This window comes from Hyposmocoma kahamanoa, unplaced genomic scaffold, assembly GCF_003589595.1.
Source record: "Hyposmocoma kahamanoa isolate Upper Pololo Valley unplaced genomic scaffold, ASM358959v1 277, whole genome shotgun sequence".
Lineage (NCBI taxonomy): Eukaryota > Metazoa > Arthropoda > Insecta > Lepidoptera > Cosmopterigidae > Hyposmocoma > Hyposmocoma kahamanoa.
In genome coordinates this window covers 833,464-896,673 of record NW_020653774.1, presented here as the reverse complement: position 1 = coordinate 896,673, position 63,210 = coordinate 833,464, and the positions used below count along the sequence as shown (strand labels likewise).

General features: G+C 37.4%; 4 protein-coding genes across 4 annotated transcripts; 2 read left to right on the top strand and 2 right to left on the bottom strand.

Annotated features, from left to right (window-relative positions):
* The first annotated feature begins 14,012 nt into the window (after positions 1-14,012).
* LOC113229104 (secretory phospholipase A2 receptor-like) lies at positions 14,013-21,136 on the top strand. Its single transcript, XM_026462597.1, has 6 exons — positions 14,013-14,190; positions 15,988-16,122; positions 16,670-16,810; positions 17,341-17,547; positions 20,208-20,453; positions 20,653-21,136. The coding sequence occupies exons 1-6, from the start codon at positions 14,151-14,153 to the stop codon at positions 20,889-20,891; spliced, it is 1,008 nt and encodes a 335-aa protein (XP_026318382.1). The 5' UTR covers positions 14,013-14,150; the 3' UTR covers positions 20,892-21,136.
* A 5,246-nt stretch (positions 21,137-26,382) lies between these two features.
* Positions 26,383-32,031, top strand: LOC113229096 (probable cyclin-dependent serine/threonine-protein kinase DDB_G0292550). The gene is made up of 5 exons (XM_026462590.1): positions 26,383-26,449; positions 29,666-29,716; positions 29,955-30,188; positions 30,618-31,810; positions 31,984-32,031. Exons 4-5 carry the CDS (start codon positions 30,932-30,934, stop codon positions 32,029-32,031), a joined length of 927 nt encoding a protein of 308 aa, XP_026318375.1. The 5' UTR covers positions 26,383-26,449; positions 29,666-29,716; positions 29,955-30,188; positions 30,618-30,931.
* A 3,914-nt stretch (positions 32,032-35,945) lies between these two features.
* On the bottom strand, positions 35,946-41,189 carry LOC113229100. Its single transcript, XM_026462593.1, has 4 exons — positions 41,128-41,189; positions 40,429-40,546; positions 37,784-37,952; positions 35,946-36,293 (listed from the first exon to the last, which is right to left on the bottom strand). The coding sequence occupies exons 1-4, from the start codon at positions 41,184-41,186 to the stop codon at positions 36,112-36,114; spliced, it is 528 nt and encodes a 175-aa protein (XP_026318378.1). The 5' UTR covers positions 41,187-41,189; the 3' UTR covers positions 35,946-36,111.
* Positions 41,190-56,455: 15,266 nt separating this feature from the next.
* LOC113229095 lies at positions 56,456-57,103 on the bottom strand. The gene is made up of 2 exons (XM_026462589.1): positions 56,808-57,103; positions 56,456-56,735 (listed from the first exon to the last, which is right to left on the bottom strand). The coding sequence occupies exons 1-2, from the start codon at positions 57,101-57,103 to the stop codon at positions 56,456-56,458; spliced, it is 576 nt and encodes a 191-aa protein (XP_026318374.1).
* Between the last annotated feature and the right edge of the window lie 6,107 nt (positions 57,104-63,210).

Here is a 63,210-nt window from a genome sequence, read left to right as displayed (position 1 = left end):
AATTCGTGAGGTCCGTTGGTTCGTTCCGTGGCTTAGTTGGTATAGCGTCTGGCACGGTATGCAAGAAGACGTCGGTTCGAATCCGACCGGATCAAAGGAATTTTTCTGAGTGTTCGATCTTTGTATTAATAATTATAACTAGTGGAGTAATTTCACAAAAAATAATTGAATATCAATTCAATAAAAATTTAATTAATATCTCAATGTTAAACATTTAAAATTTAAACATTATGTACTTATTAATACACTAAGCCTTCGTGCATTGTCAGAGCGCGGGTTGCGTGACGCGAGAGGCGGGGTCCCCCACACCTCACCTCCTAAAATGTAGGTTCGCGTTGAAATAGCTCGCCTTAACTAACACTGTTCGTTTTGAGAGTATCCGAACTGGAAGGGAAAAACATATAATTCCGCAGAAAGTACGTGAAGCACTGATGCACGCATAGTAAAAACTACAAACCCTAGAAACCTGAAAACTTGCGGGTATGTCAGATACTTTTGTTTAGTGCAGGTGTCAAGGCTAAGAGGGTGAAAAAGGGTAAAAATGTTTGTATGAAAAATGGTATTCCTTGAAGTTTGTAAGTACATAGATGAAAATTAGTATAAAATTATTCTATAATGCTAATGGTAAAAGATTGACATGACATGACCCCTAGACAGCAGTGAAATTGGGTACTTTAATTTGTATGGGAACATTTTATTGCGTGATGCAATTTGTTTGAAACTTAGTTTGAATACTTTAAACATAAAATAAATAAACACGTGTCTCAGGGGTGTTCAAAACGTTTTAGCGCGCAGTTTTCATCGTGGCACTGCCGCGGAAGCTCATGATTAAAGGACGACGAATTGGTTCGAAATATATAAAAATGCGACTTAAATACGTGAGGCGAAGGAGGTTTTTCAGGAGTGTAGCCGGTGGAAGACCATAGTCAACCCCAATGGGACATAGGCGTGATGATATGTACGTACGTTTTCCTTTAGTTTAGTTAATATGAATGAATGAATGCATTTTGTTGTTTCTAAACGCTGTGTCTACCTTCAAGCTGGCACCGTGCGCGTGCGTCGACCCAGTTGGTAGGTACGCGGTGTAGCTTCAGCCAGCCATTTATCGTCGCCACGTATGTGTAGTCAGGGCGAAATTTTGGAGGTTTCTGCTCGGTTGGACTTGCATCTGTAATAGTTTGTACATTGTTTAATTAATTTTCAGTACTGTTTTAAGAATATGTACATTACATACTTGTATGTACGGTAAACGTTCTTATTAGGAGTGTTCAAAAATGAAAATAGCTGTGTTGCAAAACAGATTGAAATTCACGACGACAGTTGTCGGAGTTCTCAATTTGTTAAGATAAAATTACAAGTGGCAATTGTGCCTTCAATTAGAATAAGAATAAGATCTTTTCCTTTGGTCTTCTTCTTACCGTGTCGATGGCATATACCAAACGGCATAATGCCCCCTCTACACGATGGACCATCATGATAGCCGTCTCGATTTCACGTAGCGGCCGACATCGTCGTAGCATCATCAACACGATGGCTGTGTTCAGTCGTCGTATTGTCGAGCGAGAAGATGGATGTGGAGTCAATTGTAACCGCGGTAATTTATTTGTTCTATTTAAGTTTGCACCAGAACCAAGTTATTAAAAAAATTGGGTGCAAAAGAAGGTGGTGGATGCTGATGGTCCACAACAACAAGGTTTGTAAGTTGAGTTTGTAAGTCCAGCATACTTGCCGTTCATTGCCCAGGGTGCGCCAGATGTCAGACGCCAGGCGCCAGGCAAGGAATGGTATGTCGTGCGGGGAGACAGGTTCCTATCGTGCGTTACTTTTGTTTTACTGTGGTATATTTTTATGAACAAGAACTAAGTAAATGCGTTAATTTCAGTTTTAGCTTTCACGAAATAAAAATATACCTATAAGCATGTAATTACTTCCGTGGTATATGACTAGTTATTCTTTTTTTATGTAAAGAAGGAAGCAAACGAGCAGACGAGCCACTTGATGGAAGGTGGCCATCGTGGCCCATGGACTTTTATGACTTCATTCGTGATGTCCACTCCGAGTATCCCAATACTCTTAGATATGGTAAGAGCAGTGTTCTGGAACCTGGCGCTATTACAAATGGTGACGCCTGTGTCTTTGCAGGATTAAATTTAACAAGATTCTGTCGGCCCCATTCTGAGACCTGCTCCAAAGAAGTCTCGATTTTGGACACAAGCTGTTGGGGCATATTTGTGCGGCCTGTATAATTATAGGCATCACCGGTGCTATCATTACCATAGTAATGAATGTCACTAGTTCACGTTAATCACGCTAAATTTGGAATCAAAAGCTACAGTAATTTATGAAAATGATCGTGGCTTATGGACTGATACGGATAGGGTACCCACACACCTAAAGAGAAATCGACATATCACACATTCGAACAACATTCATGATAAAAATTTCGCAATGATTTTGAACCTTAACAATAATAAAATGTCCAATTAAATGAACTTACCGGTAATAACCACAAGAAACACTAACAAGAATAATCGCCACATGGTTGAGCAAACTTGACGAAATCAAGTTCTGCGAGTATGTATTTAATACATTCTCATCACCTTATATAGTGGTAGAATGTAGGAGGTACGTAGGTTTGCATTACTTTATTATCAGGTTATTTGTGAGTGTGTGCGTTGAGTGTGTGCGTGTGCGTTATTTCTTTATCTTAATGACATATTTTGCAACAACTACCGCAAGGAGGAAATTGAGCGCTGTATCAACGTGATTCAGCCACAGTTATGCAAAATCGTCATCAAAAATTTCATGAACAGAGTGCGAATGTGCCAGCAAAGCAGTGGAGACCATTTACATGACATGCTTTACCACACGTAACCCTACACCATGTACGTCATGGATCAATAAAAAAATTACAATTTTTTATTATAAAGCTGTGTTTTCTATCAAAATTACCAACTATCGATATGAAGTAAACGGCAATATTGTGGAGTTTTCTTGTGTCCGGCGACTCGTTCCCGAATGTCTCAAATTTTTATTGGTTGTCATACACCAGCCCAATTTATAGGGTGACACAAGTCTGCCCACGTGCAGTCAGCCTATTAAGCAAACAGTATTATGAAAGCACAGATGCATCCAAGACAGTTAACAAACTCGTCTGTGCACACAAGTGTCCGCACGTGTTCTTATTCATTAAACAAATTAATTAGCCAATTAAAATTATTGAAAGTCAGAGATCATCGTAGGCATGAATCGTAGACGCAATGTATGATGAGATTCAGCATAGGTACCCAACGGCGCAACTAGTCATTCTGGGGGACTTTAATGCACACCATCAAGAATGGTTGTTCCCATACCAGATGACCGATCATGCTGGCCTCTCCAGCTTGTCAGTTGTGCTACTAGGATACCAGATGTTGAATCTCATACGGCTAATTACTTGGGCCTTCTGCTGACAACTGATACGGACCGATACTCTGTGGTTGTGGATGCCCCACTGGGTACTTCCAACCATTGTCTGGTGAAAACTGTATCCGTATACTCCCCACCCGATCAGGGCCTTAGTGGTATAAGACAGATGTGGCGATACAGGTTAGCAGATTGGAAGAAATGCGCCATTCCTTTGCGTCATATCCTTAGCAGGTTTGCTTTTCTTCAGGAGACTCGTCGAGCTGTGCTGATGCTATAGTCGAGGTCTTGCGTTTGGGTATGGAGTGTTACATACCGTACTCCGATGTACCCAATGGACCTCAAGCTCGTCCACGGTTTAACGCTCACTGCAGTCGTACTGAAGTACGAAAGCAGTCCGCGTACCAAGCATGGGCAGATGCTTGACTGCGCAAAGCTCCGAGTACTCGGAATCTGAAGAAAGCTTTTAATATAGCCGCCAAGAAATGCAAAAGCGTGTTAGCGTGTGCTAGCGGGCCAGAAGAAATTCCAGTGGTAGTCCTACGTAACTGTGCGCCTGAGTTGTCTCCTGTTATCACAAGCCTGTATCGCCTCTCACTTGAGACTGGTGTAGTTCCCAGGTCGTGGAAGCTTGCAAACGTGCAACCTGTGGCCAAAAAGGGAAGCAGAGCTGACAGTGTCAACTGTAGACCTATCTCAGTCACTTCCATACTCTGCAAGACTCTGGAACGTGTACTCAATAACCGTCTCCTGTCAAACCTTGAAGACAATGACCTCCTCAGAGATCGCCAGTATGGATTCCGACGAGGGCGATCTACCGGGGATCTTCTTGTGTATGCCTGTCACATATGGAGCGAGGCTATAGAAAAGCAAGGCGAAGCACTTGCAGTGTCTTTGGACATTTCTAAAGCCGTTGACAGGGTCTAGCACGCAAGCCTTTTAAGCAAGCTTTCATGTTATAGGCTTCCCACTTACCTTTGCAATTGGATCTCGGATTTCTTGAGTGGACGTTCCATTCGAGTGGTCTTAGAAGGCTACTCTTGCGAACGTATGGCGATAGATTCCTCAGGGTTCCGTACTGTCTGCAACTCTCTTTCTGCTGCAAAACAATAACATGTTAATTCCAGGTACCTTTGCGTATGCTGATGACAGCACAGTAGATAGATACTTGACCAATGCAAAGGTCAGTGGAGAGGAAATCCAGTCTTGTCGAGAGTCCATGGTTAGCCGTTTAGATTTGACGCTCAAGGTAGTCTCCGATTGGGGCGATGCCAATCTTATCAAATTTAACGCTACCAAAACGCAGGCGTGTCTATTCTCCACTAAACGGAGTCCCTTTGAGCTGACTCCGACTTTTCGTGATATATCCATACCGATAGCCGACTGTCTTCAGCTACTTGGAATGGACCTGTGGTCCAATCTGAACTTCGGCAGATACATTGGATCCATGGCCAAAAATGCAGCCGGGAAGCTTGGCATCCTTTCCAGGAGAGGCGTTACTTCACACCGGGACAGTTGCGTCAGCTGTATCAAGCACAAGTCCGGTCGTGTATGGAGTACTGTTGCCACCTTTGGGATGGCTCTGCTACATATCAACTGACCACCTTGGATTCAATTGACATGCGTGCCAAGAGGCTTATAGGTGACTCGGAATTAGTAGAGGCAAAGCTGCAGAGTCGTAAAGTTGCCTGCTTATCGGTATTTCACAGGATATCCGCTCACGCGGTACAGCCGTAGACGCATACCACACCTAGAGGTGCCGGTGATGATTTTATACCGATTTATCGGATATCGAAGTTATAACAGGTAAAAGAACTAATATTAATTGCTATTTTGGTAACTACTTTAGCAAACCATAAAGTTTTTAATGCCTGGGTCTGTCATTTAAAAAAATAAACAATTTCAAAAATACGTCACGACAATCGCGTGTGTTATTGTTTGGGCTGGTGATTTCGGTGTTTATTTATTGAAAACATACCGTGAGTAGCGTTTTTTAAGTTTACCCTGAATATAAATGTTTATAAACTATACTTTAAGGAGTAATTTCATGATAAATGTTAGAACCACTCAAACGGAATATTATCATATTTATCCAAGTACACCAAAATTTTCATTAGTGCTTTTTAAGTGCAGGATTTGAGTGTATTACTGCATTCTATTTCAGATTTTTTGTTGGTAGTACGGAGGGTATTTATTTAGCAATGCAGAATAATAATTTTTATTTAAACTTGTATTTAAACTGAATGCTTTTCTAATTTGCGAAACCAAATAGCCGCCATTTTGCGGTAGGAGGAGTGCATCGCGTGAACGGCTAAATCACGGAGAGTGTGTGGATATTCCAAAGATTCGCAAGAAGCGTTGCGCTTCCACATTTATATGGCGAACGGCTATGGAGTGGAATTTCCTGCCTGCAGACTTGTTCCCTCAACGTTATAACTTAGATCGTTTCAAGGCGAGAGTGAATAGGTATTATTTAGGTATGCATGCTCCATCGTCGACCTCATCGTCACTTTCCATCAGGTGAGATGGAGGTCAAATGCACACTTACATTAGAATAAAAAAAAAGTATATAACATATGTTTTAACAGTAGTAGAGCTTCTTGTGAAAGAATTCGTCCAGGGGAGTACTGCCACATTATACATTTCTGCCGCCAAGCAGTCAAGACTAATGTGTTCCAATTTTGAAGGGTAGCTGTGCTGGTGCAATTACAGGCACATGGGACTTGTCAACTTATATCTCAGAGTGACAGGTTTAATGTCTCAGATTTAAATTTAAAGCTGTGAGTGGCACCACAACTGTTATGGACAGGCGTGTAGCTCCCACCAGGCGTACGACTTGGTCGTCCCGTCACTAACTTAATATTATAAAAAAAAGAAATACATATACGTATATATTTAATAACGCCTACCTGTCATCTACACGAGTTACCAAAGAACAATTATTACCAAATGTAAACTGCTAAATCATAAAAACATAACATTTTCTTTTTGCAAACACAGATAAGAAATACTTGATAAGGTACGCTAGAAGAGGCCGTCGCTAGTCAGCACTGTTTATCACTATGTGAATAAAAAGTTTTATAACGGTATCCGTGTCCATAAGCACTCAAAAATTTGTTATTCCAGTAAAAATTGCAAAAATATATACCACATCCATACCACAAAAACGGTATGGAAAAGTTCAGACGCCTGTGGCGTCCTCTGAATACTTACGGGATACGGGACACGTGAATTTTTTGCAAAGATTGAGAGGTACTTCACTTTTTAAAATAAACTCGCTTTTCTTTTAAACCAGTTGGGAAAATTACTATCTTCCATCTCCTATCTCGATGGCAATATTATGCAATTACGCCCGTTACACTGATTAGTTTCGGTTCATTCTTTACGTTTAATCAAGAAAAAATTAGGGGGATTTTCAGCAACTTTTCTCGTCGCAATTTTCAACCACAATGCATCAAAAAATCAAAACAAAAATGTATATTTCGAAACTTGAAAAAAATTATTTTTAACCGACTTGAACAAAACGATCTCATTCTCAATTCGACTGCGTTTTTTTGTGTGCATCGTAACATACATTGTATTATTATTTGTGAATCGATTTTGATTCTTTTTTTGTCATATAGAGGGTACCTCTGCAATGGTCTCATTTAAATTTGAAGAACATATTCCACCTCTAAGGGTGGCAAATTACGGGATGAATTCGGGTTCCCGTACACACTTTTTCTCCAATTACTTAAAATCTCTAAAACGCCAAGACTGGAGATATAAATTTACCATTTGTTTTTGGTAGAAAAACGCGTTAAAGCCACAAAACTGAAGTGTATTCATTAAAAAAACACACATTTAACGATCAACACAATTGTGACCGCTTATGCTCGGCGAGTTTTGAGAATTGCAGATCAAAATGTTGTAGGAGTGCGTTCGTTTCTCCTATCTGTTAATTCGGGACTCGAACCCGAACTACGTATTCTTGAAACTATGACAAGAAAGCGAAAGGAAGGAATGCTAGGGAACTTTAAAGAAATTAAAAATGACAAGAACAGCGTAAAAATACAAAGCAGTATAATAATTAGAAAGCGCGTCTGTTTCCAAAGCGAGAAGCAAGCAGAGTGCTCGGTGCTCGGCGCGCAGTGCTGGGTTTTGAAGCGATGAGGTGCAAGAGGAGGGGCGCCCGCCCCGCGGGGTCGGCTAGCTTGCGAGGGCGACAAGCGATGTGCAGGCGCGGCGCCGACGTCACTGGTCGTACGACCGGCGTCATTGATCGTATGATGTTGGTGTGGCCTCACTTGTAAAGCGATAGCGTTTCGGATCGCTTTTCCCCCTGAAGCGCGTCTGTGTAAAGGTAAGTTTTTAAAATATTCACAAAAATACGGTAAATATGGTAATTAAGTAGCCAAAAAATATTGTTAACTCAGCCTTCTTAAAATGAAATATTAGTACACTTAAAGCATTCAGTGTCAAGATAAGAATTTCTTCTTTATCAATGTTTGCTTATCTGAACTCGTGTGGATGTTGAAGAAAATTTACAAATTTCATTTTCCTTGTAGATTAACTTTCTCGTGGCGAGTCTGGTGCAAATATAATGCCTTATATCAGATAGGTGATACTTGAGGAGATTTTGTCGTATATAATATCTTGTTTATATTGCTGTCGGCTATTGATTCATGTCACAACAATCTACGTACCCTAATTTATACCCAGTAGTGGATGAAGATTTGGCTGATGATCATTAGAAGGGTTACTTGAGAATAAGATAAGAATTACTCTTAACACTACCTATAGATAATTTCTCAAAGCACTCTTGTGATCTACTAATAAAGTTGTGCCCACTTTCACTTTAAATTGTCTAGGAGTTTGAACTCTTAATATATTCAATCGAATTAAATTCTATTAGATATCTTATAGTATATATTTAGATATAGGTGTGCTGCTTGTGTATATATACTACTACAACAATGTTGTGAGTAAATTAAAAACGAACTAGTTTAAATATCAGAATTATATTACAATAGCTAGTTTATTTGGAATAGTAATGTTTTCTTTGAGCAAATATGCATATTTATTTAATTTTTATAATTATCATAACAAATTCAAGGAGTGTGATACATTTCAAAACAATGTTTGGGGTGCAAAGTAACGGCACATATTTTGCAATAAAACTTAGCGTGCTTGTGGCATTAATCCACATCGAAGTTGTTCTGGTCTGTATTTTATGATGTGCTCTACCTCATCGTATCGCGACATGTCATGCTTAGCTTGAGAAGAGCGGCGTAGCTTACGTTTTTCTGATTTTCCGTAGGTTTCCAATAAGCTGGAATTATCAAGCATGCTTTCAAAGTAGTACAGCGGACTGTTTTGGAAACTCGCACTGGAGTTTGGTTTCCAAGGGAGATGTACGAGTCGAATATCTCTAGACAACCAATTGCAGGTCTTATTTCTTGAAACCATTGTTTTTGAGACTAGCTCTTGAGCACCCGACGACGTAGCTTGTTCCGAAAGAAATTAGCTTGGACTTGGTTCGATTCGTGGATGCTTTGATAATTGTGCATCCTCGCTCTTATCAGTGTTGTGGTCAATTTCTGCTGAGACTCGAAACTGTGAACCTGGTAAGTTATGAAGTAAAACTTCATTTTCATCTCCAAAACCTTCATCAGTTACATCGGTATTGTAGTTTTTCTGATGGAACTATAGTGAAGAAGCCATGAACAGGCTCATCATCATCCTTCTCCAATTCCTCTATAATTTCATGGAGATTCACAACTTTTGAATGTGATCTGAAAGTAAAAAGTGCTTAGGTATATTACATTACGACAATATAGTAATACATTTTACTACAGGCGTTTATAAACAACACCTACTTTATCGGTTAATATTGGTACTCAAAACACGTATTTATTTAAGTATTTTCAAGTTATATTATCAGTTACTGAACAAACTGCAATATCATTGAAAATTTATAAACGCAAAGTACAAATATATTATTATTACTCACCCACGAAAACTCATGTTGTTAAACTTGCACAGAAAACAATTAAATTCACAGAAAATAAAAGTGACACGAAAACGGAGATTTCGCACAGAATGACAAATTATTAAACATTTCATAAACACCCACAGAATGTTTTCAAACTACCCACAAAAAGACCAACATTTTTTTCTAGGACGTTGTTTTAAACCGACAGTGGTAATAACTGGGTTGGACAGTTTTTTGTACCTTCTATGGTTTCAAATTTCGCCTTACTGACCCATTTAAAAAAAGGAAAATATTTAAGTGCATATCAGAAAATTCAATACATATAAAATTATGTTCATTATTCAAGTAAGTTTCTGATTTGTATGATGGCTATTGGCGTGGGACCGATGCGTCATCAGTAATAAATCGTTCGTCACTCGAACCGGTTTTTACTTAGCTCCGATACCACTGATCCGATATCCGATGTGATGCCAGTGATGGCGACGAGATTCGAAACTACCTTCGTGTGTGAAAAAAAAAAGTGTAACGTAATGACGTTTTTTGGGAAATTTGCCTGTTTTCGATCACAAAAACAGTAAACGAGGTTGCGATATTAATTACACACTTGTCGGATTTAACGTACCGGTTGGTTCGCAATTTGGCCTACCCCAAGAATATTGACGATCTAAAGTATAGCAAACTGATTTTATTACTCGACACTCACTTAAAGTCGAAACATGTTCATTTACGGACATAGCAAATTTCTACGGGGCGACAAAGAGTTCAGGTGAAAGCCTGAACGACTGGGCGGCGCGACTAAGGGGGTTGGCAAGTTATTGCGACTTCGGCACCGCTCTGGAATCAAATCTGAGGAATCGATTCGTCCTCGGCCCAGACTCAGGTCCTGAACGCGACAAATCGTTCGAGGAAAAACCATCGACATTGACCTTTGCTCGAGCTTTGGAATTGGCAGAACAAGCTGCGAGAGCAACAAAAGCTAAGGCGGTTGTGATGAAGGAAGAACCAATCTTCAGAGCGCGTTCTGGGAGCGGTTTCCGTAGCTTTTTATATCCTCCAAGGTTACAGCGAAACAAGCAGAGCTTAAAAATTTTAAAGAACTGAAAGTATCAAACTCATTATCGCTCTGGGAACTGGTTTCCGATAACGGAGCCCGAGAAAAATAGATAAAAAGCCACTAAATTGTTTTCACTAGAAATGTATTGTACTATATAGTTATAGGCTGATAATATTATCGCATACCTTTGTAATTTTAGCGCTGTGATAACTGAGATACCCATGTTTTTATTAAAAGGCACTAAAGGCCGGTGATCAGTTTAAAAAATTAAAAACATATTAAACAGTTTAAAAGTTAGATCTAAAAAAACATTTCACTGCTAATAAAACCACTGTCTGATAAAGCTAGTATCAAAAATAATTTAAAAACATGTATCAAAACTAGACTAGAATGAATGAATAAGCTAGAACGCTGTGCAAGTGAAACTGACCTCATTTTTTCAAAAACTATAAATGCAAACGGTCAAAAAAGGTCATGTTGTAGGGCACGCGATCCGGCTCATGTATGTGGTACCACCAGCAGACGCCAAAAATGTTCTAATCGGACAGAAAAGGAACATAGATATAGAATGAAAAGGAAGCGTGGACGTCTTGCGAAAGCAAAACCCGCTTTAATAATTCGATAAAAGTTTTTTTTTATTAAGTTATTATGTCACGATGCTGGGCAAAGGTTAATAAAAGTTATTTTAATTTTTTTAATTTATTTGCTTTTTTATTTTAAGCTTTGGAGCTGATTTTCTTGTAATAAATTCATAATATTGGAACTAAATTGAACCTTTACTTGCAAATCCTAAAAAAACTACGATTTTTAAGCATTAGACTTTGTTGCAATTTTTTTTGTTGATCTTATTGTTTTGGACAAATTGTACAATTAGACCAATATGTCAAATAAAATGATGTTTCATTCCGGTAGACTGATGTATGTACCTTTTAGTGAAATAGGAAAGGTAAATGTAAAAAAAACAGGTACAACACTAAAAAATACTCCCTACACTTTAATAAAGGCACTTACCCCTAAATGGGCCGAGTAACTGAATTACAGGTATAGGTACATGAAGGCTGTAGACTGTTATAAATTATTACACATGATTTAGCTTATTTAATGATTATAAACGTAGTAAAGAACCAAAATTAGTGATTATACGCGATCGAATTTGAAACAGCTCCGACTGTTGTGGCGGTCGAGCAGGGAGTGACCGTGGTACGAAAACAAAATGAGAAAGTGAAGGAAGATGGAACAATTAAAATTTAAAATTTAAATACATGTAAAATAAAAAATGATAGGATACAAGCGGAGAGAGGCGATACAAAAAGGTGAGGTGACGGTGTAAGGAAGTCACACCGTGGGGAAGTGGCATATTTGGTTGCAAAAAAACCTGTTTTTTTTTTGGTGATCGGTTAAACACTACCCTTAAAAAAACACTGTATATTGTAGAAGGTATCATGTGTAATATTGAGTCTTTTATTTAATACGACCATTAGTTAGAAATCTTCGTAATAAATTGGTGTTAGTGAGGACCCCATGCGAGTAGTTGTGTGATTTATATGGTGTGAGTAAAAATAATAAAACGAGGCAAATTTACGTTACCAAGATAATGGCCAGTTCTTAATGTCTATATCCTGACCATGTGGAGCATTCGGTAGATTGAGAATGATGTTGTACTTGATCAATATCATACCGGGGTATTCGGACCTTACAGCATACGTTTTTGTTTTATTAATAATGTCAGTGCAGAGTACTTAAAAAACGACCTCAAAAATTCGTGGAATTACATCTATTTGCCAAGTTTTATTGAAATCGGTTACCGGAAAGTGCGCGAAACCGGATTCATCCCCTAGTTTGCCGCCCTTAGAGGTGGAATATTTTCTTCAAATTTAAATGGGACCAATACTGAGGTACTCTCTTTCCAACAAAAAAGAATCATCAAAATCGATTCCCAAAGTTATCGCGTTACAAACAAAAGAAACAAAAAATACAGTACAATTGAGAACTTCCTCCTTTTTTAAAGTCGGTTAAAATGTAGCTGTTCACGTTGAATAACATACATAAAATTTACTTTCAAGTGCACAACTGTGTGGTTTGTTTGTCAAAATTTCATGAACAACTGACATAATGTTACTCGTATATCAAATAAAGCGACACCCCACAAGGTTGCCAGCGATGTGTCATGCGAAAAATATTTCCGTTCTGATCCGAAAAGCCATTGCTACACAACGATATATCATCTGATACAGGAAGGGATTTACATAGTTAAATAGGTCTTGTATAAATCATATACAGCATGTAACAAAAAGGTGTAGTCGTATTGTAGTTTAGTACTTGACGAGCTCCGTGAAACTGATCACTCAGCCAGACAGATTGATTTAAATAATGTACTTTAGGTTTTTCTAAAAAAGGAACATATTTAATAATAAGATTTTTGAGTATCGGTATGATAATCAAAGTAATGTTGGAGGTTGACTGACTTGTCTTGCATCAACCGTGACCATGGGACCTGTAAAGGGCCCGAAACGTCGGTTTGTTTGAAAAAACAAATATACGCGATTTAAATCCGAAAAAATAGTTTTATTTTCTATGTGTAACAATCGCGAAAACCTAAGAACTCAAAGTAATGTTGTAAAGTGAGAAGTCACCAACGCTCTTCAACCCTCTATGTTAACGATCTGATTGACCGGTCGAGTAGTACTCGAGCAGGTAACTATAACGATGCCGTGAGCGTAATTAACATAAGCTACGCGGACGATATGGTGCTGTTCGCCCCGTCAGTCAGAGCGTTGAGAAAACTATTAGAGCTATGTGAAGAATATGCAACCACGCATGGATTACGTGACAAATTTTCAAAGCTGGTTTTAAAACCCCAAAACATATACCTCCAATATGGCTAAACGGAGTACTCAAAAGAGTCACTGAATTCAAATATTTAGGGCACATTGTAAACGAGCGTCTTAAAGACTATAGTAATACCGAACGTGAGCGTATGGCGCTGGAGGTGCGGGGCAATTGCTGATCCGCAGCTTGCCGCGCTTCTGCAACGCGTCGGGGATGTTTGCCGAAGCCCGCATCGATGATTTCTTCGCGATTATTAATAAAAAAAACGAACTCCCTGAGATGCAGACTGCGTTGCAACACCAACGGCAGTCTGATGACGATTGCGGATAGAGAAGAGGGTCCCAGCCACAAATATTGGATGGAACTACTCAAAGGGGTGTATATCTATACCCGGAACTAACGGTTTCGGATTGGTTATATGGCTTTTTAATTTTAAATACAAACCTACCTAAATACTTAATAATCACTTACTAACCTAATTTTAAATAATATTGCTATGGATGATGTCTGATACAAATAATATTTTATTTTTATTTTTATAGAAATGGCAGACAGGCGACAGGAACTCCTCAAGAGTGTACAGCAGCTACCTTGTGTTTGGGCTCATATTATTCATGTTACTAGCTTCTATATTATGCGTGTTAGTTATCTTTGAGGATTCCACAGTAACGAACACTACGGATAATTACACTACGAAGGTTGTTTTTTTAAAGTCAATTTTGGAGCCACTTTACTTGTGATACAAATTTATATTTAAGATAATAACGACATGACATGATAATAAAGTGAAACTGTTTGGTTTGGTATGTATATAAAGGTGTTGCTCGAAGAGTTCTCACCACTTACTCGCCGGGCTTCATCTCATCGAGTTTGCTGAACCACTCAACCATGTGGCGATTGTTCTTGTTAGTTTACCTTGGGGTTATCGGTAAGGACGTTTTATTTACCATTTTATTATTTAAATCGTTTTGTAGTGACTTCGCTCCGTCATTGCGAAATGCCAGGAGACTGTTTGGCGACGATAAGCTCGAATCTAAACTTCATAGTTTAGCCCACCAGCGCAAAGTTGCCTGTCTGTTGGTTTTCCATAAAATATATTTCGGTGAGTGTGCCCATGCGCTCCGTCAGATCATCCCGCGCTCTTTTACCATCGGATCATTAGACGTACGACGGGATATCATCCTTATCTGGTCGATATTCCCTTCAGGCGTACTGAACGCTTAAATAATCTTTTATTATGCGCACAGCCCAGAAATGGAATCCCCTGCCTGCGACTGTGTTTCCGAGCACATACAATGCAGCTATTTTTAAGGGCTTCCATCGTAGATATATTTACATACCTAACTTTGCTTCAGAGTACTAGTATCTTTGCTAGCTAGTTTTTTAATTTTTTATTTATTTTTTACAATATCAATTGACGAGATGAACAAGTCGTGTGCCTGGTGGTAAGCTACACGCCTGTCCATAACAGTTGCAGTGCCACTCAGAGCTTTTGCAAAGATTTGAGGGGCACTGACAATGTGCCTGTAATTTACAGCACCCTTACTCTCCAAAACCGGAACGCAGTAATGCTCACATTACTGCTTGGCGGTAAAAATAGGTTTGGTGGCAGCACTTCCCTGATCTTTTTTACAAGGAGATTCTACGCTACTAAAGATGTTGAAAGTATGATCATGAAACTCTTTTATTTTTAAATTTTTTTTTATTAATTTGTGAACTTTTATAGATGTGTTACGAACTTTTTCACAAGGCAATGGTCAATGGCAAGTCTTAGTCCATTTAATATAAAAAAATATCTGTTATGAATATAGTTCGAACTTGTCGTCCAATATACAGGGTGGAAATTTGTAATGCCACCTGGAGGGAAAGTACTCTAAATACTGGAGATAAAAATTTTACTTAAAGGAAACATTCCTTTATTTTTTAGAAGAAATAAAACTGCATTCATAGATTTTCGAAAATTTCTAGCAACACGCGGGAATCGAACCCGCTTTAATCTGAAAAAAATGCCCCTGCACTTTTATTGCATCGATCGATAGGGTTAATTATAAGAATAAAATCTATGTCACAAAATTGGTTAATTAAATAAAAAAAAACCATGAAATCTTAACGTATTTTAATAAAACGAAAAAATGGTAATGTAACTAATTAGTTGCTCGAAATGAGCTCCATTTTCTTGGATACACAAATTTAATATTTTAACGAATCCATTTTGAGTAACTTTTAATAACGTGTTGTGATGAATTGTATTACAAATCGTATTCTGAACCTCAGCCTTCAACTCGTTTACACTCGCATAGGATTTAAGGTAAATTTGATTTTTAACATATCCCCACAAAAAAAATCTAAAGGGGTGAGATCTGGTGATCTCACAGGCCATCACCATTTGTACCAATCCAGGTATTAAAATGGTTACTAATGTTGGCAGTAGTGACTCTGCTGTTATGGGCTGGAGCGACATCTTGCTGCAGAATTATTCGATTTCGCTCTTCCTCGGATAAAACATTTAACTCATTTCTTAAATGTTACGTTACGTTAAATGGGAAAATATTCGAAATTCATATTTGACATGTATAAAATTCCAATAGACCCGTATTTTATCCCAATAGGAGAGTCACCGCACTTATAAACGCGGAATGTACGTTTGTCGGTCAGAGAAAAGCTTTATTTAAATGCAATAAGAACGAAAAGTAGTCGAAATTGATTAAAACGAAAAATAATATAGATGCAAGGCCGTCCGCGAGGGAACCTCCAAAGTTTCGTCCTGACTACAAATACGTGGCAGCGGTAAACGGCTGGCTGAAGCTGCACCGCGTACCCACCGACTGGTTCGACGCACGCGCACGATGCCAGCTCGAAGGTAATCAGCTCAAAAAATAATTGTTTTTTACTAATAATAACTTTATTCACTCACATAAAGGCAATGCAAATAATGTATCATTAGTAAAAAAATGTAGGAACGTTTGTGAGAATCTGGAGTTCGTATTAGGATTCCTTATATGACGGATCACCAGGCCCTCGCTCCCACAGTTGGACTTAATAAAAAAAATAAAGATGAACATTGTGAGTTAAATATAGTAAATTAAAAACCAATATAAAATGGAGCGTGTGAGTGTTTTTATTGTAGTATGTGATATGTGTATTTATGTGTGTGTGAATTTATTCATTAAAATTCCTATTATTAGAATGAACTATAAACGCGAGAAATATAAAATCACATATGTTTTGTTAGCTACATACACACGACAAACAGTAGTAGACCAATTCTAGAGTACTTGTAGAGTCCGAACGCCATCTATAGTTTTTTAAAGACAATTCTCTCGAGGTGCATGAAAGCTAAGTGTAATAATAAGTACATAATTAATTGTTTAGTTAAATGTTTAATATTGCAATGGCATATTCAACAGGTGCGGACCTTGCGTCTCCATCAGACGAGCTGATGCTGCAGGCCATGCGTTCCATCAGCAACGAGACCAGTGACGCTTACTGTGGCTTCTACACTGGCATCCATTCTTTGTTCTCCAAAGGAGATTATACCTCCATTGAGGGTAATGAACACTTTCAATAGGAAACGGGAAGATCGTGGATAAAAGATGTCTACTAATAATCTAACTTATTTAAATTTACGAATAACGTTATGTAAATTTGATATCGTTTGAGTCTCTTCGTCCACGGATCTTATTTTCATTGTTCGAAGACAACGAATGTCAATCAGACAGCCAGTAGATGCAGGCTGGTTTCACAGCTTTGCGTACGGTCCGTACGGACAGTCCGCCTGCGATCCATCCGCGTGCGTACAATCTGAATCGAGTATTTAATTTAGTGCGAATATTCACGCAAGACAGTCGCCTTCCACAAACGCACCGGTGGCTGTGCGGAGTTCGCGTGGAACGTGTTCCGAACGGAGCAAAACGCGTTACTGTAAAACGATGCTCCAGAGCTCCGCGCGGGCGGTTCGCAGACAAATCAGCACTGCTCTGAAAGCAGCCTTAACATTGACATCCACATTCTTCGATCAAAAAAGTGAAAATAAAATATGGCAGTAAGAAAAAAATTATCACATAATATTGCACTGCAGGTACTCCCCTGTGGAAGATGCCAGTAAACTTCACAAAATCTCAGTCCTGTCCTAAAAAGATCCAGAACAACGACTGCACAGTTCTTTTTTCCGCGGGCACCGCGGGCTCCGTTGACACCGTGGACTGCAACCAATTATATCCCTTCATGTGCTTCAGAAAGCAGAAGAAAATTAATAATATGTGTGACTGTGGAACTATTGATCATGGTTAGTATTTTTGGCACTAGTCTGTTATGTGTTTTCTTTTTCAAGATGCTTCATATCTGAGACTATAAATTACACTAAATCAGAATCATTGGTACTACTGCATAAAACGAAAGCCTGGAGAAGCCTTGTGATAGGTACAGAGATATGAAGGCGGCTGAAGCAGATGAAATGAAAACTGGTAGTATAATAATATTTTCGAAAGTTCGGTACGGGATTTAAATATTGGTGCTCTTAATTGAATTCCTCACGTGCACTTTTAGCTGTGAGAATGTGGAATGAGTATAGGGATGGAGAAGTCCACGTTTAGAAAGTACGTGTTACTCTAGATAATATCTTTTATATTTGGACTCAAAATCGAATTCCAATTCCGACTCATTATTCTCTTCCTGGTATTACAGCAGCCATAGTTAACGAGTTACTCCTATCTGTAACCTTTTCTATATTAATGGAGATACACTTGATTTTGCCACTCAAACAGTCGAGCGTATTTACAGGACATCAGTACTAGCGGCGATTGACACTGGCACGAGGACTATTCCCACTTTACTGGACTTCATTCGTGCGATTGTTTGCGTGTTTACTGGTATCGTGCTAGATAAACTAAACCGATATAGTTTTTCGTCTGATGCCCGCATTGGTTTCAAACTACCGCTAGGAACTGTAACGAAATCTTTTATTTTGTCTGCTATAGTTTCACTGTTACGTAATACAGTATATAGATAAAAGTACTCAAATAATATGTGATGTTGCTTATCGTTATTAATCATCAGTAACAACAAAACTTAGGGTGCGTTCCCACTATGTTGTGACGTTTCATTTATCGTTGGACGACTGTCGCGCTAGTCTGTTCCCACATCACGACTATCTGTCGTGGCTGTGTCGTGGACAATTTATAGTTTCAAGGCAGCCGCCTTGTCGTTTCCACAACAGTATCGTTTGATGCACTGCAGTTGCTTCTATGTTCTTTAGGAAGCCAGTAGTGTGTTTTCGCTCCCGTACTACTTTTTAGAAAGGCGGAGAGGAAACAAACGAAGAAAAGAAAGTTTTAGGTACATCCAATGTTCTTAAAAAGAATTCCATTAGGATTATGTCAAACGTTTATAGACGAACTGAAATGTGATAAAAGAAAATTTTGGGAATATTTAAGAATTTAATGTATTGTTATAATATGTATAATTAAATTTGTACAAAACTCAAAATAGTTAGAATAGTAAATAGTTTTTACCCTCGATTTCGGGCATTAATGGGTTTTAACCCGATTTAAACCCGGCGTTAACAAAACGCCGGTATGAAACCTGGGCCCATCTCTGGATACGATACAACGCTAATGCAAAGCGAAGGCGCGGGGTACGAGAGGGGAGACTGGGGAGCAGAACACACAACGATAAATTTATCGTGACGACAATAGTAGTTGCGACTATCTGTCGTCACGTTTTTATCGTGGCGTATCTGTCGTCATAACGACAAAAAATCGTCAACGACAGTTAATCGTTTCGTTCTATATGTGAACAACTTCATTTAAATATACAAGCCACGATATTGTAAACTGCACGACAGTCTGTCGTCGCGACATAGTGGGAACGCACCCTCACACTTACAGTACGTATAACTAAACATGGAAATTATAGTCATTTATGAAGATTGAGTCGATCACCCGCTCAAATAATGTGCGGAATTTGGACCGCAGAGCTTTAGGCGGTGACCGTCTAAAATAGTAGCCAGGGATGTTAGAAATTTATCTTCAGTGTTACTGAACACGTCAATGTCATTTGTCGTATTGAGGAATTCGATTACGACTAGGGCTTCAAAAATGGTGTCTAAGTTAGTGTCAATGTGCGGGTTAAATGAAAATTGAACAGAGGGTATTTGAGCTGACGAAGAACGTAACGTTATATTGGCGGGATGAAAAAGGAATTTGAGCCAATAGATGAGGGTTAATTATATATCCTCCTATTCAGTAAAAAATATATTTTAGCAGCACCAGTTTTCGCCAGACCTTTAGCGACCAATAGCATATCATGCTCAAAATAAATGGTCTAGGGTTCATATAAGGATATAATACCCATAAAGATGTTTATACAAAAATCTCAAAAATTATTTCTAAATTCGTTCCAACATTGCAATATAGAGTTTATTGTGGGGATTTCATCACCACGCAAGTAGCTTCTTCGAACAAATGCGTTATATAAATTACAAATCGCCTCTCGATGGTAAAAAAACTTAGGTTGCCGCTTGATGAGCTAAGACTTTTCCAAGCACACATTACATACATACATTGATAATATGATCGTTAAATTTGAGTTCAGAATAGAATCTTAGGGCTCATTCTCTTGGTCTTGGCGTCTTCCCTTACACAGTGCCAAATCGGCTAAGTGCGAGTAGATCCACAGCAGGCGCCGGCGCGCGCGGCCTCTGTGAACGCAACGAGCGTCTACATACATTTGATTTACACGCACCGCGCCGCCGCGCCGCTCTGAATAAGGCCTTACTCCCGAATTACGAACACACATCACACGATTCAAAGTCGATGAATATAAGAAGTTGTAGGGACTGGTGTACGGTTTCCGAGATACCATGATACATCCTATTGATCTAACTGTTATGTCCATATGGTCTTAGTTTTTCATGGTGTGAGGTAATGACTATTTATTCATTTACAGAATATAAGTACTACGAAACAACAGAGCAATGCTATAAATTCCATCGTCATCCTCAAACCTGGCCAGAGGCTTACAAAATCTGCTTGGCTGAAGGCGGACACCTGGCCGTCATAAACAAGGCTGAGGAGGCCAAAGTAATATCCAGTATCTTCGAAGAGCATCCGGCTTATACCATGCTGTCGAATTATAAAGATTCCTTGCTTCTGGGATTTAAAAAATTACAAGGAACTTGGACTACTATACATGGTTAGTTTATATACTAGTCTACATTTACACGTCACATGATGTAACGTATCAACGGATTGACATGTTTGTATAAATGTATAAATATAAAGTATAGAAAAAATGCACAACGTAATGTTGTACATTTATTCCATACTTGACAAATTTTTATTTTCTTTCAAGTTTAGAGACTCGGATACATTTTTACAAAATTGTCTTCCAGGTCAAAGTCTCGAACAAGCAGGTTACTCAAACTGGTCTCCAAAGCAACCCGACTCCTCGACTCATCCTAATCCTGGTGGCACTAAAGAGTACTGCGGGGCAATGTTCCGTACCGGTCTTTTAGACGATGTTTGGTGTGACGTTCAGTACCCTTTCATCTGTGAAAGAAATGTACCGGATACGAATGAAGAAGTTGCCATCTATAATTCACCGAATGATCAGGTTGAAGGCAGTTTGTAGTTTTTATTTGTACTAGTTGATTAGATGAGTAGTTGATATGTATATAAAAATATGTTATAAACTTCGGGAAGAGCACCCTTTTTGTAATATGTTTAAAAACAACTAATTGTAAAACAAGTAATTGATGATTCTAGAAGCGCATGTAAACGTTTTACAAAAGTATCATGGATCAAATTAATATTTATACAGTTCTTAATGTGTTGTCCATAAATTTATTTAAAAATCTATTCAGAATAAAAAACTTAGCAATGAAATATGGTTTTATTTTTTGCAACTGACGTTAGCCAACAAAAATATAATCTGAACAGGATTCACATATATAATATAACTACGTTAGGGTTAAGTAACACGTCATGAAACCACAAACAATTGTAGATTATATACAAATCCGTCGTAAGACGTAGCTGTAATCAAAATAATTATGAGGAATCAAGCACTTTATAAACACAATATAACAAACAAATTAGAGGAAACGATTGTAATAAGTAATTTATGAACCATTTGAGCTTTGGTTTCGATAATAAATAAACCAATAAAAGGGCGTCATCAGATAGCAGGTAACATGCAATGATGGGTAAGCTATATTTATTCACGTAAACTTGCATAGATTTTTTTCAAATGGTGCCACGCAGTTCCTAGACTAGTCTAGTAATAAATAATCAATGGTATAAAAACATAATAGGTTACTTACTTACTTCTCTGGTTCAGAGACCCGAAGTGGATCTTGGCTTCCGACGCCAAAGGACGCCGCTTCTTTTGGTCTTGTGCCAGTTCACACCATTCGGGCACATTTAGCTGCTTCAGGTCTTTGGCGATTCCATTCTTCCAGCGATATCTAGGACGGCCCACTGGACGATGACTCGTAGGTTGCCTCAAATACGTTCTTTTGGCAGCTCGATATTCTCCCATTCTTTCCACACGAAACCGACAGAAAAGTAATAGGTTAACCTATACGAAATTATTGGGACTCTATGTGGTTACCCTGAAATTTTGGCGAGATTTGGACTGCGGGATAATTGACCCATGATGGACCCTTATGAAATCGAGGAATTAGTTCGGATTGACGGGTACAATCACCTCTTAAAAATCTCTCAAGTGACTATCTTTAGATTGCCGAATTTTACGTTATTCTCTTCACAAGTTCCATAGAAATCTTCAATAATTCTGATTGGCGCCTTTGTCTAAAGTATTTTACGAAGCTAGTTACCTTCTAGTATTATTTCATTGTTTGACGTTTGAAATTGAAGAGTTGTTACTAGAACTTTCTCTTAAATCTATCATATTTAGGTTTCGTATCAGTTACTTGTTCCAACAACGATCAAAAAGATTCATAAATTTGTGTTTACCCAACACAGTTTAGGTGAGGAGTCATCTACGAAAGTATCCGTATACGGATAATACAAAGAGTACGTGTGTGTGTGTGTGTGTGTGTGTGTGTGTGTACGTGTATGTGTGTCTTTTATCCAGTGACTCAGGATACAAGACACCAGGACTTCTCACAAAAATGGTGTAGACTCATCTATTTTTAGCGAACACAGCAGCATCTGCAGTCATGAGAACGGCGTCAAGTTAGACAACATAAGAAAGACTAAGGAGTCGATTATATAGAACTTTGCCAAATTTTGTAATAAGGATATAATTTATGAAGACCTTCATTTGACGCGATTGTGTGTGTACACACTCCCTATCAAAACATAGTTACACATACATACCTAAGTAGATAATTATAATGCTTCTTTAAAATTAGTCACCCGACCCCGAAAGATAAACTAGTACAAATATAACTGGAGACCGAGTGTGGCGAGTAGGATTGGCAGTGTTGCTATTTTAGAAATAAAAGATTCCAAGTATAACTTACGTACTACAAAAATCGGAACCGCAACGTCAACCACTTCAACATGTGAACCTTAAATGACACGCACAGACAGGAGTGTGTGAGGGGATGAGGCAGGGGTGTTGACGTCATTAAAGCTCTTCAGCCTGCAAGGGAAACTCTGTTAATTTAGACCATTTTTTTTCAAACGCGTTTTAAGTATGTATATATGTTTCAGAATTTTACGTCTATTGTCTAACCTCAAAACACGTGTGATTTAAAAAAAAAGTATCGAGGTAGAGGGCTTAGAATAATAACGTATAGAATAATAGTTTCATATCAAACGAACTGTCACAAGTGAGGCAAAAATCAAATAAAATTCATGTAGGTAGGCTAGTTTTAGTAGTAGGTTAATTTTCGGTGTTAGTGAATATTTATATAAAAATACAAGTTGAAACGCGTTACTTCCTTGTGGAATGTGATGTTAGTATCTATTTTATGTTTGTCTGACGTATTTTTACACTCATTTACCGCACATTTCGTCATTTTTAGCTAAAATTCCGGAGCTGTTCGCGGTGCAAGTTGACCTTGAGCACTAACGGCCCGCCCGCTCGTGTAGGCCCTTTGGGAGCGCTTCAATTTGCCTCACTTAGCGTGTGCGGACTAGGTTTCTATGCGTTATTATTCTAAGGGAGAGAGTATATATGTAAATGTCTTATTGAATTACTAGAAAAAGGTTTAATAAAACCTATGTATGCATTGACTTACAAGTCAATGTATGTATTTGGCATTGATCAAACATTGGCACGAGTCAGGATATGCGTTCATAAAATATGAAATTTTGAAAGCCCACTCTTAAGTCATAAAAGATGATAATGGTATATCGAGTTCTAAGGTTGGTCGCGATTGTTACACATAGGAAATGAAACTATTTTTCCGGATTTATATCGCGTAAATTTGTTTGTTGATTGCCAGTCAACCGTGACCATGGGAATTTTGAAGGTTCGGGCCCTTCGGTTTCTTTGAAAAAACAAATATACACGAATTAAATCCGGAATATTAGTTTCATTTCCTAAATGATATTGGTACCTACAAATCATTTATCCATTACATAAACAATTATATTAAATTTGATGTCAATAAATATATACAGTATTAATTGTTGAAAATTATTTAAATTGAAAGAACAATAAAAAAGTCATTAGATTTATAAAAAGTATTTTACACAAGGTACTTTTTACGCAGGTTTTTTGAGTACAGCATTATATATTTAAATTTAAACTTAGAGTACAAATATTTCGAAAAACAATCCAGGAAACCATTGTAATGATGATTGTGCGTGGTTTGGATTAAAATTATAAATAGGTCAATTCAATGACATCACCAGACAGGCCACCAGGCCGGTCAACGGCTATGCCTATCGCGGTAGGTATTTGTTCAAGTATAACGTAAAGCAAAACAGGAAACTAGTCTCAGGAGACAAAAATTACACAACCAATAATAAATTACTATTATAAATTTGCATTTTTTTCTTGTCAGTTGTTCAGGTATGGTATAAATAGACGTTAATAAAACTGCCTCCGTGGTCTAACGGTTACCATGCCGGACTGCCACGCAGAGGTCTCAGGTTCGATTCCCGGGCCGGGAGAAATAGTTGTATGGCCTACAATTATTTCTCTCGTGAGTTTGGATGTAATTTGTGGTTGTCTATGTGTGTGTCCATGGCACCCGCGACACAGGGTTTCCCTAGTGCGGGGCTATGTTGAGTGTGTGCGTGCGTTAATAATTTATTTATTCATACCGAACGGCTTTAACGTTCACTGTGGATTATTTAACATCTAGTCGTGGGAATTTGATTTCGACGTCTTTGCACAACCATGTTGCGGCTATTTGTATTAGTGTTACTTGTGGTTGTTACGCGTAAGTATATTTCATTTTATATTCCTTTAAACCACTTACTTCCACACGCGTAATAGTCGTTTTTGTGGCTGTTACACAATGACAGGTAAGGCCTAATTATGTACAGTTACATACACTGCTTTATCTATACATTATAAGCTCTCTATCTCCTCTCTATGATGTGTTCAAGAGCCATATGTTACGACTGGCGAAATGGCAGCAAATAAATTTCTCACGCACGTCACACAACCGTAGTTTTTATTTAATTCATAGACAGGCTAGAGTCAGCCTCAACTATCATATCATTCGTTAGATATCATGTAACATGTGAAATTTGTCAAAATTGTTTGCTATTGACATTTCATTTCGAATAAAACTTCATCTCGACTGATATCAGAATTGAGGCCGAATCAATTTGTTTTGTTTTTAGAGATGTTCGAAATTTGAATGCAATAACAAAATCGAACTTGATATTATTAGAAATCAATATTAACATTTTCACAGATAAGAAATTTGTTCTAACAAAACTGTTTATCATAAAGATAACTAGCTAGTCGTAATTTGCGATTTTTGAACACATCATATAGAGGATGATGTGTTCAAAAATATGATGTGTAGATAAAATACATAATAAAAGAAAACGAGATCATCTACAGAAATTAAAAAAATAGCTTAGTAAGCTATTTGTGTGTGGGGGACAGTCTCAGTATTCACTGCGTGTCAGAAGTGTGGTTTTCAACCAACCCCCAACTTTAGTAAACACATTTTTTTAGAGTTATTTGAGTAAACAAAAACCAAATCGACAGTATGACTGCAGCGTCCTGAATGAGTTCTGTATTATTACCCGCTCTTGTCAAAGAAGGATCTCAGTTACATATACTATAACTACGGCAATCAACAACGAAGCGAGTACTTTAAGTGGCGCGTAGCCGCTAGACCGCTGCCCCCGCGCCGATTAAACCGCGCGTTGACGCAGATCAGCGTCTCCGCCACCGCGTGCGTGATTCCGCGTCCCGCGCACCGTCGCGAGGCGCGGTGCAGTGTGTTAATCGCCTAACTATCACATTCTACAGATGCCGCGGTCCCGCGGCAGGCGCGGGCGAAAACCGCTCCGTGACTTCTTAGTGTAACGAAAAATTAGTTTCAGCGCCATCTAACGTGTAATAGTTATACTAGTAGTTTTTACTAAATTTTTTTTACTAAAACGCCACCTGATGGTGAATGGCTGAACCAGGATGAAAAAAATACTGAAATATTGTGATATAACTCTTACTCAAGTGACTGTAAGTACAATTTTGTTAAATTTTAAAATTATGTTACGTCGTTTTCACGTTTTAAGCCCTATCCAATCAAAATCTTTAAGTTATGGTAGTAGATAATAGAGCGCAAAGTTTGAAGTTGCACACAAGCTAAAAAGTGGCGACATCGGTACCCGATCTTACATAGCGTCATTACATTATCTCCCCTGTTTTTCTATATCTGTGGTTGGAAGAGCGAATTGTATAGGTAGTTGAATAAATGCGAATTGCATATCAGATATCAGACTATGCTCAGTAGTGAAGTTTCCTCCTGTTACGGCCCTATCCAGGTGGATATGGGAATTCAAGGACTTCATCGAAGGCATTCATATATTTCTCCCTGTTCTTCGGCCTACATAACATTGTTCCAGTCATAAAAAGGCGGCTCTCGACGGCCCGTGATATCACGGGTCACCCGCGCGGATTACAATCGGCGAGCCCGCGCTAGTACGGGTGGCACTCTTCGCAAGTGGCGCGTGCTCGCGCGGCGCGCCCTGTGACACCGCGGGTCGTGGGAAGCCAGCTCCGGAAGTTAGTTGCTAGTGCAGGTTAGTAAAAGTAATTTTTACTGAGTAATTAAACGAATAATGACAAAAAGTAAGTTACAGTGCCGTTCAGAGCTTTAAATAGCAAATATCTCAGGAGCACTGACATTACTGCTTGGCGAAAGAAATAGGCTAGGTGGTAGTACTACCCTGGACGAACTCCTATACAAGGAGGTGTGCTGTTACTTAATATAATCTTTGTTTCAATAATAACAAAAAATATTTCTTTTCTTCTATAACAAGCATATTTAATAGAGTAAATGTTTATTGTTATACACTGCTCAACAAAGTCTAGGGAACAAGGTTATTACATATATATTTTTTAATTTAACACACTGTTACCTTATATGATGTACAACGAAAGAAGCGTTATTTAATATTCATTTTAATGATAAAATAATAAAGGGTAAGAAAAAAATAAAAACATTTTTATGATATAAAAAAAACTATTTTAATAGTAAAACTTATAATAAAACAGCAACTTTTTAAATAGTCAATCAGACCTCCCAAGGCATTGGCTTTACAAGGGCGTACTAAGCATGAGGTTGTCAATTGTCACCTGAGGAACAAGACACCATACTCAGAAAGCTCTTCTTCGGTGTGTAAATTTTGGGGAAGATTACAAAATGCTTTTCTCCCGAGAAAATCTCATGTTCAATGCGATTGAGATCGGCGGACAGAGCAGGCCACTATAACAACGTGACATCGTACTCACGGAACCAAGCTTGCAATGTGTACACGTGCACAAACACCGCATCTTGGCCGAGCTGCTGTCGGTGAGCATTCAAATTGCCTTTTGTCCAAACGAGATCAGTTCTTCCACTCAGGCGAATTCCAACCCATACTATTATCGTTACGCCTCGGTATGGATGAACTTCATAAGGATTCTGGAGTTGACTCCTGTCAGGAACTCGCCAAACTCGCACTCTTCTTGAATCGGGACGAAAAGTTTGAGTTTCAGTCCAAACAAAAAAACAAACAAACAACGAGCTGAAGCTCTTAGCGGTCTCCGTCCATGAAAATGGACTTCATGCAAACTTCTTCTGGCAGTTTGATGATTAACAACCATTTGGTGCAGGGACCGCAGTCTTTCTACCAGCTGTGGAGCTGTAATATGGGACTGTCCCCTTGCAGTATTTTGCAAAAATCGATTTTGTCTCTGGGATGTGATCAGGTATCTCTTTGGTGCGTTCGGTTACATCTATATATTTCCCATATTCGGCAAATTACGCTTGGTTACGCGTTAACAGCGGCTGCTTTCAGCATACCCGCAGCCCTGAACACTCTCTTCCCGCGTTAAATGGTGACATGACATGCCGCTCAAAATCATAAAAATTGACGACCACAACGATAAATTCTTTTAACACAAGAAAATCAAACATAAAGTGGTACTAAACTCTCATTTGCTTACATTAGAAAAACCTATGCGCTGCGCCCAAATATAAGATGTTCGCTCCTTAATTCAAAATGCTTTTGCTTTTTGTTTAATTTTTTTTTATTTCGAACTATAATTTATTACAGTTATTTACATTTATAAATTTCAGTGGCCAGTGCTATCTTCAAAACAAAAAAAAAAATAAGTTAACATTATTGAATTGTTCCGTACACTTTGTTGAGTAGTTACGTATTTGTTATTTACGTAAATATAGTTCAGAAAGCAATAATTGAAAAAGTATAATTAGAATTCCCTATTGTTCAAATCATTCGTCAAACAATAACTTACAATGAGGAAAATATAGACTCATTTCAATGTTACACTTGTTTCAGACAATGTAGAACTCTCTTTAAAATAAACATGTTTGTAAATTTCAAATATTTACTTTTGTTACTTAATTTGTATTCTGGTGAGTAAATATTTTCTTCTTCTATTTTATTTGGCCAGTCAACAATAAAAAATGAGAAACATACATGCAAAATCTTAAAACTAAGTGCACAATCTATTATAGACCGACATGACAGTCATGTACAGTAAATTATTGCAGAGTGAAAAAAAGTGTAATCATTTAAAACTAAGCAAAAGTATTATACTGCAGAGAAGTTGTACACAACTTCATCAATCGTTATAATCAATCGTTGCTCAATGATCGTTGTGCAACTGGCAAAGCCTAGCAATGGGTGAGTCCGCGCATAAACAGTCCTGCGAGAAAGCTTGCAAAGGGGTTTTATAGGAAAACCTTGGAAGCCTGCGGGGAACATTAAGTGATATTAGATTTAGAAATGAACTGCATTTAATCTGATTGTTTAATTCATTATTTTAACCTGGAACGCACTCAATGTGCGATTCTCAAGGTGGGATGGAGCCTACGCTTCAGATATCCGACCTCTGACCTCTACAAAACCTATGAGGTCCTTCCAGTATGGCAGCTATTTGTCCTTCGAACAGGTTTTGCCGTGCACACTAAAATCGCACGCACGCACGCACGCACGCTCGCACGCACGCGTGCGTGCGTGCGCGCGTGCGCACACCGTGAGTGGGTGAGCGTGTGTATGCATTTTTGGTATGACCGTATTTTTTAAAAGTGATGTTACGTTCTTAGTACACCTAGTGGGAGTGAACGTGGTGATCTGTAACATAGGTCCCCAACCTAATACAGACACTCCAGCTCTTACTAAGAAAGTTGTTATTATACATGAAATCTAACTACTTATAGACCTTTCTGAGAGAAATGAAATTTTAGGAGAATTTATGTCACACACTGTGGATATTACAATCATCGGTGAATCAATAATCAAACAATCATTATTGCTGTCCATTTCCTAGCATTGTAAGTCACGCGGGGTAACAAAATAAATATTACAAAACTGGTAAAATGAAAGCCCAAGAGCCATTTCGAGTATTATTTACAACAACTTTGAACGTAATTATCTTCTCATGTGGTCTTTGGGCATATTACGGACATATATGTATATCATAAATGTATATAATAAATACATATATATCATAAATGGTTAAAAATATTTTATATACTACGACGACCTCGGTGGCCAAACGGCTTACATTATGGGCGCTGGATGCGGATGTCCCGGGTTCGATTCCCGGTAGGGCCAACGTGGGTATTAACTTTTCTAAATTGGTTCTGGTCTAGGTGTTCTGGAAAATGCCCCAAAGTTCGTTCCGTTTCTCTGGTGCTTATAATACGGAACTTCCCTAGTTTGTGGCCAGGCAATTGGTATAGTTGTGCACCACATGTATTATATTATTATTATTATATTTTACAGTGAATACGTCACCTTGGGAACAAAGAAAATACAGCTTAAATCTCGGAGAAGGTAAGTTATTACTCTGTGTTATGTAAGAACATATGATTATTGACTTTTTTTTTTTTCAACTGACTATTTTTTTAACATATATCGTGTAACTGTTGTATACCGTTTAGCTGTATACTTTTTCATGGGGCAAATTAGTTCAATTAATCTTTCCTTGAAAGAAGGTCTACCATAGCAGCACCTAGTTTGGACTCCCTGTCGCCCACATTTAAAATTCTGTACAATTCAAATATCATTCCAGGTTACACGTATGAAAATGGCACAAGCAGTTACTACAAACTCTTCACAGTCCCGCGGAACTGGACAGATGCTCAGAATCAATGTAACCATGATAAAGGACATCTGGCGATTGTCAGTAATAACTATGAGGCGGAACTTCTTATCAATATCACAAAAAGCCAAGATTATGGTTGGGACAAACCGTTATTTCTTGGATTTTATAAAGGATTCGACGATATTTTGCAGTTTGTTGAGAGTGAGTTTCCTCTTCATCGGCCATCTCTTGTAACAAACTAAACTAAACAAACAACAAGTATTTCGTCAAACTAAACACAAATACTACTGAGTATTTAGAGAGAGTAACAAACAGGTTGTTTTCAAAATCAATAGCGATGAACCAATGATGCTAAAACGTTTGCAGTTCCACCAATACATACACGTCCCACTGCTGGACACGGGGGTCCTCTAAAAAGAGTATTTCATCATAGTGAAGCGCACTAACCCAATGCGAATCAGAGACATCACAAATCTTCGAAGAGTTGCTTCGGCGATACACTACTTAGTAGACTCGACCATGAAAGTGTCAACAGGCATCACGTGCTAAGCGACTTACAGCATTTGTGATTGCTTAATATATAACTAATCCACCATTCATAAAAAAAAATAATTAACCATAATATTACAGATAAATCAATCGTCGAGGAAGAATACGACAAATTTTCTACAAAGTGTGACATTGCGGACACGAAATTCTGCGGAACATTTTTAGAAGATGGAAGACTCTGTATCGAAAATTGCGACTTGGCATTACCATACATTTGCGAAATAAATCTTGAGTTGAATGAAACTGCAAACGTGGCTAATTACGCTACAGTGTTGAAACTTGCTGATGACTTCATAAACATTGTGACTAATATTTTTAGTTCCATAAATGAAGAAGAAGATTATAAACCATTTAATTCGACAGCATATGAAACACATCGTCCTCTTACCACAAATATGACAGAGAAAAATTATTCTGCTAATGTAAGTCTTAGTAATGAACAGTTAACTGCTACAACATTTGATTTAATAAATGTCACTAGTCAATCTAATGCAATAATTGAGTCAGTAAAGGAAAGAAATAATTTGTTATCGAATTCTACATCACCTGTCCCTTTTGTAAATGTTATAGATAAGGCACATGCCATAGACCAAAATTTTGCTACAAATAGTACACTGTATAGTATTCCAAAGACTGATGATTATAAAAACGTAACTGCTCAACCAAATAGATCAAGTGTTACAGTTAACACAAGTTCCATAAACTATACTTTGCCTTCAAATTCAACTTCTTCTGATTATATCGTTAATACCTCAGAATCAGCCGATTCAAATAACACCACACGTGTCACAAATAACACCAGCACAATAAGCCACGATATATTCAATTTTAAATCTACTTATAGTGACGCTAATGAAACTGGTAAACCTGATGGAGATATTGTTATTACTTCTGTTACTTTACCAAATGTTACTACTTCCAGCACGCCAAACGTTACACATTATAGCTTTTCGAATAACTTGCCTATTTTATCAAATGTAACAAACGCTAGCACTCATTCGCCTACTCCTACTAATTTATTTATTCCAAATTCCAATTATACGTTAATAAATTACGATATAATAGCACAATCAAAGTTTAATGCTACCGATTCAAATGGAAATATTATAAATGTAACAACTGAGACTGTAGATGGAATGGATATAAACAATACGGGAAATTACTTAAGTACGACAGAGAAATATAATATTACGACTTTAGAAAATACGCACATAAGAGAAAAAGAAAGGGATAATTACACAAAAGATACAAAGGAACCAAATAATGATTCAAATGTAAGTATACAACAAAAAACAAATATCAATAAAACTAACGGGTCTGCCAATCCTACAGAATTGATAACGGACTATGAAAACAATAATGTAAGAATAACTCAAACTGTTGTAGACCACACACCGAGAGTTATAATTAAAAAAGGAGTATTTCTAATGGACTTCTTTGTTCATAGAGTGAAGACACAAAATACGGACCATACTGCATATTTTACAAGGCATAAAGATAGGACAACAACTAGACATAATGATGTTGACTGTACAAGTGACAAAAAATTTAACACAGTACCTAAACAAAAATCAATTCTAACAGCTAAAGAAACTCAACAATATTTCGAAAACTTCGCAATTTACACCATATCTTTTCTATGTGGCTGTATTGTTACGTTGGTTCTTTTCTGTTTTATCAAAAAGCTGAGTCATGACCCACGCGGTTATACAAGTAACAATTTTTGTTTAACAAATGTTTCTTGAATGAAATTGGAATTCAATGAAAGAGGACGTAAATAATTGTCAAACTCTACGATAGAATATTAATAATGATAAATAATATCAACAGGAAGTTTTGATATAAGTTATTTACTTAGTCACGATACGTTGCTGTTTTGTAAATACATATTTTATTAAACCCTGAAGTAAATATTATGTTGAAACACTTAAGAAACGATACTACCTCCGCTTGAATTGAATTTTTTCCCGTAGTAATACGGTTCATTTTGCTTGAATAGGGACATTGGCTTTATTTCAGAATTTTTTTACAAACGCATTTAAAACCATTTGATAAATATATATCATACAGTATACGTTCTGTTTAGTTCAGTTGATATAAAAAGAAATTGGTATATGTAAAGCAACTATTCTTGTAAAATTTCGAAGCAAGTTTGTGTTTTTTTCTATCGTGGAAATTTTTAGGAATAATTTTTTTGCACCTTATTGTAATCAGTGTGTATATTCAATTATGCTATATATTTTTTCCAAAGTGTTTTTCAGCACTTTCACTGTTATGTGAAATCAAATAAAGCCATTTGAGGTAGTATAGACTCTTAATTCTCGAGGAAGATCATGTGATGTGTGAAATCTCTAACCGGCGTTGGCCCAGCGTAGTAGACTACAGCTAATCCTCCAGCTTTAATTGTTATAATATGCTGACCCCAGCTCTCTAAGCAAACGTATACGAGTTAATAATGACGATGTAGTTTTAATTATTGTACAACATGTTAAAATTATTAGTTACTTTAACAGTCGTAAAATATCATGTGCGCTTATTTACTACAGCTTTCGAAGTGAAATAAATTATTATTCCACATTACTATTAATCATTTCTCTTTACTTTTTATTTCTGGGATGGTCGGCCTAGCGTTCTGAGATGGAAGATAATGCTGCTTACCCATAATTTTCCACTACTGCCTACTCTTAAGGTGGTTTTCCACCGGGTAGATGAGACGAAAGGAAGCGAGACGATTTCTCTTTATCACTATCTTTATCTTTATGCGTAAGCGAGCGCACTAGTTAGGCTGGCACATGCGCTACGTTTGAGAAAGAAAGAGATAGCAATACTTTCTCGGATCTTCAGGCTGCTGCGCTAGAACTTTTTGTAGCACGTGACGTGTAAGTCAATGACCTTTGCATCAAGCAGGATCAAGGGGCCAACCACAACCTTTCAAAAAACAATCTTATTTCAATTATTAATACAAATTCGTCGGTCGGTCGGATTCGAACCGACGTTTTCTTGCATACCGTGCCAGACGCTATACCAACTAAGCCACGGCTTTTTAGTCGTAGCGCCATCTATGACAAATCTATTGCAGATTTATCACCCAGTTAGTACCTTTACAGCTACCAGTCGGTTCGAATCCGACCGGATCGAAGGAATTTTTTCTGAGTGTTCGATCTGTGTATTAATAATTGTAACAAACTAGTGGAGTAATTTCACAAAAAATAATTGAATATCAATTCAATACATAAAAATTTAATTAATCTTATTTCAATGTAAGCATAAAGTAAGCATATTATAATATTACCCATATTTACGAATGTGACAAACCTGTCAACCAAGTAATGTATTATTGCTAAAGCGATTTCCCAATATTGTCTATTCCTTACTAAAAATAGGAAAGAAATAACGCTATATGAACTGTATAATGCCATCTTTTTCTTTTTTGATGTTCCGAAGCGACTTATCGTAGGTATAATGATATACTAAATCTATGGTAAGTACTTAACGATGATACATTCAAAGAATTTTAACTGTTAAAAAAAGAAGTGTGAAATAATAAAATCTATTAAAATTACTCTGTTTTCAATTATTTTTCCACAATTTCATGAAGAAAAATAAATAAAACAAGTTGTGTCTTGATAGTCACCTTGTGAATTCGGAATTATAGTCTAGTGTCAATTGTTAGTCGCTGAGGAGCATATAGATGGCGCTGTCATAACTTTACGAAATAAACATCGCGTATTTTTAATGATTTCCTATAAACTTTTAAATAAAAAATAAACAAAATATTGAAGAGATTTATGTAAATACATAAATTCAACTTAACTTTTAATCATTACAAATCTATATTTAGATAATAAATTCGAAAATAATATTGTTTCCATTGCGTCCAAGTAACTATTTTAAGATTCCTAAATTTAACATAAGAACAATGTTACTTTAATTTTAAAGTCGCGTCATGGCACGAACTGAGTGGATGAATAGTTACAAAGCTGCCAATAAAACATCATAGCTTTAATATTATAATAAGCTACTAGAAGCGCGTCATGGTACGAAAAGTCAATGTAAGGTTAAAGTAATATTGTTTGAAGAATGCAATGAAATAAAATATATTTTTCTATTTATTCTTTTAATGATTACGGTTCAGTTTCAAATATAGAACGACTTCTGTAAAAATGGCGAGAATGCAAATCTACACATTGTATAGCAAAGGGCTATGGAATGGAATTCCCTGCCTATAGACTTATTTCTTGAACGATGCTCCATGCTCCATCACAGAACTCATCGTCACTTTCCATCACATTATCACATTTTTTTAAGAAAAAAAATATATAAGATTTTTAGGCTTTAGATTTAGGATAGACAAAACGAATATATAGTCAAATACTATTTAATCCTTTATATAATATAGTATAGATTATAAAAATAAATTAACATCTCCGCTGCCTCCGCGGCGGTGTGAACCGAAGTATGAATAGATACGGCTACGTGAACTAAGCTAAATACCTGCAGTGTGACCTGCTCTTTAGAAAATTCTCGAAGAGGCCTACTTATTAGGGTCACTTCAAATTAGCAGACTGTGAGCATCAACAACTATATTACCTAAAATATATAATAATTATTATCGATATGCTAGCTACACGATGACCACCGTGTCGAGTGGCTTGCACAACGGTTTTTATTGTGTTGCCATCTGTGTGGTCCCGGGTTCGATCCCCGGTCGGGTCGACGTAGAAACATTTCTATATTCTATTTCTATACCCACACCCGAGAAGTGGAACCGTCGTTGTTTCGGATTTCCATAAAACAAGTTAGTTCCTTTTTTTTTTTTTTTTTTTATTGCGACTCGACAAAATGACTGCACCTTCGGGATCAGAGCAACGTATATGATGATCTCTAGTATTTAGAAGTATGTGAAATAACGTTTGTAGGAGTAAACCACTTTTAAAATGATTTAAGAAGGAAGGAGTTAATTAAAATTCAAAAATTAATGAAAAAAGATACAATTGCAAACTGGTTTATAGGGCAATATTACAATAGCGAGGAAAATAGACCCATTTTTAGCCATCGCAAGTTCCCATAGAGTAATAACGCATAGAATAATAGTTTCATATCAAACGAACTGCCACAAGTGAGGCAAAAATCAAATTCATGTAGGCTAGTTTTAGTAGTAGGTTAATTTTCGGTTTTAGTGAATATTTATATAAAAATACAAGTTGAAACGCGTTACTTCCTTGTGGAATGTGATGTTAGTATCTATTATATGTTTGTCTGACGTATTTTTACACTCATTTACCGCACATTTCGTTATTTTTAGCTAAAATTCTTGATCTGTTCGCGGTGCAAGTTGACCTTGAGCACTGAAGGCCCGCCCGCTCGTGTAGGCCCTTCTGGCGCGCTTCAATTTGCCTCACTTAGCGTGTGCGGACTAGGTTTCTATGCGTTATTATTCTAAGGAGTAGCGCAAAGATGTCGCGATGATAAAATGTCAAAATAATAACCACCGAAACTTCCCACCAAACACCGTCCGATCAACATCAGCCCATAAATAATTTTCATATCAAACGTCATCTATACACTACGGTTCTCAGTTATACATGATTCGCATTATTTTACTATCCTCTTTGACCCTGGTATCAAAGTCTCTCATATCTCTTCGCCTGCTTTTTTCCCTTTCAGGGTCATGAAGTTGGTACTCAATTTTGGTGCAGGGGCAACATCCGCAACAACTGCACATTGGAGTCGGTTCTTTTACAAGGTTTATCGCTCCTGCACAATCAATAAAAACAATTATTGTAATATATAAAATACATTATCATCTTGCGCAATAAAAAAATACTATTATTGGAAACAGAAATAGAAACCATTTTTTTTTATTATTTATTTATCCTCCCAATGACATTTTTACAAATAAGATAAGGTTCTAAGGAACTTCCTAAAAGTTTATCGGGAGAGTTTGGTTGCTACGCTTAATATTACAGTCACATGATCATTACATTCATTCAACAACTTCACAGTTTTTCAACATGTACCTACATTGTATCTAACAAATCTTTTTTTTAATTTCATTTTTAGCACACTTTTTACTACCTTCAAGGTTTTCTAAGACAGTTAAAATGTTGAAATTAAATAATCCCTAATTCTTTTACCATATACGTTATTTGTTTTAAAAGTTTCATAGCTGCCCATCGTTGCTTGTCTTGCTGGATAATTACAATTATTTGGTACTTTATATTCAGGACTTGAATATTCTTGTAATATTACTTAACAAGAGTTATGTTACATATTTAAAATGGCATGTCATAATTGTGCGTTTATTTACACTCTCTGCGCACCTTATCATCTTATCATCTACTCGTAACACCTAATTTTGTTAAGATGTGTCGCGGAGGTAGCACCATACGTTCCCACACAGTAATTTATTACAGATTCAGCAAGGGCATGGTATAAATTATCGCACGGGGAGTACAAATCAAATCAAAACACAGTAATATATAAGTTCAAGCATGTTTCGCCCGAAGATAATTGAGGCATGCAAAATAAATGAATAATAGGTCGTCACATGGTTACATTTACATTAAGTTATATACAATTAATTTAAATTCTTTTACATAAAAAATATTGTAGAAATTCCCTAATACTGTAATATACCTTATTCTTTAACAATTCATATAATTTAGTCTTAAATAATGTAATGGGCAAGTGTTTAATGTCATTTGGTAATCTATTGTAAATTCTGACACACATACACAAACAATTTTGATTATATTTTTCTACCTTAGGTACGTCAAAAAAAATCAGTCTATTGGGATTTCTATAATTTCGATGGTTCACGTCAATACTCTTAATACAATAAGCAAGCATGTTGAATCTGCCTAACATCTGTCGCTATCAAGTACAAAGAACATTTATATGTATCGACCAACTAAATCGAGCATCTACCCTCATATAAACCCTCACATAATTACTAACTTGTTCTATAAACGGACATTTGGCTACTGACTATTGCATTCCTGGCCTGTAACTCGACCACAGAGCGTGTAACCGTTGCGAAATATCCGGAAAATAAATTGAACTCATACCGTGGTAAGAAACCTGTACTTAGTAATAATCATAATTTCTTTCTAGGATTCTCATGTTGATGTAGTACATTCAGGTGGACTTAAAAGGCCGTCACCACGTAAAGTTCAGCTCCTCAACCGCGTGAGCGGGTTTGACCTAAACATTGTCAATAAAAAATAAATGTACAGACATCTCACCCATTTTCTTAGCCATCCGATACAAGTGCAAGTAAGTGCAATCAACATACACGTTCATCGGTGCTTGGCAGATCCTCACCACTTCTTGCTTCATTTCTTTACCACGTTCTATCGCGTGAACGTACCGTGTCTTCCCGAAGAGGGGGCATGGACTATTACCGTACACTTTCTGAAATATGAAATATGAAATAAATATAATTTTCTCAAACATGCTCGGAAATGTTTGCATTGTTTTCATAAAACGTTATATCATTTATGGACAATTTGTCATTTATGGACCGAGCGCGTTCTTCCCGCCCAAGGCGTGCCAAGTAAGTATAAAATCCATTACTGTCCGCTGTTCTAAACTTTCAAATCTGTCTACGATTAAAATTAACTATGTAAACCCAGTGTTCGTGATTGCAAGAGTTAAAAATACCTACCTGTATCCGTATTTTTTTTTGTGAGAGAAAAAAAACGGTAAATTGAACTAAAGTGCTTAGGTGCTTGATATTCTTTTCCGTTTTTTCGTCCTTTTGTATTTTTAAAATGTGCGATAACTAAAATACAATAATAGATTGTACTCCGCCTAATTTAAAACAAGAGGCAATACTAGCCAAATTTCATATATTACTTTATTATTAATTTTTTTGCTTTTTCCATTATACATCTTCCTTTCTTTGGTCTTTTATTATTTTCTCACATTGTTTGAGAAAAGCACTATATACGCCTCGGCGGGAACGGGGATTACTTGACTCGTATCAATGTGATGTTACTCATACTAGTCTAGTAATCCTTTACTTACCGGCCTGTACAATAATGTACTATTGCTTTGACGGTGGAAAAGAACATGTCAATGTTGAAATAATCTGTAATAATTGTAAGATTACAAAATTCTTTTATCGCACTAAATTCTCTCGATATAGGATAGTACACAGAAGTGGAACGTTGTATATTTACCATTACCATTGTAATCCTGATCATATATTTTCAAAATTTTCCATGTATTAAAATGGGTCAACTTTTAAGGCTTGATCATACGTAATGAGAAAAGATGCGTGACGATGTTACCTCTCATTTAACAAAGTCATATTATTTACAAATATAAAGTGTACAAAGGGTGGTTTATTTCATAGCCTAATTATATTAGATATAGTAACAGGGGTGACAATGAAATACTGTAAATGACATGTTTGAACAATAATCTCAGTACAGAGAACTAAAAAAACCGACCTCAAAAGTACGTGGAATTACGTCTATTTGCTAAGTTTCATTGAAATATCCCCTAGTTCGCTACTATACAGGACTTGATACTGGAGATAATAAAAATAGGTTCTCACTACGCCACTACTCAAAGTATATCGAGAGAAAAACGCCTTGAATTGGAGAAATAGCAACATCAACTAAATAATAGCTAAAAGTAATTGCTCCTAAATTAAAGTTAGGCGCTATTTATAAAAATGAATCTTCATGCGTGAACAGCCACCCTTTGAGGTGGATGATTTTCTTCAAAATGAAATGGAACCACTATGGAAATACCCCCTTTCCAACAAAAAAAGAATCATGAAAATCGGTTTACAAATACCGGAGTTATCGCGTAACATACATACAAAAAAAACAAATAAAAAAAAGACAGTCGAATTGAGAACCTCCTTCTTTTTTGAAGTCGGTTAAAAAGTAATTTACAAAGACAGACCTCTAAAACTTCTAATAGGAATGCCGCAGACGTCTGTAATTTTGCATATTTTTAAATATCTGCTACCGCATCCGAATCAATCGACGGAGAGTTTTTACGGACACGAATGTTTTGCAGGTCACGACTACATTGTCGAAGCCCTACTCAAAGCACATGGCAAGAAGAAGTATTAAGAGAAGCGGGAAAAACTGTTGGATAAAATGGTTTACTACCGACTACTGACCGAACTATTGACTAAATTGTACGAAATACGGGCACCGGTAGTGTATATGCTCTCTGTGCAAATAGATGGTTCATGTAGGACATAAGATGGAGTGTTCTAAACTGTCTAGTTGACCGAAAGACGAACACTGAAGGAATTTAAGTTCCGGTACACACTCTCCGAGATATCTGATAGTTAGCCGACTAGCAGGCCACTTTTCTGCGATGATCAAAATTTTGTAGCTTCAACTTCACAAAGCAGTCGTTGCTAATGAGTCTGTGTACTTATGCTCCACCAACTCCAAGGCAACTAACGAGTATCGAAGTATGAGTAGCAGTAAAACGCCTTGTGAAAGAGTTAGTCCAGGGTAGTACCTGGTAGTACTACCGATTTCTACCGCCAAGCAGTAATATCAGCATTACTGTGTTCAGGTTTTGAAGGGTAAGGGTGCTGGTGAAATTACAGGCACATGGGACTTGTCAACTTACGTCTCAGGATGGTCAGATCTTTGCGATTTAAAGCTGTGAATAGCACTGCGACAGTCACGGACAGACGTCCCGTCACTAAATATTATAAAGAAAAAGAACGTAGCTGTCCCAAAGGTGGCGGTAATTCTTCAAACTCGTTAACTGTTCAGTGTTCTTGTTCAACGCGTAAATCGCATTAAGCGTCTTGACACTTCAAATAAAATAATGATTCTGATGATACTTTGCCTGTCCAACTGAGACACTTATGTTACGACCAGTGTACGTGTGTAAGATGTAGTACCTTTGGCCATCTCCTCACACATTCGTCGACAGGTTTTCTTTCAAGCAGCAGCTCGTACGACGTGGCCTGGACTTCACCTTTCCATATTCGACGACGACTTTTGCAGAATGGGTGACATCTAGAAACGAAATATAGGATTAAAGACAAACGATGCTCTAGAAATATTGACTTTTGAATACAAATCTTGGGATGATGATGATGAAATTATTGAATTTTCGTAAGAACATCGAACAGTTCTTGATTTTTTCAAACATATTATTCTCCCACTCAAAACTTAATCAGATGCCGTAAACAATGAAAGGCCTGGCTATAAATTTTAGTAGCAGTGAAAGCCATTGTGAAAGAATTCCTCCGTGGAAGTACTGCCGCCATATTTATTTTCGCCTCCAAGCAGTAATGTGAGCATTACTGCGTTCCGGTTTTACAGGATAAGGGGACATCTTTGTGATTTATAGCTCTGAGAGACACTGCAACTAGCATGGATAGGCCTGTCCATTACCGCCTTACTTGATATCAGATACAAGTAAAAGAAAAAAAATACTGTGTAGTCATAGCGACATATAGTAACATTTCTAAACATCGTTGATGCTCCCACCTCCTGCAATGGAAGGATTCCAAAAGAATTGAGTTTTGCATATTATTAACCTATACATACGATTAATTCCAAACTCTCTTAATAATATTCAATACATTTCTTACGAGCACAGCCGTAATATTCTCTCCGGGTCGCTTTCAAGTACCGGCAACTGTGGAAACATTTCTTTTCTTTATGAACTGAAGCGTAAATTAAAATTTTTGCACGAAATCAATAGAAATAGCCATATATAAACGTCACGATTTTTATGCTTTTTTTTAAAATACGCGTTCATATCTTAGAGTACGGAAAAAGGTCGTATAAATCCTTTTTGCGCATGTTGACAATGACATTTTAGGAAGTATGTTATACTGCCAAGCCTCAGTGATATGCGTACATTTAAGAGCGGTTTTACACACACCCGGCGATTATTAGCAGCTATGCAAACGCGATACAATAGCGATGCATTCGCTAATTGTCTATATATATATACAGGTCGCTACAATTGCAATTTATAAGCGATTGAGTCGGTGCGAACGCGCGACTGCTTCGATACAATTGAGTCGTTACACCGCGTGTAAGGACTCTTAATTGTATTGTAGATTTAAGGAAATAGTATGCTATAGTAATATTAATTATTGTGAACATTTCTAAGGTACAGGTAGGGACATAGTTTGTGTCGTAAGCAATTTCAGGTTTACAGTTAGTGGCAGTCGTTCCTTCATCACTATCCGCATAACTTGTGTGTAATCAAAATGTAATTAAATTAGTAATTATGTGAAAGCCTATTTCGCCGTGGAGAATCATTGTTATTAATTCAGTATGGATATTAAATAATCAACCCCTAAATCCGTAAGTATTAATAATAACTGTAGAGAAAAAAGAACAATATAACAAACCAGCTGTTAGTGGAGCAAGAAGACGACGACGACGAATTTTTTCTAAGTGTTCGATCTTTAATTATAACAAACTAATGAAGCGATTTCACAAAAAATAATTGAATATCATGCTAAGAATATCTTAGTAAAGCATCGTGACATTCAATAAAAACTTCAAAAACTGTATCATTTTTCTTTCCTGGACAGCGTTATCGTTTTAGAAGGCTTGGGTTCCACCCGCGTTGTGGATATTTCAAAAATTCGCACCAAGCGTTACGCTTCCATGTTTATACGGAGAACGGCTATGGCGTGAAATTCCCTGCCTATGGCTTATCATCTGAACGTTATAACTTGGACCTATTCAAGGCGAGACTGAATAGGCATTATTTATGTGCATGCTCCAGCGTCGACCTCATCGTCACTTTCCATCAGGTGAGATGGAGATCACTTGCATTTTGCGATTGTGAATTCTATAGATAAGGAAAATGATCTATAAAACACTGATTTTTTTTCAGTTTTCTGACACTTTTAAAGAATTATTTGGTTCACAATCAAATAACCGAAAAAAACCGAATAACCCGATACATGAAAATTAAATCCGAAAAAATCGGTTTTCAAACCCACTAGGTTTCTACAAGCTCTAACCGTCATACGCGCATTAGTATTCACCGATTTTATAATCAGTACAGCCACAGATTACAGAATATACAGATACACAGTCCCATACAAGAAAATGAGTCCATGCTAAGTTTTTAGCTTCCGCTAGCTATTTTGATTCGTTTATGGTACACTAGATGGCGACTATAAATCAACGTCAAAGTAGGAGGTAGAAAGCTTATTACCCTGCATAGTAACTAGATGGCGTTTTCATTTATCACTAGCTAGATTGATTCGATGAATAGATTTAAACTTAGGCCTGTTGCGTCTTTAAAATTTACGTAGATACATACTTACGTAAAACCACATAGTAAGTTCTGTCACATATTGTGTACGGAAATAAAACCACGTTACTGGTTTTTACTAAACTATTGCTTTTTATTAAATAATGTATGTAAGAGATATCAGTTGGGTACACTACCTATCTAGACGGTGTGTGACACAATATTTTACCCTTGTTCTTGAAGTCAAATATCTCAGTAAATTAAAGTTAGGAAGAAGATAATATTTTAGGGCATATATTATATAACAGAAATTTCATATGTTTTAGTACGTACCAATTGTATTATTTAGTTAACTTTTTAAAACATTAGAGTGAACTGTAGCACGCTCACACTCTCATAATGTGAACTCTGTAGTTCAGTAAGAAATCCGTGGTATTATCAATGACTCTCGACATCACATGGCACTTCTGCCAGTCTCGGTATTTTCAAATTTACGTCTGTGACTATAGCGTGATCAAACAATTACAATTTACCCCTGGACTCGTAACAACTTCGTAATCAGATGGCAAGGTACTGGATATGTATGATAAGCTTGCGACGCCAACATTTTTTGACATCTGATTTCGAATAGTTGCTAAGAGACCAGAGGTCAAAACATAAAATGGCAGGTCTGTGGACAAAGATTAGTGCATACTCCTGGATCGCCATCAGAAATGTGGGAATTGTGGACTTATTGAAAGAAAACATGTTCACTGCGCAACGGTTTTATTATCACTCTCATTACAAATTCAAATCATCTTTATTTCATAAGTAAGCAAATTACACTTGAAATCGTCGTACTGATTAAAGTCTACTGCTCATTCGTAAGGCAGAGTCCCCTGAGAAGAATGAGCAAGAAACTCTACTCTACTCTTTTAATATACATTTGAATACTTTTAACATTTACAATATTTATTTCAAACATCTTAGATTGAGACTACCAGCAAGAGCTTAACGGGTCACTACCACGGGTTCTTGTCATCCAAGTACGCAGACGCTGTACAATAAAGTAACCTTTGAAGCTTATACATTGCCCCTTAAATGAATTTATGACTTTGTAAAGAAAATTGTCAAGAATAGCTAGTTTATTTTTATTTCTCGTGTTAATGTTGTCTGTCACTATTTTGAATAAAAAAAATACTGTCCTATTAATATCGGCGTAAGTCAATGTCGGCAGCATTACCCCAAAGCAAAATGCGGTATGTCATTAAACTGTGAAAGTAGATGAATTCAACCAATCTAGCTGTTTTGGCGTCTGACAGTTTTCGTATTTTTTTAATCGCGTACACTGCAGAGCTAAGCCGTTTCGATAATTTATTGATATGTGGACCCCATTGCTTAGCTAATGCAGATATAATATGCCACACCTCAAGAGCCTGGTCACCGCACTGGCTCGAGGACCATCGCCGAGTGCAGCAAGTTGACAATCAATAAGCGAAACCTTTTTTTAAATGTTCCCGAATGCGGGGCTCAACTATTCATCATTGAATTCCTTATTTATGTTGGAGAATTCTTAATTTGGCTCGTCCTTGAAATGATTTATTTCTTGATTTACAATAATCGTGAATTTTAACTACAAATAATTTGGTTATTAAAAAATCAATATGAGTGTAATCATGGTAATCATCTGGGAGGTTTATAATGCACTTAGCACTTTTCATTAAATTTGCCACCAAATCAGTTTTGTGGATCATATTGATGCTGTTATTAAATAAATCAAGCATTTCATTTGCTAAGCAGTACAAAAAATCAGTTGGGGCTTTAAGTGTTGGTGTTGTCAAATTTGAATATGTTTTATTAATCAACAACAATTGCTTCTTATCAGCCAAATCAACTTCATTATTAATCAAAATTCCTTTACACATTGAGCAATCAAATTTATCTATTGTCACTTTGCCTAGCCAGCCAGCAAAATACACAACAGAACAAGTTTCCAGTGTTATTTCTTGGGGTATAACGGTTAGATTACCTTGAGATGTGTACGATTGAACCGGTGGGGAGGAAATAACGGGCAAGGCGACTGCACTTGATGGACCACCAATTGGGTGTGTCAATGTCGACGATGATGACATTTCAGGTTGTGTATTTTGCTGTTGAGCTTCAGCTGTGTTTAAAAAGTGACTTTGATCAATTTCACAATTTGTATTATCTAATTTGATTAAATTATTTAGTAAATTTGATCGGAACATGGACCTTAAATTTTTTGATGTTGGATTCCTGTTACAACCACCTCGCATTCTATAAATCCCAAACGAATTTTCAATTACATCTTGATTTAATCGATTTGTCATAAGAAATTTGACTTCAGTGCCTTGTGAAAATTCCTCAGTGGCGAGCTGAAGTACAGCGTTAATTGATTGCTGTATGCCTTCAAAACAGGGAGGAATCGTCAATTTTTTGTCATTTTTTTTGGAAATCGTAACTTTTTTCAATTGATTGAACATTTCGTTTCCTTTACTTAACGTTTTATGAACTAAAGAATCTTTGTTTTCAGTGATTGCGCATTTAAATGGATTTCTATCAAATTTACATTTTGAATTTAATGAATCAAACAAATCATTCGCATTTCTCACAAAATCAACTGTATTCTTTACGGTGTCACTCTTCAGCTCTCCACTGGCTATCGCCGTCTCCATCGCGGCCGCTACTGATCGACTAAATACTTGTGTGGCTAACTTAACTTTCATTTTTTGGAAACTGTTTGGCTTCAAGTGTACTGGGGTCAATTTTCCCAAAGATCGACTTTTATTACTTTTATCAATATTATAGACCTTGATTATGTCATCAAACGAAATTTCATTGCCATTTAAATCGTAATTATTATCAAGTAAATTGTTTCTTATATTTTTAATCAAATGAGGAACATCATAGATCGAAAATATTTTGCGATTCTCAATAAAAAAAAAGGATCATCTTTTGTTGCCCCCAAGGATTTGATTGCCTTGACGTTGGTTGTTGCTTGATCATGATCACATATAATTACTTTTGGCAATAATCCAATCACAAATAATTTATTAATTATGGATTTAATAATTGTTATTAACTTTTCAGCAATGACATTCTGATTTGATAAGAAATATACCAGAGGGATTTTCCAATTAATGTAAATCCCTCTGGCAACAAACACCAGTGCATACTTAGCTTCCTTGGAGGAACGCTCACCACCACCAAAATCTTCAAATCCTTCAATCAAATCATATTTTTTTGTATATTCCAAATCAGTCTTGATACTCATTTCATCAAAACATACAGCACAGGCTTTTTCTTTAATTGGTTGATCAGCAAATTTCATTTGAATATTATGAAAAACATCTTCATTAATACCTGCCAGACAATCTGTAGCTTAGAGCCAATTTTGGATTGTAGTGGGAGCAGCTAGGAACAGGCCTCCTTTTAAAAGATATTTATATGTAGCTGGAGACTTATAATATAAAGATAAGCAAAAATTTTTTTCATCTTCATTCCATTGTCTACTTTTATTTTTAAATTGCATGCATGTAAACACTTTCGCCAAATCTCCTTTAAATTTATGTGTTTTTAAGTTGACACAATTTTTTTTCAGTAAATTCTTTTTTAGCCTATTATATTTATTTTTTTGTTTTTTTAATAATTTACTTGAATTTTTTACACTAATTTTCAATTTTTTACACCTTGGTGTATCATTATCAACTGAAGTCCTTTTTCTTCTTCTAGGTGTACTAAAATCTACTGTGGTTTCACTAGGTGACTTGGGTTGAAGCCTTTCTTTTACCATTTTGTTGCTATATAACTTTTTAGGAGTCATTACTTTCAGAGGTGACGAAGTTTGCACTAAAACAAAAAAATAAATCAAACACATTTACTCACTAACTTAACCCACTAGTCTCGGAATAATAACAATGCCTAAATAAAGTATAAATTTTAATATAAGTTAAAATTTTATGAATATGAAAACTTTAGCAGATACCATGGAGAGTGTGCAATGGAATGGCACAATTTAATTTTTCCCTTTCCATCACGGGGGACTAGACATAGGCTTAGGTTCCACCCATATGTTGTGGATATTCCAAAGATTGACACAAAGCGTTACGATTCCACATTTATATAGCGAATGGCTATGGAGTGGAATACCCTTCCCAGAAACTTGTACGCTGAACATTATAACTTGTGCCTTTTCAAGGCGAGAGTGAATAGGCATTATTTAGGTGTGCATGCACTTGCCATCAGGTGAGATAGAGGTCAAATACGCACTTACATATTTATATTAAAAAAAACAATATATTAAAAATGGTTCATTATCAAATTAATATGTTCATTTTACTTTTGATAGTAACAGTTGAAGAAGGCTTTGCTAAAATTCAAGTTATGCGCTGATGCAATGATGATCATCAAGTTATGCGCTGATGATGGAATGATTTCCATCCCATGTAACATCATTTATTATTGAAGTTTCAAGTGAATAGAATACAAATTATTTATGTATAAGAATACATATAACTTTTTTATGAATTTTTTGGTTCAACTGTACATTACCATCGCACGAGTTGAGAGTTGAAATTAATATGGTGAATAGATTACATAGTTAGCAGTGTAATCCTAAAATATTAGCTTTAGGAAACTCGTAGTTTTGATAATAAAAATTATTGAAATATTCGAAAATATATGATAGGAAACGGGTTTTATAGGTTAGGAAAGCACAGCGTTTGGTTGTTGCAGTATTTTTTTTTAAATAACGCAAAAAAATAAACATTTTCGTAAAAAAAAATGAACGAAACTCCGCGCGCGCGGCGTTTCGTTCATTTTTTTTACGAAAATGTTTATTTTTTTGCGTTATTTCAAAAATTTTCCGCAGTATTGAATTAAACAGCACAAATTAATACGTAATTGTAAATTTAACATAGAAATTTATTATAATTAGTATGTAAGCTTTTATTTTTGAACAATTATTTTTTGTTGCAAAAAAATAACGAAACGCGTAAAGAACGCCATGTTGTTTGTTGTTGTTTACTGTTTGATGTATGCATCAATTAGGATTTTGCGTTTTTGCCTGGTTTTAGGTTTAAATTTAGTTTTTCATATAACACAGGAAGTGGAGTTGGGGAGAGTGGTTTGGGGGTGGGTTTTTTCCCGCTAGGGGTTCGGGGGGAGGGGTTTACCCCGCTCTTTGGTGCGAAAACATGATTTTTTGAGGTTATTTTTTTCGAATTTTCAAAAATTAATATCTCGAAAACTATTAAATTCCTAACTTTGAAACTTTGCACGAAGGGTTCCCTCCCCTCCCCCTTCCCCCCCCACCCCCCTCCCACCCCTCAAATCGTGCGATGGTAATGTACAGTCCTTCCACCGAAACATGGATCTTTGTTTGAATGTGTAATTGCACATAAAATACGAACATTTGACCGGTGACATTTTGTTTTGTTTAAATCGAAAATCAACGAAACCCAGATGATGTTGCAACCGAGATCAGTAAAGTTTTCCGTAGCCAAGTCGTCGTGTATGGTAGATTCGTCAGAGTCCAGATTTCAAAGCAAAGTCGTAGTGTATGGGAGATTCGTCGGAGTCCAGATTTCAAGCAGTAGTCGTATTTAATTACTTAATAGCATTTAAAATATCCGTGTCAATTCGCAAAATTTCGCTTCCAAAACAAACAAACAAACAAGTAAACAACCGATTGCGCGTTTTGTTCAATTCAATAAAAAAATCAACGTTTTAAAATAATAAATCATTAAATAATCAAAAACGTTTTTAAGTACTAAAACCATTCATGTTGTTAGATATTTAATTTAACAACTTTAAAATAAAAAATAAATAAAACAAAATTAAGAAATAAATAAACTGAAGAAACGTTTCAAAATAGAGGAACAAAACGCGAAGGTAGTTTATTATGTTTTTTTAATATCAGGGCCATCTAGCGTGACCAGGTCAAAATAAAATGACAATGCATTAGCTAAATGACAATCCATTACCTAAATCAATAGAGCTGACGGCGCGTATGGGCCATAGATGGCGTTGACTTGATAAACAATAGCTGTGTTAAAGTCTATTAGTTGTGTATTTTTCTTTTAAAAATGTGTTGATTGAGAGAAAATATTCATTTTTATCATGAAATATTTTAGTTTTTACTTGTAATTACGTAACTACGGCTTAAATTGCCAATTTCGCTTACTTAATATCCAACAGGCTATCCATGGCGGCATCTATGATTATTTTTTTGTACTAAAAATATTTTGTATGAGTTGGGACCCCATGGTACAGCTGTCTTGCCACAGAAAATTAACGTTTTTAGCGACTCGCGACATCTCTATATCACTACGTTTATAAATACGGAACCGGCTAGAGCCGGTTAGAAGAAACTTCCAATCCGAAGCGTCTCCGTCGCCCTTACTGTGTGGTCATAAAGAATTTTCTGTCCAGCTCAATTCGATAAGTGTGGTGAACCCCTAAGTCAGCTCGCGACCACCATTCTAACTTGAACATCCCATCCTCGTTTCCTGCTGCACTTATTACAAGAACTGACCCTCACAGGGCGCCATGGTTGGTAATCCAAAAATCTCACCACTTTTGCACCTTTACAAAAAATTATCACCATTCCTTCCCATTCGTTCTCTGCTGAGCACAATTCTGACGCATCAAAATATGAAGTACGTTACACACCCATACCCCAGCACAAGGGAAATCATGTATGCGGGTACCACATAGGTACACACATATATACACACATAGGTAGACAACCACAAATTACATCCAAACCCACGAGACAAATATATGTAGGCCATACAAATATTCGTACCGGCCAGAGAATCGAATCCGCGACCTCTACGTGGCAATCTAGCATGGTAACCGTTTGGTCACGGAGGCAGGCATATGTTCCATCGTTTAGTGCCTTTTATAGAAAGTGCTATACGGAGGGCTCTGTTGAATTATTCAACCTTATCCTACTCTCCCCTTTCCTCACCAGAAGCAAACGTGCTGACCTTCTGTAGCTACCGCTTTACAACTTGCCGTATTGCATCGGCAACTATAAATTTTGGTGGCAATTTTCTCTGTTGCACAATGTATTCCCTCCCTATGATATGTAGGCCTTCCCTGCGAGTGGTGGACGCTAGAGCGGCGATGGTAACTACACTGCACTAGGTTCCTTCAACGTTTCGATTCCACTTTTAATTGAGCATCAGTTGGAGTGGAGTCATCTGCCTGTCATGTATAAAAACAAAATGGTTTCTTGTTACCTTTTTTATGAAGTGAAGTGACGGGACGACAAGTCGTACCCCTGCTGGTAAGCGACACGCCTGTCCGCAGCAGTTGAATCTAATGAATTCTTTTAAGTGTTACGATCTTTGTTATATAATTAAAGGAAACTAGTACAGTAATTTCACAAAAAAAATTTAATATCATGATAGTAAAACATCGTGACATTCAATAAACTTAAAAATTACAACCTTCTGTCACATACTGAATAACTCGGGATGTTATAAGTTAGGTAATTAGTAAAGTATGTAATTGATGAGTACCTATACTATACTATTTTAGATTTTTATGAAGTACCAAATAGGGCGGATCGCTGAACTGTATTGAGCCGTATCGATAATTTCAAGTGGGTCAGACGTTGTGTCACGTAATATGGACTCTCATAATGAATGTTTTAAAGATGACCCTTGGTATACGAATTAATGAATGATAACCATTGACTTACAATTATATGGACGTTGGGTCCGCGCTAAAAAGGGTCCGAACTTATAGGGCATTAAAATCGTATACAGAGCGTCATTCACGCTTTAGTCTTCGTTTGTTCGACTGACAGCGAAGCAAGCAAAATTAGACAGTACTGCGACGACATTACAATTTAAATTCAACGTTTTAGCTTTTTCATATTCCTTTACATGTCACTACGTTTAAATAGGTTGACTTGGGACATTTTTTTCGTGGTTTTTGTATTAGACCCGTCGTCCATTTATTTGTAAGTCAATGATGATAACAACATTGTCAAACCATCGAGTATATAACCAGAAATAGAGACGAAATGTCATTTAATTTGTTTAAAAACTGTTCTGCCTTATCATTACGGTGACAACTACGCTACGATTGGCCTAGACTTTAATATTTAATTACCGATGAAATTTGGTTCCGTTTGTTTTGTAATTAGATGTTTTGCTGTTTTTCCCCACACCACCGAATGAAATTGTTGTTAGATTTGTTAGAGATATTATCTTTATTACAATAAATACAGAATATTTTTGGAATATACGGAGACGTACTACACACAGGTCACTTGTTGGCGCTTTTATATTTCAGTGCAAACGAGAGTTGATGTTTATAAGTGTTGTATCACTGAAGAGTTACCAAGAATGGCCCTTATTTCGTCTATAATTCTGGTTATATACTTGATGTGTCAAGCACACCAATTATAGTTTTAAACTAAAGAATTTCCTGTACTAAGAGAAGCAGAGCGTGGGCCACCATGTTGTCAAACGAATTGTGACCTATTTTCAACAGACTCCAAAAAAAGGACAAAGTTCTGTATTTTTTTTGTATGATATATTACATGATAACTCCGACTTGTCAACCGATTTTGATGATTATTTTTTTGTTAGAAAGAGAGTATTGGTCCCACCTCAGTATTGGTCCCATTTAAATTTGAAGGAAATATTCCTCCTCTAAGGGTGGTAAACTAGGGGATGAATCCGGTTACGCGCACTTTCTGGTAGCCGATTTCTATAAAACTTTGCAAATAGATGTAATTCCACGAACTATTGAGGTCGGTTTTCTTTTATAAAAAAGTTATATTATAATTTACTAAGGGTTCAAGTTCGAATGCCACTTTTTTAATTTGCTGTATTATCCGCTCACGCGATACATGCAGCCGTAGACGCATACCACACCTAGATGTGCCGGTGATGATTTTATACCGATTTATCGGATATCGAAGTTATAACAGGTAAAAGAACTAATACTAATTGCTTATTCGGTAACTCCTCTAGCAAACCATAAAGTTTTTAATGCCTGAGTCTGTCATTTAAAAAAAATAAACAACTTCAAAAATACGTCACGACAATCGTGTGTGTTATTTTTGGGCTGGTGATTTCGGTGTTTATTTATTGAAAACATACCGTAAGTAGCGTTTTTTAAGTTTACCCTAAATATAAATGTTTATAAACTATACTTTAAGGAGTAATTTCATGGTAAACGTTAGAACCACTCAAACGGAATATTATCATATTTACCCAAGTACACCAAAACTTTCATTAGTGCTTTTTAAGTGCAGGATTTGCGGTGTATTACTGCATTTTATTTGAGATGATTTTGTTGGTAGTACGGAGGGTATTTATTTAGCAATGCAGAATAATAATTTTTAGTTATAAAAACTTGTATTTAAACTGAATCCTTTTCTAATTTGCGAAACCAAATAGCCGCCATTTTGCGGTAGGATGAGCGCATCGCGTGAGCGGATATCTTCAAATTATTTTAAATTAAATATTGTTTGTTAAATTACCAACTATAGCAATCGATCATTACACAGTTAGTTCATCCAATTAAACATAATATTTTTCCTTAATGTTTCCGCACTTTAGTTATAAACGATCGGAATATAAAAACACGCGCACACACGCACACACTCATATCCCAGACTTAGGGAAATCCTGTATCGCGGGTGCCATAGTCACACACATAGGCAGATAATCAGAAATTACACGCAAACTCACGAAAGAAGTAAATGTAGGCCATACAATTATTTCTCCCGGTCCGGGAATTAAACCCGGGACCTCTACGTGACAGTCCAGCATGGTAACCGTTCGGCCACTTACTAAACACTGAAGTGTTTAAAAATATAAGGCAAATTTTGAAACAAAATGATTATACAGCAAATAGAAAACAATTTAAAAGATATGATAACATATTATTAACCTCTATAATAAGATTGATGGAACCACACTTGTGTTATAGACATTGGAAACAACGACGGTACCACAACCACCCAGACCCGAGACAATATAGAAATGTTCCTACATTGACCCGATCGAGGATCGAATCCGAGACCACACAGATAGCAACACCATGAAAACCGTTGTGCAAGCCACTCGACATCGTGTAGCTAGCATATCGATAATTATTATTATATATTTAAAGTCATTATCTCGATAGAGATGCTGATGCTCACAGTCTGCTATTTTGAAGTGACTCTAATACGTAGGGCTCTTCGAGAATTTTCTAAAGAGCAGGTCACGCCGCAGGCATTTAGCTTAACTCACGTAGCAGAGGCATGCAATCATACTTCGGGCTTCACACCGCGAACTAAACTAACTTAACTAACCCAACGACCCTGCTAATGCGCAGGCCACACCGCGAACGAAGCTAAGCTAACATAGCTCGGCTCACGTAGCCGGGACATCTAATCACACTTCGGTTCACAACGCCGCGGGGGCAGCGGAGAGGTTATGCCGGCTAAAACCCCACGGTGACCTTCTCGGGCGCTCTAGTGGGAAGGATTCGGGATCACTGGCGAACGGAGCCCCCGCTCTGATCGCGCGCAGAAGCGAAGGTACGACGCCGCTGAGCGGGATCCGCTCAAACTGCGAACTAAGCTACCCCAGCTAACTAAACTAACCCATCGATCCCGCTAAGCTATGTACTCTTAAAATATGTCGCCCTTATCTTTATCCTTATCCATAGTGTAGCACGTTACTACTTACTACGTATTTTCTAAGCTTGGCTTTGCATGCAACTACGTGAGCTAAGCTAAGTTAGCTTACCTTCGTTCGCGGTGTGACCTGCGCTTAAAGAATGTGTGAATTTACATTTTGGCAGCTATTAATATTTTATAATTAGTTCTTCCTTTATTTATCAACTATATTTATTTATTTATTTATTTATTTTTGGCATAGCTACAGAATACTAACTGTGAAGACGCTTAAAGTTAACATGCATTATACTATTATAAGTGCGTGGCTGTCATAGGAATACAAATTTACTCATAGGAGTAAATTTGTATTCCTATGACAGCCACGCACGGCATTTGCAAAATAAATAAGTACTTACAAATTAACAGGTTATTAAACATAATATAAAAAAAAATTAAATTTGCTTAAAAACAATAGCAAAAACATCATGTTACACGTATATAAAAACACGAGATTCTTAAATATCCAACATATTCAGCTTCTCCTTACAAATATTTAAATAAGTATAGCGACTATGGGAGAATAAGTCCAAATCTTTAGAAAAGTTGTTATGAGCTCTAAACATGCGAAAAATAGGATCATTATATGAGACATTGTTAGTGGTACATGGCAAAGAAAAAGTTATTTGGGTACGTTTACTGCCAATCTTAAACAAGGCGTGGCTTAAGATCTCACTTGAGTCCATTTCAAAGTTGATAATTTTAAACAGTGTGGAATAGTCCAGTATCACACGTCTGTACTGAAGAGGGCGTACCTTAAAATATTTGAGTCTTGCCTCGTAAGTATCCAATTTCCTACGCATTCCAAACCTAGAGCTCAAGTTCCGAAGAAACCGTCTTTGGACAGCTTCGATTCTTTCAATATGACAATTATAAAAGGGTGACCACATAACTGAACAATACTCTAAATTGCTGCGGACCAAGGAAGAAAACAGGGTTATCATACTGTTTGGGTTTTGGAATGGTTTTGTCACTCTATTAATAAAACCCATAGATCGATATATGTATAGATCATCACGTTCTACTTTAAGACTTTCCTCTAAAGAAACGGTTAAGGCTTCAGTCTACCATACTTCACACGTACCTCTGTCGTGAATTTTCTCCGCCACGCAGCTTTCTTCACGATTACAAACGGTGGAGATCAATCGTTGGCGACGAATATCAGAGTTTTAAATCACAAAGATGTGTGGGACACTGCAACTACGTCTATCATCGTGAAACACAAGTTGACAAGTCCCATGTGCCTGTAATTTCACCAGTACCTAGAAGGGCCGAACGTGATTAGGAGAGGGCCGATCCTTCAAAACCGAAACACAGTAATGCATGTGTAGCTCACATTACTGCTTGGCGGCAAACATAGGTAAGGTGGCAGTACTTCTCTGGACGAACAGGGGGCAAAGAACTCTGTTGCTACTGATTATATCGTCAGTCATAATCATCATTATCCTCACAGGCAGCCAACATCAATCCACTGCAGAATATAGGAATCTTCTTTATTGCACCAACTTTTAAGGTCCTGCTCTATATGCATCCAGCGCGATCTCACAAATCTGAAGATATCGTCAAACCATCAGTCCAGTAATCTGTCCAAGGGCCTTTTTGCTCGTCTTGGCCACCACTTTGTGCTGTGATACGCCGTAATATCATTTTTATAAATTCCTGTTTTACTATACTCCATGTCCTTCGAGCCGGATCATATATTATGTAGCCGCCAGACCCAAGTAGAAGATGTACAGGATCTCGACGAGCCCGTTAAATTAAAGACGATTTATAGTTGACTGTAATATATTGGCAATAGGTTACAGGTTTCAAGAATAGTGCCATTAATCGATAAACAGTGGTGGTTTCTTATGGAAGTATAATTTAAAAGTGAACGTTCTTTTTGACTTTTGTTAGTTCGTACTATAAATTTCCGGAATGAATAAGAAAAAAATACTATAAATGGTCAGAAATGAATTTATTGTTTCTCAAAATATTCTCCGTTAGCGTTAATGCACTTTTTCATACGAATGAACCAATTTTGAAAATATTTATGCCACTCCTCCGTATGAAATATATTTTTCATACTCTTCGATAGCCTCTTCAAGTGATGAAAATCGTTGACCGCGTAACTGGTTTTTAATTTTTGGATATAAATAAAAGTCACAAGGTCGGGACTGTACGCGGGATGGCTCATAAGGATGGATCATAACCTTAACATAAATTACAAGGATGTCAATATTCAGGAGGCAGACTCTACAACATTCTTAAGCGTGGAAATAGACAGTAGTCGCAACTGGTCACAACACGTCGAGTCACTGGTAGATAAATTACATCGATACGTATAAGTCTTAAGGAGGTTGCGAAATGTATCATCACCATCTACAGTTTTGACTGCTTATCATGGTTACGTTGCGTCTCTGCTTAGATATGAACTCTTGGTTTGGGGCAACTCAGCTGAGTGTAAAAAATTGTGATCAGCTCAAAAAAAGTGTGTTCGAGCAATGACCAGTGTTTCCCCACGGGAATCTTGTGCACCTTTGTTTAAAGAATTGGGAATTTTGCAGTTACCGTGTATGAACATTTTCGAAGTGGCATGGTTTGTTAAGCAAAATCTAAACTTAAAAAAAAAAATACAGATGTACATAGTAGATATGTAAGGGACCCAAATAGACGGGTGTATAATAATAAACCTAGATTGTGTTATTACAAAAATCAATGTAACGGTATGTGTGCCCGAATTTATAATGCTCTACCAAAGACATTCAAACGTTACCAAATAATTAGTTCAGAAACAGACTTAGTGAATGGCTTAGAGACAAAAATTACTACAAAGTGACTCATTTTTTAGACATATGTTGACATGAAATTAGTGCTTAATGTATATAATAATAATAATAATAATAATCCATTTATTTCAGACTTACAATCATCCATAATATTTGTTAGTAACGAAAAATACTTAAGCTAGTGTTAGGTTTAAAATAATAAAATAAAAACCAGCCAATGTCAGGACAACTGGCTACGCATTGGCAGCAGTGTGCAAGCGCATCCACCGCCCCAGCATTGGGGACTCCCATCTTTCCACCAATGTGCTCAGGATGCTGTTCGTACTGAGACGCATACGACGGAGTAGCGATGCACTACGCTTTCGCATGATAGCGTAGAAATCGTCTACATGTTTCTCAGCAAACATGGTCGACGCGCTACAGAAAGGTGGAAGTCGGAACAGCATCCTGAACGCATTGTTATACTGGATGCGCAGTGCTCCGTATGTCCGCCGCGTGTAACTGACCCACAGGCTGCACGTGTAAAAAGACTGGCAATATGCTTTAAAAAGCGTTACCTTTACTTCATCTGTACATCGTGCAAACCTGCGAGCCAACATATTGCCACGGACAGCCAGCGCCCTGCGCTCCCTTTCCACATCGGCATTATCGCATAGGTCCTCGGTGACCCTGTGACCCAGATACTTAAATTGTTTTGTCTGCTTTAGAGGAGTGCCGCCTAGATCAATGGAAGGCACTATGGTATACGTTTTAGTACCTGCTTTAAATACCATGCACTCACTCTTCAGCGCATTGTATCTGAGCCCATGAGCCACCGCATAAGACTCACAAATCTTTAGCAGCCTGCGCAGGGCGCCGATAGATGGGCTCAAAAGCACCATGTCATCTGCGTAACATATATGATTAACGCAAACCCCATCAATATAACAACCAATTTTGGTACTTGTGAGCTCACCCATCAGCCCGTCCATGTACAGGTTGAAGAGCCGCGGTGAACTCAAACCCCCCTGCCTAACTCCACACTCCAACCTGTAAACATCCGATTGAGCACCCGCCCACCTCACTGTATAAATGTACAATGTAATTATGATGTATAAATATTTAATAGTTTGACATAGAAGGTTATTATTTTGTTGTTTTTAATTGACTGATTATTCTTTGTTGATTATTGGATGTCGACATGAAATTATAAGGTATATGTATGTTTAATATAATAATGATGTATGATATTTAATAATTTGAAATTGATAGTTTATTATTCTGTTGTTATTAATTAATGAATTGATTATTCCTTGTACACGTCTGATGACAATGCTATAATTAAACTAAATTTAAGCAAGATTTTGCATGCCTAGTCAGGTAAAACATGTGTTCTGTAATAATTGTTCCATCTTTCACACCATGTTTTAAGCAAATAAAATTTCATTTCATTTTATTCCAAGGTCAACGTTGTTCACCTTCAAAATTTCATTTGTCTGTCTGGCCGTGTGAGAACTGACATTATCGTGGTGCAAGATGATACGGCGTTTACGGTTATTTTTACGGAGTTTGTCAATAACTTCTGGGAAACAAATGGTCGTGTACCAATCACTATTCACGGTACAATAATTCTCCAAAGCAACAGTAGCCACGTGTCCAGTCTTATTAAAAAATGAAGCAATCATCCGCTTAGAGGCACTTTGCATGCGCGCCACTTTGATTGGTTTCGGCTCACCTCGAAAGACCCATACACTCGATTGCTGCTTTATTTTGGGATCGTAATTATAAATCCATGTTTCGTCACCTGTTACTATTTCCCACACAAAATTTGACGCCTCTTCGTTGAATCTGGTAAGCATGGCATAGCACCAAGTGACGAGATACATTTTTTGAGCCTCAGTCAAATTTTTCACGCCCAAATGTTTGTGTAGTATTGATTATATTTGACTCATACCTATGCCTAAAGATGCCCGAATCTCATGGTATGTCACATGCCTGTCTGTTTTGATCACACGGCGCACAGTATCGATGTTTTTGTTGTTCACATCACGAAATTCGTCACTGAGAGTTACACGACCGCGTTTCAATTCTGCAAACCAGCCAAGCAGCTTCAAGCCGAGCGAAGCTCCGCTGAGCTATTAAATTACACTTAAAATCGTAGAAAATCATACTACGAAATTTTTTTGAGTTAGATCCATGGTGATGTAGACAACCAATTTCTAAAATGAGGCCACAATGTAAAAACAAGTGACAACCAGATGAAATAAACTGTATTCTAAAGCCAAAGAGTTCCATTTTCAAATGTTGTAATTACTTTTTAAATATTGTTTATGTAAGTGGCCAGTTCCGGAAACTTATAGTGCGCCATATATATGTGACAGGGATGAAATAACATGTATGTGGTGTTAGTTCATTGGTTCAAAAGAAAACTCCCGGCCTACGTAATGTGCCCTTGACGAGAGTTTAGTTACTGTTTCGAAAATTACCAACATTTAATAAAATTAGTAATTCATTGCTAAAAATCACTCGTCTAAGGACTTTAAAAAATTTTGGAAAAACACGAACAAGCTGAATCCCAGGCCGAGCCTGCCTATGAGTATAGCAGGGGAACATGAGCCGGCAGCCATAGCTGACCGGTTTATGAAACACTTTAAAGTGTCAACGCATGTGGGTAGTATGTTGCAGGTGGCCGATGCTGGGGAGGTGGCCACAGATTTGACTGTAAGTTTCTCGTCCAAAGATGTGGCTACTGTAATCAAGAATATGGTTAGAGGAAAGTCCCCAGGTCATGATAGTCTCAGCATCGAGCACCTGCAACACGCTGGAGTGCACCTGCCCAGAGTCTTGGCCACATTTTTCACTCTTTGTATTGGACATTGTTATCTTCCAGAAGCAATCATTAAGACTATTGTGGTTCCAATATTGAAAAATAAAACAGGTGACACTTCGGATATAGGCAACTACAGACCTGTTTCACTGGCACCTGTATTAGCAAAGGTGTTGGACGGTCTGCTTGACAAACACATGGAAAAACATATAAAGTTGCACGACGCCCAATTCGGGTTTAGACCTGGATTGTCTACTGAAAGTGCAATCCTGTCACTCAAGCATACTGTCCAATACTATGCGGACAGGAACACACCTGTGGTTGCCTGTTTCCTTGATTTATCCAAAGCTTTCGACTTCGTAAATTATGACCTGCTTTGGCGGAAGTTGAAGGAGGATACACAGGTACCCGATGAGGTTATCCAACTGCTCAAGTACTGGTACAAGGAGCAGTCAAACTGCGTAAGGTGGGCAGGCTCTTTGTCGGAAGAGTATGGGTTGGAGTGCGGGGTGAGGCAGGGGGGTTTGTCGTCTCCCCGCCTTTTCAACTTATATATGAATAAGCTGATCGAGGAGCTCAGCAGAACTGGTATCGGTTGCCATGTAGGAGGGGTCTGCGTAAATAACATTAGTTACGCAGACGATATGGTTCTGCTGAGTCCCTCGATCGGTGCCATGAGGAGGCTGCTCAGGACTTGCGAACAATACGCGGAGGCTCATGGGCTCAGATACAACTCTACGAAGAGTGAAATGATGGTGTTTAAGGCAGGTAATAAGACCTACTCCACCTTGCCGTCAATCACTCTGGCTGGCACGCCACTTAAAAGAGTAGCCAACTTTAAGTATCTGGGCCACTGGGTCTCTGAAAATCTAAGTGACAACTTAGATCTGGAGAGGGAGCGCAGGGCGCTTTCTGTCCGCTGCAATATGTTGGCTCGCAGGTTTGCAAGGTGTACAAAGGAGGTAAAGACGACGCTTTTTAAAGCATTCTGTCAAACTTTTTACACCTGCAGCCTGTGGGTCAGTTACACAGGGAAGGCATATAGCGCTTTGAGGGTGCAGTATAATAACGCGTTCAGGGTGTTGATGGGGCTGGGGCGGCGGTGTAGCGCCTCCGGCATGTTCTGTGAGGCGGGAGTGGACGGCTTTCATGCAATCATGCGGAAGCGATGCTACTCCATGCTGCAGCGCGTGAGCGCCAGCCCTAACATCATCCTGAACTCGGTTGCTGATAAATAAGATAAAACCTTTAGAATAACGGTTTTATTCCACAAAAATATTTGACAACAATGAACTAAAAGACTATCAAATGTAAAGTTCAAAATAGACATTAGAAACTAAAGAGTTAATATTATGACATTCTATCAGCCTTGAAAATAATCCTCGAGGTGGGCTGGTGGGTGTCGCACTCTTGCAGACCTTCGAATCTCTGGTTCGGTGTCCGCTGGAGGTTCAGGGTGGTCTATGTCTTCAGTCTCATTTTCGGAATCAGAAGATCTGGTTTCAGAATTTTGAGATGTAGGATTAGGGTCCTCCACTTCATTGGAGTTTTCGTTAAGAGCCTCAATATTTGTTGTTTCATCTACCATTATCTGACTATCTAGGCTCAATGGTGCTAAATGTCGGTTGGAAACAGTTGTCTCTCGACCGTCCTCATAGCGAACATAGGAGTAGTCTGGATTTACGTGCAGAAGAGTCACTTCTTCAACAATAGGTTGATACTTGTTAGTACGATTAAATTTTCTCATTAATACTTTTTCTGATTCCGTCAGCCAGGTAGGTATAGATACTCCATTCGATGACCGCCTGGTATGTGTAAACATTCTTTCGTGCGGCGTACAACAAGTCGCTGTGCACAACAAAGATCTGATACAATGTAAAGCTTGGTTTAGAACCTTTTCCCAATTTTCTATTGGTAGGTTCTGCGAACGTAGAGCCAATTGCACTGATTTCCAAAGAGTTCCGTTAAAACGTTCAACCTGTCCATTTCCTCTTGGGTTATAAGGTGTAGTTCTGCTCGACGCAATACCACGTGAATTTAAGAAGTTCTTTACTTCAGTAGATATGAAACAGGTTCCTCGATCTGAATGTAGATAAGACGGCATACCGAATAGCATAAAAATTTCATTTAAATGTTTGATTACCGTTGAAGAGTTCATGTCTGGGCACGGAAATGCAAATGGAAAGCGTGAGTATTCGTCTATTACTGTAAGAATGTATTTATTTCTCGTATTAGAAGGTACTGGTCCTTTGAAATCGATACTCAGTCTCTCCATAGGCGACGTAGCTTTTATCAAAACTGGATCAATTGTAGGTTTGTAAAATCTTGGCTTTATTTCGGAGCAAATTTTACACGACTTAGTCATGTTTTTAATTTCTTCCGTAGAATATGGTAGATTCTTTGATTTAAGCCAGTGGGTCATTCGTGCTATGCCCGGATGACATAAATCATTGTGCAATGAATATAACTTTTCATTTCGTGTCGATATTGAGCTGCATACGCGTGAGAGTGCATCCGCTGCATCATTTTGTTTGCCTGGACGATATATAATGTCATACTTAAATGGCGCCAACTCCAGACGCCAGCGTTGTATTTTCTCATTCTTTATTTTGCTCGTTAGTTTATTGTTAAACATGAAAGATACTGATCTTTGGTCAGTGATAAGCCGGAAGGGTTTGCCGATAAGAAAATGACGCCATTTCTTCAGCGATTCGACGATAGCGTAAGCTTCTTTTTCTATCGCCGAGTGATTATGTTCACTTTTGTTTAGCATTCTGGAGAAAAAGGCAACAGGCCGAGAAGCCTGTGACAAAGTTGCTGCGATAGAATGATCTGACGCGTCTGTTTCCACGGTTAATGGTGCGTTATGATCAATTGCATGAATACTTGATTTGGCTATATCTGATTTGAGTACATTGAAGTTTTTGACTAAATTGTCGCTTAATGGAAATATCCTTGCATTAGTAAGATCGTGAACTTTTTCTGAAAAATTTGGAATCCACTTGCTATAGTGTGCAAACATTCCTATCACTCTTCTCAGTGATGATAGATCTGATGGTGGTGGTAAGTTCAGAAGTGGGCGCAAGCGGTCTGCATCCGGTTTGATAATGTTGTCTTCTATGTTATAACCCAGAATATTAATAGAGTTTTGTGAGAACTTACTCTTTTCTTTGTTGAGAGTGAGGCCATATTTCTGGGCAGCTGCCAAGAATTTCTTAAGATTTTTGTCATGTTCAAGCTGGGTCTTGCCACAAATTGTAATATCATCAAGATAAGCGAACGTTCCCTTGAGATCTTCTTTTCGGATTACCCAATCAATCGTCCTTTGAAAACTTGAGACGCCGTTTGTAACGCCAAATGGAATTCGGAGAAATTGGTATAAATTTCCTAAAGCCTCAAAAGCCGTAAAATGACGTTCTTCGAGCAAAATAGGAACTTGATGATAAGCACTTTGCAAATCTATAGCGCTAAATATACGATATCTAGATATTTGTGACACCAGCTCCTCTATGTTTGGTAGAGGGTACGCATCTAAATGAGTATATCTGTTTATAGTTTGGGAATAATCGATGACAAGACGCTTCTTATGGTTGACATTTTTTGTGATAAGGACTTGAGCTCTCCAGGGGGACGTGCTTTCTTCGATTATTCCATCAGCCAAAAGTTTCCTGACTTCCTCTTTTATAAATTCTTTGTCATCCTCACTATGTCTTCTCGATTTTATAGCAACAGGCTTAATTTCAGGACATACATTAGAAAACAGTGGTACGGCAGGCACGGTAGCTGCAGCAACACTGCATACATTAACTTTGATAGGTTCCTTCAAACCACCAAAAGAAAACTCTAGTGAAGAGTGTTGATGCAGAATATCATGTCCAATGATGAGATCAGCGCATAAATTCTTTACTATGAGTAGATTCAGATTTTTGTACTCATAATCTCCAATTTTGGCAGAGACGCTAGTTTGTCCCTCTACTTTGGAAGTAAGAGTAGTCGAAGCCATTGAAATTCTCTGGTTACTCGGTTTCTTTTTTAAACGACAGAGATTAAAGAATTCCTCATCCATAAAACTAATTGAGCTGCCTGTATCGATTAATGCTTGGGCGCGTATCCCTTGAACGTACGCCGTTACAGTAGCCTTTCTAAGCGAGTCCGGCGATGCCGCTATTATACAAGCACTAG

Excerpts from the sequence above, each read along its gene's own strand:
- LOC113229095 (XM_026462589.1), bottom strand. The coding sequence starts at position 57,103 with ATGGTGCTTTTGAGCCCATCTATCGGCGCCCTGCGCAGGCTGCTAAAG. Across the intron at positions 56,736-56,807 it reads GGCAATATGTTGGCTCGCAG|CCTGTGGGTCAGTTACACGC; the intron begins GTTTGCACGATG and ends TTACACGTGCAG.
- LOC113229104 (XM_026462597.1), top strand. The coding sequence starts at position 14,151 with ATGTGGCGATTGTTCTTGTTAGTTTACCTTGGGGTTATCG. Across the intron at positions 16,123-16,669 it reads CGCACGATGCCAGCTCGAAG|GTGCGGACCTTGCGTCTCCA; the intron begins GTAATCAGCTCA and ends CATATTCAACAG. Across the intron at positions 16,811-17,340 it reads AGATTATACCTCCATTGAGG|GTACTCCCCTGTGGAAGATG; the intron begins GTAATGAACACT and ends ATTGCACTGCAG.
- LOC113229096 (XM_026462590.1), top strand. The coding sequence starts at position 30,932 with ATGACAGAGAAAAATTATTCTGCTAATGTAAGTCTTAGTAATGAACAG. Across the intron at positions 31,811-31,983 it reads AACCAAATAATGATTCAAAT|AGTGAAGACACAAAATACGG; the intron begins GTAAGTATACAA and ends CTTTGTTCATAG.
- LOC113229100 (XM_026462593.1), bottom strand. The coding sequence starts at position 41,186 with ATGTTTCCACAGTTGCCGGTACTTGAAAGCGACCCGGAGAGAATATTA. Across the intron at positions 40,547-41,127 it reads AGAATATTACGGCTGTGCTC|ATGTCACCCATTCTGCAAAA; the intron begins GTAAGAAATGTA and ends TTTCGTTTCTAG. Across the intron at positions 37,953-40,428 it reads GTGTGAGGAGATGGCCAAAG|AAAGTGTACGGTAATAGTCC; the intron begins GTACTACATCTT and ends TTCATATTTCAG.